The sequence below is a fragment of the Aegilops tauschii genome, chromosome 5 (assembly GCF_002575655.3).
Source record: "Aegilops tauschii subsp. strangulata cultivar AL8/78 chromosome 5, Aet v6.0, whole genome shotgun sequence".
NCBI classification, from domain to species: domain Eukaryota; kingdom Viridiplantae; phylum Streptophyta; class Magnoliopsida; order Poales; family Poaceae; genus Aegilops; species Aegilops tauschii.
The window spans coordinates 28,194,700-28,266,788 of record NC_053039.3 but is presented as its reverse complement, the minus strand read 5'-3'; positions in this window follow the sequence as shown (position 1 = coordinate 28,266,788).

Here is a 72,089-nt window from a genome sequence, read left to right as displayed (position 1 = left end):
GGGCACACCTGGCGTGTGCGGTACCGTAAAAAATACACATATTACTTTGCGTACCTCAAAGCCTCTCAGCAGGCTCATAAAAGCTTCATGCAATCAGGTTTCGGCGGATGAAATCCTCTCAACTACCGTACCTATTAACATACGGTGTGCTTCTGAGATAGCCGCTTGCTCCAAAAGATTCATCAGTGCGTCTGGTCGCGCATCGGACAGTCCCGGACTCTTTCTGTTGGTCTCCTTAGGAGCCGAATACTCCGGACTTCGGGTGGCCGAAGGGTTACCCTCTGGCCTTGGCGGATCAGGAGAAATCCTCCGTGACGACACCTCAGGGTCGTCCGCGTCACGAGGCGGGGAGGCACGGGGAGGTGTTTCGCTCTCCATCATCTCCGGAAGAAGATCCCCCGGAGAAGAACTCTGTCGAGAAGGGCTATGATTCGAACTATTAGACATACGTCTCGGTTATTTTTCTCAGAAATGAAGCAGGGTATGTTTACTATAAAGTACTTTTGTTTACTTACAACACAATGGAGGGCTGGTCCCCGTGCGGGTACTGTGCGGTAAGGATGCCCTCCGGGGTAGGGCCCTCTGACAAAGGTTTCTTCCCTCGTTTGAAAACCATTGTTTCCAAGTCTTCAGAGGCGGCCCTCTTCCTGCCTTGGGGAGAGGGAATTTTAGATTCTTCTCCCCATTTATCCTCCTTCGCGGAGGCACTAATTCCCCCGGTTTGGATGAATAATGAGTGAGGCTCGCTTTCGGCTTCTTTGTTCCTCCCTTTATCTTCCCCTGATGACGCTTGATAAGGTGCAAGCACAAGCATCCTGGCTAGTACAGGATCCGGTGAGCCTTCGGGAAGGGGGGCCGAACACCTGATCATCTTCGCCTTTTTGATCCAGTCCTGGTCGAAAGGTGAATTTTCAGAATGATGTTGTTGTAAATTAAAAGACAACGTGTTCAGCCACGGAATTACTTACTTGGGTGTCTAGACGATTGCGGTTCAGACCCGCATCCTCGGTGGTATCCGGACACTTTATTCGTGATCCGAAGAACAATCCATACATCTCTTCGAGCGTCACGCTGAAGAATTGCTGAATAGTTCGCGGTCCTTCCGGGTTGAACTCCCACATACGGAGAGGTGGACGTTGGCATGACAGAACCCGACGAACTAGTATGACTTGCATTACCTTGACAAGGCTGACATCTCCCTTGAAGAGATCTCGGACGCGGCTCTGCAACATCGGCACATCATTAGCTGGCCCCCAGTCCAGCCCTTTGTTGACCCATGACGCCAATTGTGGCGGGGTGCCCGGACGGAAGGCGGGGGCAGCTACCCACTTAGCGCTTCGGGGAGCGGTGATATAAAACCACTCCCGCTGCCATAACTTGGATGTCTCCGGGAAGGAACCCTTTGGCCATGGAGGATCGGCGCCTTTGCTCATTATGGCGCCTCCGCACTCTGCGTGTCGCCCCTCAAACATCTTCGGCTTCACATTTAAGGCCTTGAGCTATAAGCCGAAGTGTGGGGTGATACGGAGGAAGGCTTCACACACGACGATGAACGACGAGATGTGAAGGATGGAATCCGAATCCAGATCATGGAAATCGAGCCCGTAGTAGAACATAAGCCCTCTGACGAAGGGATCAAGACTAAAGCCTAGCCCTCGAAGGAAGTGGGAAATAAATACGACACTCTCGTTGGGTTCGGGAGTGGGATGACCTGCCCTCGAGTAGGCACCCTGTGCGAGATTTCGGCAGTCAGATACCTGGCTTCTCTTACCTTCTTGATGTCCTCCTCTGTGACAGAGGAGGGCATCCACCAACCTTGGAGGTTGGATCCGGAAATGACTGAAGGTCCAAAGCGCCTAGCCTGAGCCTTGGGTGTTGGAACTTGAGGTGGGGTAAGGATTCGATTGAGTGCAAGAAGAAAAGGACATGCCTTGGCCCCTTTATAAAGAGGGTGAATATCAGGCGTCCTCCGCGTGGCCATTTGGAACTTGCCTAAAATCGAGGAGTCATACCAGCAGGCACGATGGGGTTACTCACGCCCGTATTGATGAGAATCCCGTGAAAAAAGGAACACGGTCTCTGCTTCGACAGGACGTGCCAATAAAACCGCCTCGCAACACGTGCAGTGGCAGGCTCGAAAAAACGGTTCGAATGATGACCGGGCCGTGGTGTGATGTCATGCTGCAGAATGTGTCAGCAGATTAGATTTGTGGAAATATTATTCTCTCTACGGTGGTATGTGGAATTTGTTTGGCATAGCCGATAACTATCCTTGTGTTCAAAATCTTCTATGGAGTATTCGGAGGAGGAACCCGCCTTGCAATGCCGAAGACAATCTGCGCGCCGGACTCATCGTCATCGAAGCCTGGTTCAGGGGCTACTGAGGGAGTCCTGGATTAGGGGGTCCTCGGACAGCCGGACTCTATCATTTGGCCGGACTGTTGGACTATGAAGATAGAAGATTGAAGACTTCGACCCGTGTCTGGATGGGACTCTCCTTGGCGTGGAAGGCAAGCCTGGCAATACGGATATGTAGATCTCCTCCCTTGTAACCGACTCCGTGTAACCCTAGCCCCCTCCGGTGTCTATATAAACAGAAAGGTTTAGTCCGTAGGACAACAACAATCATACCATAGGCTAGCTTCTAGGGTTTAGCCTCTACGATCTCGTGGGAGATCAACTCTTGTAATACACATATCATCAAGATCAATCAAGCAGGAAGTAGGGTATTACCTCCATCGAGAGGGCCCGAACCTGGGTAAACATAGTGTCCCCCTGCCTCCTGTTACCATCCGCCTTAGACGCACAGTTCGGGACCCCCTACCCGAGATCCGCCAGTTTTGACACTGACACTTGATATCTTTTATAATGGACTAACCGATGCTTCCAGAGATTACCTGGATAGTTGTGCTGGTTCTGTTTTCAGGGAAAGAACACCGGATGAAGCTGATATTCTATTGAATAATATGTTGACAAATGAAAATAATTGGACACTTCCTGAGTCAACTCCTGAGCCTATTCCTAAACCAACTCCGAAGAAGAGAGGTGTTCTATTTCTCAGTCCTGAAGATATGCACGAGGCAAAGAAATCTATGAAAGAAAGAGGTATTAAAGCTGAAGATGTTAAGAATTTACCTCTTATTGAAGAAATACACGGTCTTAATTTACCGCCTGTTGAAGAAACATATGATCTTAATCCTTCACCTATTGAAGAAACATATGGTCTTGATAACCCGACACAGGTAGTAAAGGTAAATTCTCTGTATAGATTTGATGAAGGTGATATTCCTCACTATAAGTCTACTTGACAATGCTTAGAAGAGTTTGATAATTTTATTGTCAAACAAGAAAACTTCAATGCTTATTTTCGTAGACAATTGAAATACAATTCCGATACGCTTGAACACTTGGGTGATTATATGTCTAGAGTTAAATGTGAACTTAAACTCATTAGTAAACATGCTTCTATGGTTACCAATCTAGTAGAACAAGTACTTAAGGCTCAGAATGATTTGCTCAATGAATTAAATAGTAAGAATAATGATTATGCTGCTAGAGTGGCTACTAGAACTGGTAAAATGACTCAGGAACCTTTGTATCCTGAAGGCCACCCTAAGAGAATTGAGCAAGATTCTCAGAGAAATAATACAGATGCACCTAGTCCTTCTAAAAAGAAGAAAAAGAAAAATGATAGGACTTTGCATGCTTCTAGTGAACCTATTGCTGAAACACCTGAGAATCCAAATTATATTTCTATTTTTGATGCTGAAACACAATCTGGTAATGAACATGAACCAAGTGAAAATGTTAATGATAATGTTCATGATGATGCTCAACCTAGCAATGATAATGATGTAGAAATTGAACCTGCAGTTGATCTTAATAACCCACAATCAAAGAATCAACGTTTATGATAAGAGAGACTTTGTTGCTAGGAAACATGGTAAAGAAAGAGAACCATGGGTTCAGAAAGCCATGCCTTTTCCTCCCAAACCATCCAAGAAAAAGGATGATGAGGATTTTGAGCGCTTTGCTGAAATGATTAGACCTATCTTTTTGCGTATGCGTTTGACTGATATGCTCAAAATGAATCCTTATGCTAAGTATATGAAAGAAATTGTTACTAATAAAAGAAAGATACCGGAAGCTAAAATTTCCACCGTGCTTGCTAATTATACTTTTAAGGGTGGAATACCTAAGAAACCTGGAGATCCAGGAGTACCAACTATACCATGCTCCATTAAAAGAAACTATGTTAGAACTGCCATATGTGATCTTGGAGCCGGTGCTAGTTTTATGCCTCTCTCTTTATATCATAGACTTGATTTGAATAAGTTGACACCCCTACTGAAATATCTTTGCAAATGGCTGATAAATCAACTGCTATACCTGTTGGTATTTGTGAGGATGTGCCTGTTGTGGTTGCAAACGTTACTATTTTGAAGGACTTTGTTATTCTTGATATTTCCGAGGACGATAGTATGTCTATTATTCTTGGAAGACCTTTTTTGAATACTGCAGGGGCTGTTATTGATTGCAACAAAGGCAATGTCACTTTTCATGTTAATGGCAATGAGCATACGGTACACTTTCCGAGGAAACAACCTCAAGTCCACAATATCAATTATATTGGAAAAACTCCATCGATTATTATTGGAGGTTTTGAATTTCCTCTTCCTACTGTCAAGAAGAAATATGATATTCTTATTATTGGGGATGTGCATATCCCCGTTGAGGTAACATAGTGTCATTCGAAATTTCTCCGGTTTCATGCGAATCGGAATGAGTTTGTTAACAAGACCTAGTCAACCTTGTTAGTGGATTCCTTTTGATGAGCATGAGATGGATGAAACTAGAAAGCACAACCTTCTGTACCCTCCTTTTACTTTTTGTTAATTAGTTGAAATAAAGTAAAAATAGCATTTTCCTGTCTGTTTTCTGAATTATCCGTGCAATATAAAAATACCCCGAAAATAAAAGTTCTCCAAATGCCCTGAAAATGGAATATGATTTTTTCTGGAATATTTGAGAATATCTGGCACTGAGAACATTGCAGGGGGAGCAAGCACCTGGCCACGAGGGTCCAGGGAGCGCCCACCACTACAGGGCGCGCCCCCTGCCTCGTGGGCCCATGGAGGCTCCCCTCCACTTATTCCTGCACCCACACACTTCTTCTTCCTCCCAAAAAATCACCATCCAGCTCAAGCACGAGTTCCAGCTCATTTTGCTGCGATTTTCGATCTCCTTGCTTAAAGCACCTCTCACAAAACTGCTTGGGTAGATTGTTCCTTGGTATGTGACTCCTCCATTGGTCCAATTAGTTTTTGTTCTAGTGCTTTATTCATTACAAATTTGTGCTTCCTAGGTGACCATGTTCTTGAGCTTGCATGTCAAATTTATATGGTTCCAAGTAGTTCTAATGCATGATATAGTCTCTAGGCACTTGTAGGAGTAGTTGCTATCAATTTTGTTGAGCTTGGTTCACTTTTGTTTGAAGTTACAACAAAATTCAGAATTTTTCAAAAAGTAATGAAGAGATTTTTGAGGGGCTCATCGAGCCGGAGCTCGAAGGAAAAGCAAAGTGAAGAAGCAGAGAGGCCCAAATATAATCTGCCTCGCACCACGGAGGTTCGGCCGTGTGAATGGCCTTCCAATGATTTCTTGAGAGCAGCCGGGATTTATGATGATTTTTATGAATTGGCTGAGAATGCAGGCCTCACCGACTTCCTCCGCGACCAACGCAAACAGTATCTCTTACTCACCAATACTTTTGTGCAAAACTTCTACTATTATCCTAAGGAATCACCTCCTTCAGTAGAGTTTCATTTATATGATGTGGTTAAGAAGATGTCACTAGATGAATTTTGCAAGGTTTGCAAAATACCTTTCGAGGGTAGCTTAGAAGAACCACATCATAAAGATGTGGACGGGTTTATTGACACTATTACTGTAGGGGAAACTAGGAAGGTTTCCGATGCAAGAATCACTAACATACATTTTCCTGTTTTACGCTACTTTGCAATATTTGCTAGTCGTTGCTTAATTGGTCGCGGAAACTGTGGAAACCTTAGTGTTCCTGATATTATTATTTTGTTCCATGGTTTATTATGTGATAATACTGTTAGTATGGGCGGTATTATTGCCAAACGGTTAAGTCTGAACCGTACAAAGGGCCCCATCTTTGGAGGTGTCTATGCTTCACGCCATGCTGCATATTATAACATACCTATTAGGCACTATGAAAAAGAAGAAAAATTGTTGCCCACTGTTTATTTAGATTATAAGAGTATTGTAGCACATGACTTTATTGCTAAGAATAGGGAAGGGGCGCTTAAATACAAATTGTTCTTTGATAAACATCACCCTGAGACTATTACCTTGCCTGCTCCTTCCTTGTTTGATTTATCTGCAGGTCTGTATCTCGTTCCGCTGGCGGCCATTCACGCCTACCGGAACCCTACATCAGCCACAGAGCCGGAGCCGGAACCACAATTTGAACCTCCACAACAGTCTAATTACCAGTGGGATCCGGAGATGATTGCCATCGTGTGGCAATCAGAGTCTTCTTCATCTCAGTACGACCCCGGCTATAACTATGGATATCCGTCAGGCCACGTGGCAATAAACCAACTTAGGCCAAAAGCCTAAGCTTGGGGGAGTACGTATTTCTCACCGACATTACATTTATGTTCACACACTCATTGCTAGATGTCGGTGCTCATACTTTTTCACTATAATATCCATGCTAGTTTATTTATTTTTTCCTGCTTTCTTCTTGTGTGTTTCATAAACCTTAAGAAAGAAAACCAAAAAAATTAGTGTAGCTTTTAGTTAGTTTACTTTTCTTGCTATAGTAGTAATAATTAAAAAGAAAACCCAAAAAGATTTCCCGTTCTTCTTTTGCTTGTTGGGAGCTTTCCCGTGTAAATAGTTTTATTTCTTTTCTTTTCTTTGGGGGTCGATAGGAGAAGAGCATGATTAAATTGTTGTAGTGGCTCTTATATGCATTATTGTTGATTTAACCAAGGGCCCATATTGCCTTGTCGTCTCCTGTTTATTGAATGCTCGTAGATTCCAGCTTAGTCCAATGCACGTGCACTCCTATTATTTTCACATCGTTCGGTCGTGCAAGTGAAAGGCAATTATGACGATATATGATGGACTGATTGAGATGAGAGAAGCTGGTATGAACTCGACCTCTCTTGTATTTGTAAATATGATTAGTTCATCGTTCCTGATTCAGCCTATTATGGATAAACATGTTTGCAATGACAATTAGAGATCATATTTGCTTGTGCCATGCTTGATTAGCTATGAGCTATAATGGTTTACCTTGCGTGCCAACATGCTATTAAAATGGTTGTGATGTGGTATGATGGGGTGGTGTCCTCCTTTGAATGATTTAAGTGACTCGACTTGGCACATGTTCACACATGTAGTTGAAACAAATCAACATAGCCTTCACGATATTTATGTTCATGGTGGATTATATCCTACTCATGCTTGCACTCAATGTTTATTAATTTTAATGCATGTTCATGACTGTTGTCGCTCTCTAGTTGGTCGCTTCCCAGTCTTTTGCTAGCCTTCACTTGTACTAAGCGGGAATACTTCTTGTGCATCCAATCCCTTAAACCCCAAAGTTATTCCATATGAGTCCACCAATACATTCCTATATGCGGTATCTACCGGCTGTTTCAAGTAAATTTGTATGGAACTAACCCGGACTGACGCTGTTTTCAGCAGAATTGCCATGGTGTTATTGTAGGGTAACGCGACAGAAAACAAAAATTTTCCGACCTACGCACCAGCCCAGGACCACTATGGAGACTGCATACATGGTTTGATCTTTTTCGTTACCGACTCGTAGCGCAGCGGGAAGTATAGTCGATGACGATCGGCGGTGCAGATCCCCGCAGCTAGGATTTACAACCTCCCAACCACGAGGATGTATACCCTCATCTGCTCCTCAGACAGCCCTCCGGGAGGCGGTCGAACAGCCCCCCGGACGGTGTCGCGGACAGCCCTTCGGGAGGACCTTCGAAACTCGAACGGTCACTCGGACAGCCCTTCGGGAGGACCTTCGAAACTCGGACGGTCACACGGACAGCCCTTCGGGAGGCACTCACGAACTAAGACCGAAACTACGATCTCTCTACAGAGTTGCACACATACGGTGTCATCTATCCGGCAGGGCTTCGCCGTCCAGAACTAGTTCCTGCCGGAACCCAGACAGCCTTACGGCTCTACGAAACTCTTTTCGTGGGAGGGAGAGAAGAAGCCAGATAATGCATGGCATGTGTATGAGAGCAAGGGATGAGTGTGGAGGGCTGCCCCTCCACCTCTATTTATAGGAAATCCCAAGGGGGTAGGGTAGTTTCACAAAAAACCCAAAATGCACATGAATGAAGTCCTTCCACAAGGACCTAGGAGTGAAACCAAGGAACAAGAGGGTCCCCAAGGGGGGATACCCCATGTGGCCGGCCACACCCCCATGAGGGGCCCAAAAAATGGCTCCTATCCATCCATGTCATCCCCAAGATCTTTTGGAGCAAAGCCCCAAAAGGTGGCTTTCCATAAAGTAACCATAAAGCTGATTTTCACTATTCGCGACGACATTTTTCAGCGTCTGATCGAACTGAAAATATTTATGTGGGCTAAGAACATTTCCAGTACCCACTAAAATGATTTTTAACGCGTTCCGAAACAATTCCGGTTTTAGTGATTTTCATCTGCGAAACGCATCTGAAGTGGCTCCGGCAGCTCCGGAACATTTCCGGTTTTTATCTCAGAAAATTCCAAAAAGCTTCCAGAATGATTCTGGCATCCTCCAAGAATTATCAGGCATGTGCCGAAACCAATTTGACTTAATGGTGTATCCCGAAACAACTTTTCGGTGTCATCGAAACTTATCCGATGACCTCTCTCTGCGGTACGATTCCGCTGTCCGAAACTTTTCGGTGTCTGAAACTTTTTCGGTGATTTTCTCTCAGACTCCCTGTCTAGTATTCAGCAGATAGATGACCCTTAAGCGTGTGACCCTATAGGTTCGGTGAAGTATAGACATGACCCGGAACCCCTTCCGATCAATGATCAACATCGGAGCCGTGGACACCCATATTGACCCCTATACCCACACGAAGAAATATTCGAGTGAACCTCCAAATGCCGTGTGCTATTCCTGTTGCTTCGCGATATGTTACAAATACCCGAGGTGAGACATGTTGGCATTCCCGTGGATCAACAACTTGTCCACTATGCTAGTTACCTCGTTACCGGTATTGTTCTCTTTTCTCGTTATCGTGTTCCGGCATCCCCGTGATCAAATCACAAAGTGTCTGGCCAGACGATGATGGATACCGTAACACCGAGAGGGCCCAGAGATATCTCTCCATCGTCGGAGGAGCAAATCCCAATCTTGAGCTATCAAGTTACTTGACACACTTTTCCATGAACCCGTAAGCCGCCGTAATAGCCACCCATTTACGGATGACGTTTAACAAACCCCAAAGTTCATGAAGCAAGCATGAAGAAACTCGATACTCTCATGGTCTAAGGAATCATGCAAACTTTAACCATCTCTGTGTTATGTACCAATAAACTTGTGACGAATGAATCTCATAGCATAACATCATGCCGGGTCGATTCAACACAAATGTTCTCTTAACATTATGCCCTCAAGGTTGCTGACATAGACATGCCGATGATCAGGAAAACATAACCATCATGCAACACTTGAGCTAGTCTTAGAGGCCAGACTAGGAATACATTTTACCGTTTATTATTCCACACGTGCATATGAGTCTTCCTCCGAGCCTCGTGGTTATTGCAGACTCGAGAACCATAGCAGTTATAGCATGGAACATAAACATAATTATGAACTCGGAGATAAATAATATCATTTATTATTGCCTCTAGGGCATATCTCCTACAGACTCCCACTTGCACTAGAGTCAATAATCTAGTTAATGCTAATGCACTTTACACCTGTGGCACACCGGTGTAAATATGCTTCGCTTGTGGTATAGCCTGATGTCCAACGGATCTGACGACTTCAGTTCCGTGTGTATCTTTGCATGTCCTCGCGTTTTCACGTTTTCACAAAATTCATATTTTGTGTGGACTTGGCTTTGTATGTATGTGAATCACAGGTCGAACCTAGATTCCTCAGACTGAGTTATGGAGCAACTACCTGCAGTAGTGTCCCATTGTCAAAAGCCATCTTGGAACTATACTAAGTTCATGAATGAACTATATGATTCAACATCTTCTTTGTCGCTTCTAAAGCGTCAACATACTTAGCCCTTGTTATAGAATTCGCCACAGTAACTAGTTTGAACAAATTCCAACTAACTGTGCCACCACATTGTGTGTTACACAAAAACCCTTAACTTAAATCAAAAATCGCACGGTGAAAAGATGAAGACTATCGATGTAACATTTTACAACGAACTCTTCATGATCTCAGCTTGCAAGAAAACATATCATCAGTACTTACTCTAGTACTCAATGACATCTTTCACTGTTGTCCCACGATCAGTACTTTGATCACTTTAGTATATATACTCGCAACACCTTGGGAGTATCGGCCATATCTGGTTGTTTTACATACCATGGAATACATGATTAATCCAAACACAAAAGTGTGTGGAATCTGCATCATGTATTTTACTCATCAGTGTTTTGGGACACCGAGTCTTGCAAAAACTCCTTCCATGTGACTTTGGCAAGAATCACTCCTTGGCGTTTTAAATGCTAAAAGGTTTTAGCATCTTGTCAATATGTATTCATTGCTTAGCCCCATTAGGTAAATCTATCTCCATAGATCATCATGCCTAATATTGAGGCTATTTAGCCTAAGCACTTCATCGAAAAACTATTTTCAAATGAAGTCCTAATTCGTGTCAAGAAATTTATTTCCAATTACCAATGTGCCAAGCACATAAGGTTTTTAGAAATATTATTACGCTCCCACTTACTTTCTTGAATTACAAGCATCTTCGTTACCCATTGATGAAGTCAAAACCCCTTTGACCATTTCATCATAACACGAAGATTCCAACTCCATTTTGCTCTCTTCTGTCCATTGCTGGAACTCTGAAGTTTACATACCTACTAGTATCCTCTGGATCGACAAATTACTTTGGACTGTATCATATACAAGTCCTAGCTTTCATTTCCATTAGATGGAAATCCTTTTATCATCCATGTTTCATATCTCATGATTGAAATATGTATTAATTGCTAGTTCAACCCGAACCAACTTTAAGCATCGCTACGATGAAAACAACCTCATCGTAGTCAACTCTTGAACTTGTTATTTCAACAAGTCGAGCTTTATGGATAAAACATTTTTATCCATATCAGTTTTAAGTTCCATAAATATTCGTTAGACTCTAAGTCTTCCGAAAGGTGTATCAAGGTTTTAATCTTGAATCACTTATATGGAAACTAACTTGGGTTGTATTGGCATTTAGCCAATTCCGGAGTCAGGGCCCATCAACGCTTCCTTGTGTATCGTAGGTATAATGTTGTCTAACAACAATATCTCGTTTGCGCACCTGAGAGGTTTGCACGAGCCTTGCCTACGTGGTTCAGCTGCAAGTTCGACCGAAGTTCATACATTTTATTGTAGAGACTTCCGTATCAGTCGCAGTAGGAAACTCTGGAATTACTTCCAAGGTCTCTTTCCTTTGATCTGATGACTTAGATACTGTTTATCTCGTCGAGTTGCACTATTCTCCCACTCACCTTTTTGAAAGAACCATTCTCTTTAAAAGCACACCGTTTCGCAGCAAAACTATTTGCCTCGGTATAGTGAGGGAGGAATACCCAACATTTTGGTATAACCTACAAAGTAGCACGTGTCTGATTTGGAATAGGTTTGTAACCTTTTACACAAGCCCCATATTCCAAATGTTAAGAAAATATATAACATGGTTGGGCGTACCATACCATGGCTTCATTTCAACAGACCCGATGTAGCTCTTTTCAGTGTAAAAGCCGCAGTCTCTAAAGCATCACTTTAAAAAGGATAATGGCAAATTTATTTATGTCATCTTTGACCTTACCATGTCATAAATGGTTAGATTACATCTCCACGGACTTTTCACTTGCAGTGGTGTTCCGGGAGGTGCAAGTTATGAAACCCCTTTCACAACTCATCAGACATTCGCTAAACATGTAACTCAAATATTCCTTTGTGCAATCAAATTGCAGAAACATAATTTTCTTGTTACAATAACTTCTACTTCATTTTTGAAAACCTTTCGAATGATTTCAAAAGATCCAGACTTACGTCTCATCAAGTAAATATCCATATATCTACTTGAGTCATTTCTGAAGATAAATAAATCCACCACTAACAACACTTATCGGACTACACACATCAAATGTATGATCACTAATAAGTTTGTTGTTCGTTCCTTATTGCCTGTGAACGGTATTTTAGTCACTTCACTTTTCGGAGGAAAGTTGCAAGTGTCAGATGATTCAAAATCAAAAAGACTTCAAAATCCATCATAATGGAATTTTCCATGCGGGTTTCTCCAATGTGACCAAATGTAGTGCCACACTTGTGTGGTATTCTTTTAGTCTTGCGACATTTAGCGTCAGTGTTATGGATGTATCATATTACCCTCAATATTCATAACATACGTCCCATCTTGGATGGAAGCATGGCCCTTCATGTTATTCATAATACTTAACAACAATTGTTGTTTTTATGAACAACTCTTTTGCAACAAACATTGTGCAATGGGCTAGAGTGTATGAAACTCTAAAATGAATTATGAAAGTAAACCCAGAGGTATTGTATTATTATCAATATTCATAACATACATCTCATTCATAATGAAAGTATGGCCCTTGTGTTATTCATAACATCGAACATAAAAGGTTCTCTTATGAACAACCTTCTTGCAAGATACCTTATGCAATGGGCTAGAGTTTGTAAAACTCTAAATGAGTTATGAAAATAAATACAGACGGCAATACACCGATGGAAGGTATAGTAACATTTACTATGTTCCCTGTGTATACCTTAACCTCATTTCTGGCTAGTCTTTTTAGGCCACAGTAGCTCTTACAGTGATTCACAATTGAATGCAATCGAGCGGGTATCTTTGTGATTAACTCACAATACCCAAGAATTAGTGATTAGCATGTTTAACCATAATTCCCAAGAACTATATCTTTGACCATCCTACTATACAACAAAAACTTGTATGACATTCATACATGAGCTGGATATTCCAGTCATCTTTCTTTCTGCCTTTTTACTTCTAACAGTTTAACTTTTAGTATTTCTCCTACTCGCAAAAGAAGCACCCAACTTAAGAGTGGCATTAGCCCCGGACTTCCTAGGCGTGTAAGTCATACTAACACCCTTTGGACACTTCCTTTCTCTTTAAGTTGTTGTTTTATTCACCTTTCATTATATGACAGGCGTTCTTCTGGATCCCTTTCCCAACTGTCAAATGCATAGTAAACACTTTTACTAATACTTGCAAACAAACATTGCTTTGTTTGTATCTGAAAATAATTTTCAGTTCCATGAATATCATATAACTATCCCAACTTTCGAAGTTTGGGTTTCATGGAAGCAAACATATTGCACTTGACTGAAACGGAATTATAGCTTTTGGATCGAAGGACGAGAGTCACATGATCCATAGCTTTAGCAGGAGGATACAGAAAGCATGCGATAGGACAAAGTCCTTCTCGGCACTTTTGAGAACAATCCTCATATTACGTTACCAATCGTAAAGTTTTAACCAGATATTTAACAGTTATTCAATTTTAATAGGGAAGGTGGAAACGCGAGCCATTATTCTACAACTATTTTGCAAGAAACACTTAGACAGTGTTCATAATTAATTGCACTGAGAATTAAAAATGTTAATTCAACAGTGCGCTCCCACTCAAATCAATATCTCTCACAATTAATTTTGAGTGATACAAGATCCAGACTTCAATTCATCGCCATAGAATCATCATCTCATAAAGGGAATTTTAATCGGTAGGCCAACTTGCCGATCACATCTCTATGTGACTCTTGCTCATCTTTTGATGCGTGTGTTCCGAGCTCAGGACGATCCTGCCATGAACGTCAAGACAACCAAGTGATCTTGCTGCGAGGTCTGACCTCACTCGCCTCACACTTCTCTAATCGTTCGTACCCATGCATCCATGGCGCACCCCGAAAAGATAGGTGCCGTGACGGTGCTACACTTGGGAGAACACTAACTACTTGATATTTTAAGTGAGAGATCACCCTAATAAAAGCGACTACCGCGCAATCAAGAAGTGTGATTCATAAGGGATAAACATCTTAGGCAATTCATAATAGCATGATATGGTATAGCCCTTTCTGACGGAGAAGTATTTCAATTCTTCGTCTTCGGCATTCGCGTCGGTGGTCACCTTCACGAAGATTGCCACCACCTTGTCGATGCACCAGATAATATTGCTATCTCTATAGCATTACAACAAGGTTGACACGCAGGTCATTAAAATGCAATCATATGGCTCCAGCCATCATGCCGAATCATGACACGCAGGTCATGTTAATCAAATTACATCATATAGTCATCTCATACATAATCGAATTAGTATGAGCACTGCTATACCACATCACATGCACATCCTGCAAAACCAAGTTAGACGCCTCTAATAAGTTTATGCAAAATTTTATTTTACGTGGCTTCTAAGGTTTTGACTTAAACCGCAGCTACCAACGTTTTATCATCAAGTATGATTATTCAAGTTGCTACATTAACATCTCGGGGTGTATGAAACACGCGATAATTAAATCTCGAGCCCCATACTAAACTTCGTCATACGCATGACCCCCGTGCAGATCATATCTGCAATGCCCTTTCATCTGTGAATTTCATCTTTCTTTTGACTACGGCAGAACCCAAAGAACTGATAGCACTTCCATGATCAATCAGGATCACGGATTGCCAGAACTTTGTCAAATTCCACCATGCTGTCTCGAGATTGAGCAAACGCAAATTCTAGGGAAGCAACAAGAACGTCGGGTAACAGATTTCATCTGTCACCCGCATAAATAATTTTCAGCAATAGATCTCATCTACTACCTAATTATATTATGCAATACCCATACATCTCCATGTATTCTAGATCGAAACCGGCATCTACGCATAGCACGGCTCTTGATGCCACTGTAGGGTAACGCGACAGAAAACAAAAATTGTCCGACCTACGCACCAGCCCAGGACCACTATGGAGACTGCATACATGGTTTGATCTTTTTCGTTACCGACTCGTAGCGCAGCGGGAAGTAGAGTCGATGACGATCGGCGGTGCAGATCCCCGCAGCTAGGATTTACAACCTCCCAACCACGAGGATGTATACCCTCATCTGCTCCTAAGACAGCCCTCTGGGAGGCGGTCGAACAGCCCCCCGGACGGTGTCGCGGACAGCCCTTCGGGAGGACCTTCGAAACTCGAACGGTCACTCGGACAGCCCTTCGGGAGGACCTTCGAAACTCGGACGGTCACACGGACAGCCCTTCGGGAGGCACTCACGAACTAAGACCGAAACTACGATCTCTCTACAGAGTTGCACACATACGGTGTCATCTATCCGGCAGGGCTTCGCCGTCCAGAACTAGTTCCTGCCGGAACCCAGACAGCCTTACGGCTCTACGAAACTCTTTTCGTGGGAGGGAGAGAAGAAGCCAGATAATGCATGGCATGTGTATGAGAGCAAGGGATGAGTGTGGAGGGCTGCCCCTCCACCTCTATTTATAGGAAATCCCAAGGGGGTAGGGTAGTTTCACAAAAAACCCAAAATGCACATGAATGAAGTCCTTCCACAAGGACCTAGGAGTGAAACCAAGGAACAAGAGGGTCCCCAAGGGGGGATACCCCATGTGGCCGGCCACACCCCCATGAGGGGCCCAAAAAATGGCTCCTATCCATCCATGTCATCCCCAAGATCTTTTGGAGCAAAGCCCCAAAAGGTGGCTTTCCATAAAGTAACCATAAAGCTGATTTTCACTATTCGCGACGACATTTTTCAGCGTCTGATCGAACTGAAAATATTTATGTGGGCTAAGAACATTTGCAGTACCCACTAAAATGATTTTCAACGCGTTCCGAAACAATTCCGGTTTTAGTGATTTTCATCTGCGAAACGCATCTGAAGTGGCTCCGGCAGCTCCGGAACATTTCCGGTTTTTATCTCAGAAAATTCCAAAAAGCTTCCAGAATGATTCTGGCATCCTCCAAGAATTATCAGGCATGTGCCGAAACCAATTTGACTTAATGGTGTATCCCGAAACAACTTTTCGGTATCATCGAAACTTATCCGATGACCTCTCTCTGCGGTACGATTCCGCTGTCCGAAACTTTTCGGTGTCCGAAACTTTTTCGGTGATTTTCTCTCAGACTCCCTGTCTAGTATTCAGCAGATAGATGACCCTTAAGCGTGTGACCCTATAGGTTCGGTGAAGTATAGACATGACCCGGAACCCCTTCCGATCAATGATCAACATCGGAGCCGTGGACACCCATATTGACCCCTATACCCACACGAATAAATATTCGAGTGAACCTCCAGTTGCCGTGTGCTATTCCTGTTGCTTCGCGATATGTTACAAATACCCGAGGTGAGACATGTTGGCATTCCCGTGGATCAACAACTTGTCCACTATGCTAGTTACCTCGTTACCGGTATTGTTCTCTTTTCTCGTTATCGTGTTCCGGCATCCCCGTGATCAAATCACAAAGTGTCTGGCCAGACGATGATGGATACCGTAACACCGAGAGGGCCCAGAGATATCTCTCCATCGTCGGAGGAGCAAATCCCAATCTTGAGCTATCAAGTTACTTGACACACTTTTCCATGAACCCGTAAGCCGCCGTAATAGCCACCCATTTACGGATGACGTTTAACAAACCCCAAAGTTCATGAAGCAAGCATGAAGAAACTCGATACTCTCATGGTCTAAGGAATCATGCAAACTTTAACCATCTCTGTGTTATGTACCAATAAACTTGTGACGAATGAATCTCATAGCATAACATCATGCCGGGTCGATTCAACACAAATGTTCTCTTAACATTATGCCCTCAAGGTTGCTGACATAGACATGCCCATGATCAGGAAAACATAACCATCATGCAACACTTGAGCTAGTCTTAGAGGCCAGACTAGGAATACATTTTACCGTTTATTATTCCACACGTGCATATGAGTCTTCCTCCGAGCCTCGTGGTTATTGCAGACTCGAGAACCATAGCAGTTATAGCATGGAACATAAACATAATTATGAACTCGGAGATAAATAATATCATTTATTATTGCCTCTAGGGCATATCTCCTACAGTTATTTATGTGCAAAAACAAAAGTTCTCGGAATGACCTGAAACTCCACGGAACTTATTTTTGGAAAATAATAAAAATACTGGAAGAAGAATCCACGTCAGGGGGGCCTCCACCTGCCCACGAGGGTGGGGGCGCGCCCCCCTACCTTGTGGCCCCCCTTTTGCTCCACCGACTTCAACTCCAACTCCATGTATTTGTGTTCGGGGAGAAAACAATCAGAGAGAAGGATTCATTGCGTTTTACGTTACGGATGTTACGCCCCGGATCCGATGCGCCAGGTGTCACCTAGTTATTCGCCACCGTTGCCATGTCATTTGCTTGCGTGTTGCATTTTGCCATGTCATCACCTGCATTTCATCTGCATGTTTTTCAAAACTTGCATCCGTTCGGGTCCTCCCGGTTCTCTCCGTTGTCCGTTCCGAGCCCTTTCACACTCGCACGCGCCAGTCGCCCCTCCCAGACCTTGGTTCGTGAGTGGCGTAAAAATGTTCTCGTAATGGGATGAAACTTGGCGTGCGGTGTTGTTTTAGAGTAGGTAGAGTGCCTGTCAATTTTCGTTCCATTTGGAGTTCTTTTGACGCCCTAACGGTTAACCGCGTAGCCCGAAACCCCTCTCTCTTTGCAGCCCAGCACCCCTTCACCACAGCCCATTAGCCCATCTAAACCCCCTTCATGCTCTCGGTCGTTCGATCACGATCATGTGGGCGAAAACCGCACCTCATTTGGACTGTCCTAGCTCCCTCTACCTATATAGTCCTCCCCCTCCAAATTTCACGGATAAACCCTAGCAATCTTCCCTCTCCGCCGCCGGACTCTTGTTCTCCACCGACGGACATGTCCGGCCGCCGCCCCGAGCCAACCACGCGTTGACACATGTCCCCGCGCCCACATCCCCGCCAGGCCCTCCCGAGGCCCATCACCGGCCCGCCGTCGGGCCGCGCCCACGCGCCGGTGCCCGAGCGCTGCGCCGCTCCCTCCGCCGCCCGGGAGCTCGCCGGAGCACCTCGGCCCCCGGTCGCCGCCGCCCACGCCCCGCCATGGCCTCGTTGCCCCGTCTCCTCGTCACCCTGCAGCCGTCGGCACGCGCGCACCGCCGCCACCACCGCCAGATCCGGCCGCGGGAAGCCCGATCCCGGCCGGATCTGCCGCCTCCGCCGCCCACCGACCTCGCCGGAGTCCGAACCGGCCGGATCCGTCCAGGTGGGACGAGATCCACCGGTTCATCCATCCAAACGCGGTGCCCCGTCCCGGATACCTCCGTCCCGCCTCGCCCCATCCCATTTCCGAAGGTCTAATTTTGTTTTAAGTCCCCGGATCTGCAACATTTTTATGCTATATTCATTGCATCATATCTCCATCACAGTTGCTCCATTTTGTGCATAAGATATGTGAAAATGTTCATCATGAGATGCTCTTCACTTTGTTCCATTGTGCCATGCTTTTTTGAGTTCATCTTGATGCCCTAACCATCGTTGTAAGAGTGTTATATGATGTTAACTGCTGAAACTCGATATAAGTTGTTGTTTTCTCATTTTCGTTGCGTTTTGTGTGTGCATCCTATGAGCATGATGTCTACATGTTTGTGAAGCATCTCCATGCCATCTTTACATTGGTGCGAGAATTGTATTTTTAGTGCCCTGTAGTGAGTGCATCAAGCTTGTGAAGTGGGCTACTTACTGTTAATGTTCTGTCAATGCTGAAACTGTTATATCATGTTGCTATCTTTTCTTGATGCTACCAATTAATCCATGCATATTCTGGAGATTTTCCCTGAGTATGTTTTCTTACACATGTGATGCTCTATCAATCCGTGCCTTTGGTTGCATTCATAGCCTACTGTATCTTGTTGTAATCTTCCTCTCAATTTGCTAAATAATGTTGCGCTCAGCCTGTTAACATTAAGTTCAGTTTTGCCATGTGTTTTGCTAGTGATCCATGCATCCTATTATTATGCTATTGCCATGCTTACCTTCATGAATATGTCTTCTTACTGTGAGTTACCTTCACATGCCATGAAAGTCTGAATCTGTTTATGAAAATTGCTATGTTTACATGTGTGCCATCATATCTTCTGTGCCTTTTTGGCTCGTGATCACCAAGGGACTTTTGTTCTATGCCATTAGTAGATTCATGCCATGCCTTTGTTTGCTATGATCTGTTCCTGTAGCATGTTGTTGGATAGCTCTAAACTTTGCAACCTGATGTTATTTCTGCCATGTCCAGTGATTTCTGTTGTCTGTGAAACTGTTATTATTTGCAATCTTGCCATGTCCTTTTGAGCATGTTCTAGTGATTTGTGGAGATAGCTCAGTGTTCATGTTTTGTCATGCTTTACCTGCACATCATGTCCATGGTTTGTTTTTTCCTGTTGAGGTGTTGTAGCATATTGTTTTGATACTTGCTAGATGCCTAGTTGTTGTTTTGGACAGTTTGTCCTTTATACTTGTTTCATGTGTATGTGTTGAACCGTTGCTCCGTTTTGAGTGTGCTCTATATGAAACTTGCTTATTTTTGCATGTAGTTTAATGTTAACTTGTTGCATTCATGTTTTGAGTGTGTTTGCTTGTTGTTTGAATGCATTTTTGCATCAATGCCATGTTTAACTTGTTTTGCTCATATCTTCTACGCCGTAGCTCCAAATTAAATGAACTTTATATGTAACTTGACTAGAATTTCGTGTAGGTCATCGTGGTGCATCTTAACTTGCTGTTTAACAACTTGAACATAAGGTTTATTCAGATTTGGACCAATTTCGAAATTTGCATATGAGGACTTACCGGGAATTGTTATATGTTGTTTCCGGCCTCATTTAAACTCGCCTTGATGTGTTGTTCTTGTATGCATCATCTCTTGCCATGAGTAGCTTCATGTAGCCTTGTCATGCATCATATTTGGTTGAGCATCATGCCTTGTTCATGTGTGGTGTGTTTACCTTGTTGTGTGCTTCTTCTCGAAAGTTCCCGTTTCGTTGCGATCGTGAGGATTCGTTCGTCTACGCTTGGTTCGTCTTCGTGGCTTCATCTTCTTCATGGACTCGTTCTTCTTCCTAGCAAGATTTCAGGCAAGATGACCGTCACCTTGGATCTCATTACTATCATTGCTATGCTAGTTGCCTCGGTGCTATCGCTATGCCGCGTTACCTACCACTTGCTTTTCAAGCCTCCCAAATTGCCATGAACCTCTAACCTTTGTCACCATTCCTAGCAAACCGTTGTTTGGCTATGTTACCGCTTTTGCTCAGCCCCTCTTATAGCGTTGCTAGTTGCAGGTGAAGATGATGATTGCTCCATGTTGGGATATCACAATATCTCTTATATTATTAATGCATCTATATACTTGGTAAAGGGTGGAAGGCTCGGCCTTATGCCTGGTGTTTTGTTCCACTCTTGCCGCCCTAGTTTCCGTCATATCGGTATTATGTTCCCGGATTTTGCATCCCTAACGCGGTTGGGTGTTATGGGAACCCCTTGACAGTTCGCCTTGAATAAAACTCCTCCAGCAAGGCCCAACATTGGTTTTCCCATTTGCCTAACAACCTGTTACCTTTCCCTTGGGAGTAATTAACCCGAGGGTCATCTTTATTTAGCCCCCACCGGGCCAGTGCTTCTCTAAGTGTTGGTCCGAACCGAGCCGCCTGCGGGGCCACCTTGGGGAAACTTGAAGTCTAGTTTTACTTGTAGACTGTCTCATCCGGTGTTGCCCTGAGAACGAGATATGTGCAGCTCCTATCGGGATTGTCGGCACATCAGGCGGTCTTGCTGGTCTTGTTTTACCATTGTCGAAATGTCTTGTAACCGGGATTCCGAGCCTGATCGGGTCTTCCCGGGAGAAGGAATATCCTTCGTTGATCGTGAGAGCTTATCATGGGCTAAGTTGGGACACCCCTGCAGGGTTTAAACATTCGAAAGCCGTGCCCGCGGTTATGTGGCAGATGGGAATTTGTTAATATCCGGTTGTAGTAAACTTGAAGTAAACTCTTCTAAAATACATCAACCGTGTGCGTAACCGTGATGGTCTCTTTCCGGGGTTGTTCGAGAGGAGAACACGGTTTTTGGGTTATGTTTGACGTAAGTAGGAGTTCAAGATCACTTCTTGATCATCACTAGTTGATGACCGCTTGCGTTGCTTCTGTTCTCGCTCTTATTTTCGTAAGTTAGCCACCATACTTTGCTGCTGCAACCTCGCCACTTTACCCATTCCTTACCCATTAAGCTTTGCTAGTCTTGATACCCATGGTAATGGGATTGTCGAGTCCTCGTGGCTCACAGATTACTACAAAACCAGTTTACAGGTACAAGTTATGCGATGATCATGACACGAGAGCGATGTTTACTTGTTTTGGAGTTCTTCTGCTTCTCCTTCGATCAGGGGATAGGTTCCAGGTCGGGAGCCTGGCTAGCAGGGTGGATATTGTTCGAGTCTCTGTTTATGTTTCATCCGTAGTCAGATGTTGCTCTCATGTATGATGTTGATGTATTCTTTGGGGCGTTTGTGTCTTATGTATGTATCCCCAACTTTTATGTAATCGTATGATGTAATGATATCCACCTTGCAAAAGCGTTTCCAATATGCGGGTCTATCCTTGGTGGGACCTTTGAGTCACTCTCGGATAGGGTCGCATATTGGGCGTGACAACGGAGCCGCCGCCAAGCCCTAAAACCGCTCGGGAGGGCTGATCTGGAGTCCGTTCGGGGCTCCGGAGAGGGGAATCCGTCGCCATCGTCATCATCAACCATCCTCCATCACCAGTTTCATGATGATCACCGCCGTGCGTCAGTCATTCCATCGTAGGCTTGCTGGACGGTGATGGCTTGGATGAGATTTATCATGTAATCGAGTTAGTTTTGTTAGGGTTTGATCCCTAGTATCCACTATGTTCTGAGATTGTTGTTGCTATGGCTTTGCTATGCTTAATGCTTGTCACTAGGTCCCGAGTGCCATGATTTCAGATCTGAACCTATTATGTTTTCATGAATATATGTGAGTTCTTGATCCTATCTTGCAAGTCTATAGTCACCTACTATGTGTTATGATCGGGACCACTCCCGGTGATGACCATAGTTTGAGGAGTTCATGTATTCACTAAGTGTTAATGCTTTGGTCCGGTACTCTATTAAAAGGAGGCCTTAATATCCCTTAGTTTCCATTAGGACCCCGCTGCCACGGGAGGGTAGGACAAAAGATGTCATGCAAGTTCTTTTCCATAAGCACGTATGACTATATTCGGAATACATGCCTACATTACATTGACGAATTGGAGCTAGTTCTGTGTCACCCTATCATATAACTGTTACATGATGAACCGCATCCGGCATAATTCTCCATCACCGATCCAATGCCTACGAGCTTTTCACATATTGTTCTTCCCTTATTTACTTTTCCGTTGCCACTGTTACAATCACTACAAAACCCAAAAATATTACTTTGCTACTAAATACTTTGCTGCAGATACTAAGTTATCCAGGTGTGGTTGAATTGACAACTCAACTGCTAATACTTGAGAATATTCTTTGGCTCCCCTTGTGTCGAATCAATAAACTTGGGTTGAATACTCTACCCTCGAAAACTATTGCGATTCCCTATACTTGTGGGTTAGTAAAGAGCCTTCTGAATATCGCTATTTGGAAGGCCTTTGCTGAAATTCGTACCAAAAGGCAGATTATCCTACCCGGGACTCCATTCCAGAACAAGTTTGCAGAACTTCGTACCATCAAGCCCCGGTTACTTCCGGCAAATGATGAAGCCATGGATTTCTTCAATACTTTGACAAACAACGTGACATATAGAAGACCCCTCGACGTTCCTCGACCCTCGACCCCTCGGCGTTCCTCGACCCTCGACCCCTCGACTACCCTCGACCCTCAAACCCTCAGTGACCCTCGACCCTCTACCCTAGTTCTCGACCCTCGAACCCTCGGCGATCCTCGACACCCTCGTTCCCATTAAAAATTAAGAAGAGGAAGAAGAAAAAAAAGAGGAGAAGAAGAAAAAAAAGGAGAAAATGAAGGAATAGAGGAGAAGAAAAAATGGATTATACATCCCCTCTCATGTCATGTCCAACGTCCCCCCTCATCACATGTCTGACATCCCCCTCATTTGATGTCCGACCCTCGACCGCTCGACGATCCCCGACATCCCCCTCGTCACATGTCCAACGTCCCCCCTCATATCTATTTTTTCTCCTCTTCTTCTATTTTTTCTCCACTTTTTCCTCTCCCCCTTTTTCTTCTCCTCTATTCCTTCTCCTTCTCCTCTTTCCCCCCCTCATCACATGTCCGAGGAGAAAAGAAAGGAGAATAAGAAAAAAAAAGGAGAAGAAGAAGGAATAGAGGAGAAGGAGAAAAAATAGATTTTTAATCTATTTTTTCTTCTCCTCTTTTTTTCTTCTTCTTCCCCTTCTTATTTTTCTTCTTCTTCCTTCTTCCTTCTTCCTCTTTTCTTCCTCTTTTCTTCTTTCCTTATTTTCCTTCCTCGACGACCTGACCCTAAACAGTACAACTAACGACAACGACTTCGCTTGCATACATATGAACAAATATGATCGATCATCTATGAACAATATAAAAACATCATATGATATATGAACAAAAAATCACATCTATGAACAAAAAATCATATGTACATATATATATGCAGAAAAAAAGTCATATATGACGACACTGAACAAAAAATCATCATATATGCTCCATACATCAACATTACGTAGACATCAACATATATGCAAAAAACATATATGCATATGGCGGCCACGGCGGCGGCGGCGGTGGGGGAGGGAGGCAGGGGTGCGGGGGCCACTGGGGGCGGCGTCGGGGCAGGGGCGGCGCGGACCGGGGCGGTGACGGCGCGGGGCGGCACTGCGACGGCGTCGGGGCAGGGGGCGGCGCGGCGGTGTCGGGGCAGGGCGGCGCGCGGCAATAGCGTCGGGGCAGGGGCGGCGGCGCGACGACGGCGTAGGGGCAGGGGGCGGCGGCGCGGCGACGGTGTCGTGGCAGGGGAGCGCGCGGCGACGGCGTCGGGGCAGTGGGAAGAAGAACTGAATCGAAAATTTGACAAGTGTGGCTTATATAGACAGAGCATTGGTCCCGGTTCGTGGCACCAACCGGGACCAATGCCACCCTTTAGTCCCGGTTGGTGCCACCAACCGGTACCAAAGGTCTCTTTTCAGCAGCCCAAAGGGCGGGAAGCAGAGGCCTTTGGTCCCGGTTGGTGGCACCAACCGGGACTAAAGGTGGACATCGGTCCCGGTTGGTGCCACGAACCGGGACCAATGACCTTGCACATCGGCGTGGTGGTGGGAGTTTATTCCCACCTTACTAGTTGAGAGCGCCCAGCTCCTATTTATAAGCTCCGCTGCCTCCTCCCTCTCGAACTCCTCTGAACTGCGGGCCTATGGGCCTAATCTAAAACTGCTTTGCCTGTGGACCTGCTGGGCCTTCTGCGGGCGTGAATCCTGGCCCAACTAGCTGGGTTTCTAGTCGTATTCAGGCCGTGCTGGCCCAGTACCTGGCCTTTTTTATTTTTTCCAGTTTTTTTGTTTTCTTTGTTGCTTTATTTTTTATTTTGTTTCTACTTACAACAAAATACTTACTGTTGCTATTTTTATTTATTTTATAAAGGTTTATTTATTTTATTTCATTAAAGTTTATTTTATTTTGTTTCTACTTATTTATTTTATAAAAGTTTATTTTATTTTATTTTATTTTATTTTGTTTGTACATATTTATTTCATTTTATTTTGTTTCTACTTATTTATTAAAGTTTATTTTGTTTCTACATATTTATTTTCTTTTCTTTTTTGTTTCTTTTATTTATTTTATGAAAATTCTTTTTTGCTTTTAATGTTTTGAACAGAAAATACTTTGATAATTTTAGTTGCATAAATTTTATATAATTTTAGTTTGAAGAATACTAGAGGTTTATAAAAGCTTTTTAGTTGATTCCTTTAGTACCGGTTCTAAGGCTGTTACAAAGGCATTTCATTTAGTACAGGTTCTAAGGCTCGGGCCCCACGAGCACCTTTAGTACCGGTTCATGGCATGAACCGGTAATAGAGTTTTTTAGTTGATTCTTTCTGCAGCTGTCTTTTACTCCCACCTCGCCAAGCGAGGGGCACTCCCAGCGGTTTATAAGCCCTGAGTGCAGAGACGATGAAGGAGAGGCGCAATGCTCACCTACACGTTGCTTAGCTTCCGGCCTTGAAATGGTGTAGACTGCATGGAGCTATGTGTAGTTTCTCAAGGCCTGAAGGTAAGCAACGTGCAGGTGAACATTGCGCCTCTCTTTTATTTTTAGGAACTTATTACAACTCCGGACTTTTTTGCGTTCAGTATGGACCATTTTCTGTGTTACAAAGGGATTTCATTTTTTGAACTTATTTGAACTCCAGACATTTTCTGTGTTCAAAATGCACCATTCAAAGCCACATCATCAATTTTCAACCATTTCTGACTTCATTTGGTATTTTTCATGCATTTACTGATTTCTTTTAGCTATAAGACCCTGAAATTGAAAAGCATTTCAAATGAACTCTGAAAAGGTTGAAAGTTGGCATGGTATCATTAGTTCACCCACATAGCATGTGCAAAAAAGTAGAGAGGGTTACGGCAAAAACTGGATGCACTTCGTGTACAAAACGGACAATCTCTTTCGAAGTATCAGGGTTTCATACGGAAACTCATCTGTTACAAAGGGATTTCATTTTTTTAACTTATTTGAACTCCAAAAAATTTATGTGTTCAAAATGCACCATTCAAAGCCACATCATCAATTTTTAACCCTTTCTGACTTCATTTGTTATTTTTCATGCATTTACTGATTTTTTTAGCTATAAAACCCTGAAATTGAAAAGCATTTCAAATGAACTCTGAAAAGGTTGAACGTTGGCATGGTATCATCATTTCACCCACATAGCATGTGCAAACAAGTAGACAGGGTTACGGCAAAAACTGGATGCACTTCGTGTACAAAACGGACAATCTCTTTCGAAGTATCAAGGTTTCATATGGAAACTCATCTATTACAAAGGGATTTGATTTTTTTTGAACTTATTTGAACTCCACACTTTTTCTGTGTTCAAAATGCACCATTCAAAGCCACATCATCAATTTTCACCCCTTGACTTCATTTGTTACTTTTCATGCATTTACTAATTTTTTTGAGCTATAAGACCCTGAAATTTAAAAGCATTTCAAATGAACTCTGAAAAGGTTGAAAGTTTGCATGGTATCATCATTTCACCCACATAGCATGTGCTAAAATGTTGAGAGGGTTACGGCAAAAACTGGATGCACTTCGTGTACAAAACGGACAATATGTTTCGAGGTATCAGGGTTTCATACGGAAACTCGTCTGTTACAACAGGCATTTCATTTCCTCACATGTAACTACAGTGATATTCTAGATCAAAGGCATCATCATAATAGTTGTGGAGAGAAAGTCTTCACTTTTTCTACGCTTGTGTCCTTTGCTTATTGCGCCGTAACCATGGATATTCTTTATCGCTTAACAGGGTGCTTGGGTCAGCCTTGACTTTGAAGGGAGGAATTTCATGAAACTTTTCATAATCTTCAGACATGTCTGTCTTGCCCTCCAATCCCACGATGTCTCTTTTTCCTGAGAGAACTATGTGGCGCTTTTGCTCATCGGATGATGTATTCGCTTCCTTATCTTTTCTTTTACTCGGTTTGGTAGACATGTCCTTCACATAGAAAACCTGCATCATCGTCTGTGTACCCAAGATTGTTCAGATCCACTGTTGCCATTCTGTACTGTGGGTCTACCTGTACCCCGCCTCCTGACAGATTGACCCATTTGCACTTAAACAAAGGGACCTTAAAATCATGTCCATGGTCAAGTTCCCATATGTCCACGATGTATCCATAATATGTGTCCTTTCCCCTATTGGTTGCTGCATCAAAGTGGACACCGCTGTTTTGGTTGGTGCTCTTTTGATCTTGGGCGATCGTGTAAAATGTATTCCCATTTATCTCGTATCCTTTGTGTTGGGGAACGCAGTAATTTCAAAAAAAATCCTACGCACACGCAAGATCCATCTAGGTGATGCATAGCAACGAGAGGGGAGAGTGTTGTCTATGTACCCTCGTAGACCAAAAGCGGAAGTGTTATGACAACTCGGTTGATGTAGTCGTACGTCTTCACGATCCTACCGACCCTAGTACCGAAAGTACGGCACCTCCGCGATCTGCACACGTTTAGCTTGGTGACGTCCCATGAACTCTTGATCCAGCTGAGTGTCGAGGGAGAGCTTCGTCAGCACGACGGCGTGATGACGGTGATGATGAACTACCGGCGCAGGGCTTCGCCTAAGCACTGCAATGATATGACCGAGGTGGATTATGGTGGAGGGGGGCATGATACGTCTCCAACGTATCTATAATTTATGAAGTATTCACGCTATTATATTATCTGTTTTGGATGTTTATGGGCTTTATTAAACACTTTCATATAATTTTTGGGACTAACCTATTAACCCAGAGCCCAGTGCCAGTTTCTGTTTTTTCCCTTTCTTCAGTGTTTCGCAGAAAAGGAATATCAAACGGAGTCCAAACGGAATGAAACCTTCGGGGCCGTGAGTTTTGGAACGAACGTGATCCAGGAGACTTGGAGTTGAAGTTGAAGTTAGGGAAGCTTCGAGGTGGCCACGAGGCAGGGAGGCGAGCCTGCCCCCTGGGCGCGCCCCACCGTCGTGGGCCCCTCGTGGCTCCCCTGACCGACTTCTTTCGCCTATATATATCCATATACCCTTGAGGGAGTCCTGGATTAGGGGTCCTGGGACAGCCGGACTATCCTTTGGCTGGACTGTTGGACTCTGAAGATACAAGATTGAAGACTCCGTCCCGTGTCTGGATGGGACTCTCCTTGGCGTGGAAGGCAGGCTTGGCAATATGGATATGTAGATCTCCTCCCTTGTAACCGACTCTGTGTAACCCTAGCCCCCTCCCGTGTCTATATAAACCGGAGGGTTTAGTCCGTAGGACAACAACAATCATACCATAGGCTAGCTTCTAGGGTTTAGCCTCTACGATCTCGTGGTAGATGAACTCTTGTAATACTCATATCATCGAGATCAATCAAGCAGGAAGTAGGGTATTACCTCCATCGAGAGGGCCCGAACCTGGGTAAACATCGTGTCCCCCGCCTCCTGTTACCATCCGCCTTAGACGCATAGTTTGGGACCCCCTACCCGAGATCCGCCGGTTTTGACACCGACATTGGTGATTTCATTGAGAGTTCCACTATGCCGTCATCATAAGGCTGGATGGCTCGTCTCGTTGTCAAGGACAACATCACCTCTGGGGGAGCCCTGGCTGTAGGCCAAACTCTCCGGCTAGGCGGCTTCGTGATGACCGCCCGTTCGGCCGTTGTGCCGACGATGACTTCTAGGGTCGTCGAAAACAGCCTCCATGTCGGCTCGGAATTCGCCGAGCAGTTGGATCCGATGGAGCTCTCTTCCTTGAACGAGCTCTTGGATCGCATCTCCGCCTTGGGAGTCGCTACGGACTATGATCAGATCAGGCTTAAACCCGAGCACAGGGAGATTAACTCCCCGCCGGTTAGCCATCAGATAGGGGTGGTGGAGGAGCAATGCAGCGATTCTTCCTCTATCTTGAGGACAAACTATGTCTGTATTCCCGAGCTCTCCGAGCCGGATACCCGTCGACGGGAGGACATGGCCCAAGCCTTGAACCTAGAATCAGGCACTGGGCCAGACCTATTGGGCAACATCCCGGAGCCCGAACTGCCAAGCTCGGAAACTCCTTCGCCCCTGGGTCTGAGATCGGGTCAGGGTTCGGACCTAAATCCACCGACCCACCTAGATATAAATGATCTTTCCCACATTAGACAAGAGCCCCAAAAGACAGTACACCACTATTGGGCCAGATTCCTCCTTGTAATGAGCAAGGTTAAGGACTGTCGCGAGGAAGACGCAATTTCATTCTTTTGCAAAAATTGCACGGACAGGGGAATCCTCAACGTCATAAGTCGCCGTGACATAGCACACTTCGCTGACTTGGTGGCCATAGTACGGAAGTATTGTGCGATGGAAGCGCCTGGAAAACCCAAACAAAATTTTGGGATCCTCCAGCACTCACAAAACCCCCCGTCCGAACTAAAAGGGTGTACTCTCGTAAGTCACCCAATCCGATTACAAAGAAACAAAAGCCCAATACAGGGTGCGGAACCGTATTGGAGGGATGGCTTAATGGGCCATGCAAAATTCACAGTACAGCGGATACCATGCCAACACACAGCCTTAGAGCATGTTGGGTACTCCGGCAGGTGGCCAACAACGGTGAGGATCTCCTCATCAACAATACCGCAGAGCACCATCCCGCGGAAAACAGCAATACATTATTGACAGTCTTCGAGACCTTCGCCTCAAATAATAGGCGTAAGCGAGCACTCCGCAGGCTTGCCGAAGTCTGCCACGTGGCAGTAATAAATCCATGGAGTGATATGGCTATCACCTTCAATGCTAGTGACGAACCTAAATTCCGAACAGCCCGAGCACCAGCCGCCTTGGTCCTTAGTCCAATTGTGGACGACTTCCGGCTTACTAAAGTGCTCATGGACGGCGGCAGCGGATTAAACCTCATCTATGAGGAGACTCTTCGAAAAATGGAAATAGACAAAAGCCACATTGAGCAAAGCAGCACGACCTTCAGAGGAATCGTCCCTAGAAGGGAGGCACGATGCGCTGGGAAAATCACACTAGATCTGGTATTCGGCACGCCGGAGAATTATAGGTCCGAAGAAATCACATTGCAAGAGGCCCCGTTCAATAGCGGATACCACGCCCTTCTAGGGCGGGAGGCATTCACGATCTTCCATGCTATACCCCATTACGGGTACATGAAGCTCAAAATGCCCGGGCCCAATGGAATCATCACTCTAGCTAGTGATCCGGAGATAGCACTCCGCGCCGAAAATAAAACACCCGCACTAGCCCTCGAGGTGTTATCCGAAGCCCTCGCGGCCGAAGAATTAACTGCGCTACACTCCACAGTGGACAGGGACGACATGATACTCGACAAAAGATCCAAGTCCACCTCTTTTAAACCAGCGGATGAAATAGTCAAAATCCAAGTCCATCCAACGGTCCCTACAAAAACAGCATCCATCGGGGTACAGTTAAACCCCACAATAGACGTCGCGCTACGGGAGTTCTTGCGCGCGAATTGGGACATCTTCGCCTGGCATCCTTCAGACATGCCAGGAATCCCACGCCTTCTCGCCGAGCATAGCCTTAACATTCTAAAGGGGTTCAAGCCAGTCATGCAGACTCTTCGGCGTTTCTCTGAACCTAAGCGACAAACCATGGGAGAGGAGCTAGCCAAGTTACTGGATGCCGGATTCATTAGAGAAATAAAACATCCGGACTGGCTAGCAAACCTGGTGATGGTACCAAAGAAGGATAAATCCTGGTGCCTATGTGTCGATTTCAAGGACCTTAACAAGGCTTGCCCCAAGGATCCCTTCCCCCTCCCCCGCATCGATCAAATTATCGACGCTACCGCAGGACACGACTCATTGTGTTTCCTCGACGCATACTCCGGATACCATCAAATTAAGATGACGGAGTCCTATCAAGCCGCAACGGCATTTATCACTCCATACGGCCCCTTCTGTTTTAACACCATGCCTTTCGGGCTCAAAAACGCCGGTGCAACCTATGAACGCATGATTCAGACATGCTTGGAGACACATATCGGCAAAACAGTGGAGGCGTACGTAGATGATGTGGTCATTAAAAGAAGACACGTCGAATCCTTAATAGACGATTTGAGGCTCACGTTCGACAATCTCCGAACATATGACGTTAAGCTCAATCCGGAAAAATGCGTATTCGGCATGACCGCCGGAAAGCTCTTAGGCTTCATCGTCTCCAACAGAGGAATCGAAGCAAATCCGGCTAAAATCCGAGCTATGTCACAGTTGGCGATTCCAACTGACCTCAAGCAAATCCAGAAACTAACTGGATGCGTGGCTGCCTTAAGCCGCTTCATCTCCCGATTAGGAGAAAAGGCACTGCCTCTTTATCGCCTTCTTCGACGCACTGAACACTTCGAGTGGACGGATGCTGCCACGGCCGGATTAGAAGAAATAAAAGCCGTCTTGGCCACAAACCCAATCTTGGCCACGCCAAATATCGGCGAACCAATGCTGTTATATATAGCGGCAACACACCAAGTTGTAAGCGCAGTGCTCGTCGTCGAACGAGACACGGACGGACATAAATTCCTGCTTCAAAAGCCGGTATACTATGTATCCATTGTCCTTACTCCATGCAAATCACGGTACCCACATTATCAAAAGATAGCATACTCGGTCTTCATGGCATCCCGGAAACTACGACACTACTTTCAAGAGTGTTCAATTACGGTGGCCTCTGAAGTACCACTCAACGATATAATAAACAACCGCGATGCCACGGGCCGGATTGCTAAATGGGCTATTGAGCTCCTCCCGTTCGACATAATATACAAACCACGGCGAGCCATTAAGTCACAAGTACTGGCCGATTTTGTCGCCGAATGGACAGAAGCCGAACTCCCTAAAGAGTACGGCACGTACTCCAATTGGATCATGCACTTTGACGGCTCTAAAATGCTGGCTGGTCTGGGGGCTGGTGTCATCCTGACGTCCCCCACCGGAGATACAATCCAATACGTTCTCCAAATACTATACACAGACTCCAACAATGCAGCAGAATACGAGGCCCTGTTACATGGTCTCCGGATGGCAGTCTCCATGGGCATTCAACGCCTAGAGGTGCGTGGGGATTCGAACCTCGCAATATCTCAAATAAATGGAGACTTCAACGCCAAGGATCCAAAAATGGCGGCTTATCGCAACGCCGTCCTCAAAATGTCAGCTCGGTTCGAGGGACTTGAATTCCACCATGTGGTCCGGGAAAACAATCAGGCGACAGATATCCTTGCCCGCATCGGCGCTAAGCGCGACCCGGTCCCACCTAATATCTTCTTGGAAAGGCTGTTTAAGCCATCTGTGGTATGGGAAGGAGAGAACGGAAATAATAATCCGGACCCGGACACAACGCTAGATCCCGAACACCCTGACGTAATCGGAGGCTCTACCACCGAAATAACACCTTCTGCCCACGTGATTATGGGTGTCATCGCCCCATGGACAGAACCCTTCTTGGCCTACCTAACTAGGCAGAAACTACCTGAGGACCCAAACGAGGCACGTTGCATTGTGCGGCGGTCTAAAGCCTACAAGGTCCACGAGGGAGAGCTTTATAAGAAAAGCGCTACCGGAGTCCTTCAAAGGTGCATCTCCGAAGAGGAAGGACGGCAACTTTTGGCAGAAATTCATGTTGGACTTGGCGGCCACCACGCCGCGGCTCGGGCCCTTGTAAGCAAGGCCTTCCGTACAGGTTTTTATTGGCCGACAGCCCGGGCAGACGCACAGGACCTCGTTCAACGTTGCGTCGGTTGCCAGCTTTTCGCAAACCAAAGCCATATGCCACCTAACGCTCTCCAAACAATCCCCATCACTTGGCCCTTTGCAGTCTGGGGGCTTGATATGGTCGGACCCCTTAAAGGGGGAAGCCATAAGAAAAAATACCTATTGGTCATGGTGGACAAATTCACCAAATGGATAGAAGCCAAACTAGTTAAAACGGCCAAATCCGGACCAGTGATAGACTTCATATCTGGGGTTGTACACCGTTACGGCGTTCCCCACAGCACCATCACCGGTAACGGCTCGAACTTTACAGCCGACGAGGTAAAACTTTGGTGGAGCAACATGGGCATCAAGCTCGATTATGCTTCTGTCTATCACCCGCAAACTAACGGTCAAGTCGAGCGAGCAAATGGTCTTATCATGAGCGGCATTAAACCCAGATTAGTGTGATCCTTGAAGGAATCTGATACGCACTGGGTAGAGGAGCTCGACTCCGTACTATGGGGACTGCGGACCACGCCGAATCGCCCTACCGGATACACACCGTTTTTCATGGTGTACGGCGCAGAGGCGGTACTGCCCTGCGACATAATTCATGACTCACCTCGAGTGTGCATGTACGAAGAGGAAGAAGCCGAGCTTGATCGGCAGGACAGTTTGGACGCCCTGGAGGAGGAGCGTGATGTGGCAAAAGCATGTTCCGCATTTTATTAGCAACAGGCTCGAAGGTATCAAAGCAGAGAAGTATGGGCCAAGACTTATAACATCGGCGAACTCGTTCTACGCCTACCGGAGAAGAAAAAGAACAAGCTCAAGCCCAAATGGGAAGGTCCCTTCGTTATTGACCAAGTTCTGACCGGTAGAGCGTATCGTCTGCGGGATGGATCGGACAATCGACTCGAGCCATACCCATGGAACGCAGCCAGACTCCGAAGGTTCTATGCCTAGTGCCGGACTCTATGTTCACCTCCTTACCTCCGTCAATTTTTTATATATCCGTTATCTGTCTTTTCTTTCTTTCTTTCTTCCCTTTTTCTTCAAGGCCTTAAAAGGCTAAAATGTGTCTTGACTAAACAATCTTGACGCGCTAGCCGCGCTCATTATACCTGGGGGCTTCTTATACAGAAGGTTAATATAACCATTGGCCGGGCTCTATGCCCCACAAATGTGTTATTCTTCCACATGTACCTTTTTCGCCATTATATGCATCGATATGACTTAAGTTTTGGCCAAGCTGGGTTGCCTGGCTCTTGTGTTTATGCCCTACGTTCCCGTTAATTCGGCTAGGGCATATGGGGAGCACCTCTGCGATTGTTACTGCCGGGTCAGCCGGATGTGTACCTCAGACTGGGTGAAGCCGAAAGCTAGCGTTCTTAAGGGAATATTCGGTCGATGAACAAAAGATGACCTTCATTTATTGTAATACATGCCCCCAGATGTTTATATCATGCGTCTCTTTTCGCAGTTCGGACATGCACATTAATGCATGTGTACCCAGGGTATGTTCCTGGAAGATGTTTCTTACTATCCATGTAATATAACATAGCTAGTTGGGTACTTGTCTGTTCAAGCACTTATGACCCCTACGCCTGGTTTCCACGCGTACCCCGGTTTTTACATAACTGAGCGGGTATTCGGATACACTCCGGACTATCGGGTCCAGAGGTCGAAGCGAAAAGGTCTGCCATGAGAAATGATTTACAATCCAGCTAGGGACAATACATGTCACTTGAAGTACACAGTCACTTAGACTGACTAAATTCTTCTTCTATACCATCCAACAAGCTGTCTAGCCTACAATCCTATTGGGAATACTTTGCGGCTAATTCTAATTGGTCATACACCAAACTGACGGGGATCTCTTTCCCATCAGACCCCACAGGTCCGACCTCGGCCATGTGGTTCGGGTCAGCCTTGGTATATCGCGTCTTCACCATGGCCCAGGCTTCCCTTGCACCTTGTCAGCAGGCTGATATCTTCCATAATCGGAAGCGCCGCCGCGCTCCCTTGAGCTTCTCTACAAGCTCCCCCATGCCTCCTGGACTGGAGGCGGATGGCCACAAGGCTTGGGCAATGCCCTACATCACTTGCCGAACTTGTTCGTGCAGTTGTGAGAGCTCTGGCAGAAGATCGCCCGCAGACCCGGGCATCTCCTCCGCGGGATGACCCGTCAGCATACTTGCAGACATAACTCTGTTAGCCGGTTTCTTCGCCGAACTCTTTAGAAGTTCGTTCAAGCACTTACTGAAAATGCCGCGTCGAAGCCTCTTATTCTCCTTTACGGAGTCAGCAAGCTGGGCTCGAACATCTTTCAGTTCAACGCCCAGCCGGGTATTGGCGTCTTGGAGATCGTTTTTCTCCCGCCTAACCCGTCTAAGCACGCGCTCGCCAGCCTTTAGCTATGTTGAGCATGTTGCTCATGCCCTCACACGACCTCCAGATTCACTCCGGAGTCATCTGCACAATCTATTGTTAGATTTGCATGTATGCCGCATACTACCTGGTACATGTCTTTCTTTGCAATAGAAATAAGTGTTACCAGATGGGGCCTTCTCGGACTCCTTCCCTACGGCAACTGCGGCCTGAAGCTGGCCTTTGCACTCCTCGAGCTCTTGAGACAACCGGGTATTCTTTTCCGTAAGAACCTATGCAAACAATGATCCTTAAATCAGTTGTGCCAACTGTTTCAAGTCTCAGGGGCTACTGATATACATATTATTAGATTTTTTACCCGTATATCCTTCACATACTGGTTCGTGGCTCTGGCAGGACCATTTTGAGCATCTCGGATGTACGCGTCTCCTGAGTTAAAGGCATCGAATGCCTCTTGGGAGAAACAAGCGTCGCGGAGTACGGCCCGGCGACGCCGGTGGCACTCTCCACTTCGGAATTCGTAGTGGACAGCCTATCCGCATCCTCTGTAGGAGGAACATCCGGTGTTGGCCCCATGTTAGCGTCTGCCTCTAAGTCCGGCTTTGGAGCCCGGCTGGTGGAGGCGTGGCCGGCAACCCCTCCGGATATAGTCCGGCGAGCGTTTTTCCTACTAGGAAACATGGACATTACTACATTTTAAAAGACGACAACCACGGAGCGGGGTTCTTTTTCATACCTCTGCGACGGTGTCTCAGTCCAGACCGCTTTCCTTTTAAGCCTACCCGGCTTCGGTGCCCCTTGTTGGTGAGTCACTGCGGGTTCGGCATGGCGTCCCGAGGGCCTTCCCTGTAAGACACCATATGTGTGCGGTAGGTGAAGTGCAGAAAAAGGGATCCTGAACTCCGGTTTTACTTACATGCGATGCAGGGAGTAGTCCAGGATAATTGGCTATGATGGCCACCATGGCATCGTCGCAACTCAATTGATAGAGCGTCCTGTCAATAAGCTCCACAAATGTGTCCGGATCCTCTTCGAGTCCGGGGTCGAGGGCCCGGTCAGGGTCCTCTGGTTGTGGAGGCGGGCTATGGACCTCCCTCACAACTTTTCGCAGTTCCTGCTATGAAATAGCAAGGTAAATATTTATGACAAAGAATGCGGGAAGGTCTGGAGTAAAAAGTAGCAGCTCACCCAGTTTGGGGGGTTGTACATGGAGAATCCATCCTGTGGCTTGATACGGATGAACTCCTCTTCCTCTCCTTTATATAAATCGGACAGTATTTTCGCTAGAGCATCGACGGAGTCCGGACCTTTACGACCGCAGCGGGTGGCATCGTCTTCTCCATTGAAGTGCCACATGGGTTGTCCCCGATATTGAAGTGGCTGCACCCCCCGCATTATACATATTGCATATCCTCGATTATTGTCAATCCTGATTTGGCTAGCGTTTGTATCCGGCCCATCAGGTAAAGGACCTCTCTGTTATCTTCCTCCTGGGGGCTCTGAGGGCGCCAGCTGCGGCGTTTCTTCAAAGGGGCGTTATTAAACTCAGGAAGGCCCATCCGAACAGGGTCCGGAAGGGGGACGTCCTCCATATAAAACCACTCCGAAGGCAAGTCTTCGGATGTCTTCTTCGGAGTACCGGACAGGTATCCGGTCTCGGCGATGCGCCATATCTCGGCTCCGCCCAGTTGATATATCGACCCTCCTGTGTACGGGGTACGAGGCAGAATAGACTCTTCCATAGCTCGAAATGAGCTTCACAGCCCAAAAACAACTCGTAAAGGGCGGCATAGCCTGCGATGTGTAATATGGAGGCAGGAGTAAAATTATGCAGCTGGAGGCCATAGAACTCCAGGAGCACGCGGAGGAACGGATGGATTGGAAATCCAAGTCCCCTTAACAAGTACAGGACAAGGCATACCCGCTCCCCCATAGACGGGTTGGGAAAGCTCTCTGCTTGTTCCCCACCATTGTAGGTGGCTAGTCCAGCTCGGATGGGGACCATATACGCAGGAGGAAGAAACCCCTGGGTCTGTAACTCTACTAACTGTCTGTGGGAAACGGAACACTTCTTCCAGTTCCCTGTCTTAGGGTTACGGGAGCGAGAGGAGGAGCTGCGACGACCGGCCATGATAGGATGGAATTTTTCGGGCGCTCTCCGATGGATACTCGCTGAGGGAGGATGGTGTAATCTGGATCTGAGGATCCCCGGTCCCTTAAATAGACGATTTACTCACATGGTTAGGGTGGCAAGTGCAAAAATGCCCCGACTTCTCGCATTCGCTCGACACGTGGAAGATAGCCATTATTAGGCGTAGAAGCCGAGGAGTGCAACATTCATGGGAAGTCGGACACTACTCGACAGGTACTCAGGACTTGGAGAAGAACCCCCCTTGCAATGCCGAAGACAATCTGCGCGCCGGACTCATCATCATTGAAGCCTGGTTCGGGGGCTACTGAGGGAGTCCTGGATTAGGGGGTCCTCGGACAGCCGGACTATATCCTTTGGCCGGACTGTTGGACTATGAACATACAAGATTGAAGACTCCATCCCGTGTCCGGATGGGACTCTCCTTGGCGTGGAAGGCAAGCTTGGCAATACGGATATGTAGATCTCCTCCCTTGTAACCGACTCTGTGTAACCCTAGCCCCCTCCCGTGTCTATATAAACCGGAGGGTTTAGTCCGTAGGACAACAACAATCATACCATAGGCTAGCTTCTAGGGTTTAGCCTCTACGATCTCCTGGTAGATCAACTCTTGTAATACTCATATCATCAAGATCAATCAAGCAGGAAGTAGGGTATTACCTCCAGCTAGAGGGCCCGAACATGGGTAAACATCTGTCCCCCGCCTCCTGTTACCATCTGCCTTAGATGCACAGTTCGGGACCCCCTACCCGAGATCCGCCGGTTTTGACACCGACAACCCTAAAACCATCGGGGAATAGAATAGATCGGGAGTTCCGCCGCTGCAAGCCTCTGTAGCCACCAAAAACCAATCGGGACCCTGTTCCGGCACCCTGCCGGAGGGGGGATCCCTCACCGGTGGCCGTCTTCATCATCCCGGCAATCTCCATGACGAGGAGGGAGTAGTTCACCCTCGGGGCTGATGGTATGTACCAGTAGCTATGTGGTTGATCTCTCTCTCTCTCTCTCTCTCTCTCTCTCTCTCTCGTGTTCTTGATTCGGCACGATCTTGATGTATCGCGAGCTTTGCTATTATAGTTGGATCTTATGATGTTTCTCCCCCTCTACTCTCTTGTAATGGATTGAGTTTTCCCTTAAAGTTATCTTATTGGATTGAGTCTTTAAGGATTTGAGAACACTTGATGTATGTCTTGCCGTGCTTATCTGTGGTGACAATGGGATATTCACGTGATCTACTTGATGTATGTTTTGGTGATCAACTTGCGGTTTCAATGAACTTATGCTTAGGGGTTGGCACACGTTTTCATCTTGATTCTCCGGTAGAAACTTTGGGGCACTCTTTGAAGTTCTTTGTGTTGGTTGAATACATGAATCTGAGATTGTGTGATGCATATCGTATAATCATACCCGTGGATACTTGAGGTGACATTGGAGTATCTAGGTGACATTAGGGTTTTGGTTTATTTGTGTCTTAAGGTGTTATTCTAGTACGAACTCTATGATAGATCGAACGGAAAGAATAGCTTTGTGTTATTTTACAACAGACTCTTGAATAGATCGATCAGAAAGAATAACTTTGAGGTGGTTTCGTACCCTACCATAATCTCTTCGTTTGTTCTCCGCTATTAGTGACTTTGGAGTGACTCTTTGTTGCATGTTGAGGGATATTTATATGATCCAGTTATGTTATTATTGTTGAGAGGACTTGCACTAGTGAAAGTATGAACCGTAGGCCTTGTTTCCTAGCATTGCAATACTGTTTTCGCTCACTTTTAGCATTAGTTACCTTGTTGTTTTTATATTTTCAGATTACAAATACTCATATCAATCATCCATATTGCACTTGTATCACCATCTCTTCGCCGAACTAGTGCACCTATACAATTTACCATTGTATTGGGCGTGTTGGGGACACAAGAGACTCTTTGTTATTTAGTTGCAGGGTTGTTTGAGAGAGACCATCTTCAACCTACGCCTCCCACGGACTGATAAACCTTAGGTCATACACTTGAGGGAAATTTGCTGCTGTCCTACAAACCTCTGCACTTGGAGGCCCAACAACGTCTACAAGAAGAAGGTTGTGTAGTAGACATCAGGGCACCGCACACAGCTAAGACAATGTCAAGTTGTGTGTTCTAGGGTGCCCCCCTCCCCACGTATATAAATGAGGGAGGGGGAGGCCGGCCAGCCTCTCTAGGCGCGCCAAGGGGGGAGGAATCCTCCTCTTAGAAGGAGTAGGATTCCTCCTTTCCTAGTCCAACTAGGAGGAGAAGGGGAAAGAGGGAAGGGAGAGGAAGAGGAGAAGGAAAGGGGGGCGCGGCTGCCCCTTGTGGGCTGCCTCCCATCTTCCCTATGGCCCATGTAGGCCCAATCTTTCCCCGGGGGGTTCCGATAACCTTCCGGCACTCTGGTTTTATCCGAAACTTCTTCGGAACACTTCCGGTGTTCGAACATAGCCGTCCAATATATCAATCTTTATGTCTCGACCATTTCGAGACTCCTCGTCATGTCCGCGATCACATCCGGGACTCTGAACTATCATTGGTACATCAAAACACATAAACTCATAATACCGATCGTCACCGAACGTTAAGCGTGCGGACCCTACGGGTTCGAGAACTATGTAGACATGACCGAGACACGTCTCCGGTCAATAACCAATAGCGAAACCTGGATGTTCATATTGGCTCCGCAATGCATCATACCTAGTTCAATCTTGTTACCGACAAGTCTCACTCGTTCCGTAAAGCATCATCCCGCAACTAACTCATTAGTCACATTGCTTGCAAGGCTTATAGTGATGTGCATTACCGAGACGGCCCAGAGATACCTCTCCAACAATCGGAGTGACAAATACTAATATCGATCTATGCCAACTCAACTAACACCATCGGAGACACCTGTAGAGCATCTTTATAATCACACAGTTACGTTGTGACATTTGATAGCACACAAAGTGTTCCTCCGGTATTCGGGAGTAGCATAATCTCATAGTCATAGGAACATGTATAAGTCATGAAGAAAGCAATAACAACAAACTAAATGATCATCATGCTACGCTAACGGATGGGTCAATTCAATCACATCATTCTCTAATTATGTGATCCCGTTCATCAAATGACAACTCATGTCTATGGCTAGTAAACTTAACCATCTTTGATTCACGAGCTAGTCAAGTAGAGGCATACTAGTGACACTTTGTTTGTCTATGTATTCACACATGTACTAAGTTTCCAGTTAATACAATTCTAGCATGAATAATAAACATTTATCATGATATAAGGAAATATAAATAACAACTTTATCATTGCCTCTAGGGCATATTTCCTTCAGTCTCCCACTTGCACTAGAGTCAATAATCTAGTTCACATCGCCATGTGATTTAACACCAATTGTTCACATCACCATGTGATTAGTTCACATCGTCATGTGACTAATACCCAAGGGGTTTACTAGAGTCAATAATCTAGTTCACATCGCTATGTGATTAACACCCAAAGAATGATCATGTTTTGCTTATGAGAGAAGTATAGTTAACGGGTCTGCCACATTCAGAGCCGTATGTATTTTGCAAATTTTCTATGTCTACAATACTCTGCACGGAGCTACTCTAGCTAATTGCTCCCACTTTCAATATGTCTAGATTGAGACTTAGAGTCATCCAGATCGGTGTCAAAGCTTGCATCGACGTAACTCTTTACGACGAACTCTTTGCCACCTCCATAATCGAGAAACATTCCCTTATTCCACTAAGGATAATTTTGACCGCTGTTCAGTGATCCACTCCTGGATCACTATTGTACCCTCTTGCCAAACTCATGGTGAGGTACACAATAGGTCTGGTACACAGCATTGCTTACTTTATAGAACCTATGACTGAGGCATAGGGAATGACTTTTCATTCTCTTTCTATTTTCTGCCATGGTTGGGTTTTGAGTCTTTACTCAACTTCACACCTTGCAACACAGGCAAGAACTCCTTCTTTGACTGTTCCATTTTGAACTACTTCAAAAACTTGTCAAGGTATGTACTCATTGAAAACATTTATCAAGCGTCTTGATCTATCTCAATAGATCTTGATGCTCGATATGTAGGCAGCTTTACTGAGGTCTTTCTTTGAAAAACTCCTTTCAAACACTCCTTTATGCTTTCCAGAAAATTCTACATTATTTCCGATCAAAAATATGTCATTCACATATACTTATCAGAAATGCTGTAGTGCTCCCACTCACTTTCTTGTAAATACAGGCTTCATTGCAAGTCTGTATAAAACTATATGCTTTGATCAACTTATCAAAGCGTATATTCCAACTCCGAGATGCTTGCACCAGTCCATAGATGGATCGCTGGAGCTTGCACATTTTGTTAGCACCTTTAGGATCGACAAAACCTTCTAGTTGCATCATATACAACTCTTCTTTAGTAAATCCATTAAGGAATGCAATTTTGTGTATCCATTTGCCAGATTTCATAAAATGCGGCAATTGCTAACATGATTCGGACAGACTTAAGCATCGCTACGAGTGAGAAAAACTCATCGTAGTCAAGACATTGAACTTCTTGAAAACCTTTCGCGATAAGTCGAGCTTTTTAGATAGTAACACTACAATCAGCGTCCGTCTTCCTCTTGAAGATCCATTTATTCTCAATGGCTTGCCGATCATCGGGCAATTCCACCAAAGTACATAATTTGTTTTCATAGATGGATCCTATCTTCGATTTCATGGCCTTAAACCATTTTGCGGAATCTGGGCTCATCATCGCCTCCTCATAGTTCGTAGATTCGTCATGGTCTAGTGACATGACTTCCAGAACCGGATTACCGTACCACTCTGGTGTGGAACATACTCCGGTTGAACTACGAGGTTCGGTAGTGATAACCCACAAGTATAGGGGATCGCAACAGTTTTCGAGGGTAGAGCATTCAACCCAAATTTATTGATTCGACACAAGGGGAGCCAAAGAATATTCTCAAGTATTAGCAGTTGAGTTGTCAATTCAACCACACCTGGATAACTTAATATCTGCAGCAAAGTATTTAGTAGCAAAGTAGTATGGAAGTAACGGTTACGGTGGCAAAAGTAACGATAGCAGTTTTGGTTTTGTAGTGATTGTAACAGTAGCAACGGAAAAGTAAATAAGCGAATAACAATATGTGAAAAGCTCGTAGGCATTGGATCGGTGATGGAGAATTATGTCAGATGTGATTCCTCATGTAATAGTTATAACATAGGGTGACACAGAACTAGCTCCAACTCATCAATGTAATGTAGACATGTATTCCGAATATAGTCATACGTGCTTATGGAAAAGAACTTGCATGACATCTTTGGTCCTACCCTCCCGTGGCAGTGGGGTCCTATTGGAAACTAAGGGATATTAAGGCCTCCTTTTAATAGAGTACCGGACCAAAGCATTAACACTTAGTGAATACATGAACTCCTCAAACTACGGTCACCACCGGTAATGGTCCCGATTATTGTCACTTCGATGTTAACATATCATAACACATAATAGGTGACCATAGACTTGCAAGATAGGATCAAGAACTCACATATATTCGTGAAAACATAATAGGTTCAGATCTGAAATCATGGCACTCGGGCCCTAGTGACAAGCATTAAGCATAGCAAAGTCATAGCAACATCAATCTCAGAACATAGTGGATACTAGGGATCAAACCCTAACAAAACTAACTCGATTACATGGTAAATATCATCCAACCCATCACCGTCCAGCAAGCCTATGATGGATTTACTCACGCACGGCGGTGAGCATCATGAAATTGGTGATGGAGGAAGGTTGATGATGACGATGGCGATGGATTCCCCTCTCCGGAGCCCCGAACGGACTCCAGATCAGCCCTCCCGATAGAGATTAGGGCTTGGCGGCGGCTCCATATCGTAAAACACGATGAATCCTTCTCTCTAATTTTTTTCTCCCCGAACGTGAATATATAGAGTTGGAGTTGAGGTCGGTGGAGCTCCAGGGGGCCCACAAGGCAGGGGGCGCGCCCAGGGGGGTAGGCGCGCCCCCACCCTCGTGGACAGGGTGTGGGCCCCCTGGCCTCGATTCTTTCGCCAGTATTTTTTATTAATTCCAAAAATATTATCCTTGAAGTTTCAGGTCATTCCAAGAACTTTTATTTCTGCACAAAAATAACACCATGGCAATTCTGCTGAAAACAGCGTCAGTCTGGGTTAGTTCCATTCAAATCATGCAAGTTAGAGTCCAAAACAAGGGCAAAAGTGTTTGGAAAAGTAGATACGACGGTGACGTATCAACTCAACCAAGCTTAAACATTTGCTTGTCCTCAAGCAATTCAGTTGATAAACTAAAAGTGATAAAGAAAAACCTTTACAAACTCTGTTTGCTCTTGTTGTTGTAAATATGTAAAGCCAGCATTCAAGTTTTCAGCAAAGATTATGAACTAACCATATTCACAACAACATTTAGGTCTCATATTTACTCATATCAATGGCATAATCAACTAGCGAGCAATAATACGAAATCTCGGATGACAACACTTTCTCGAAACTATCATATTATGATATAACGGGATTGTATCTCGCTAGCCCTTTCTGAGACCGCAAAACATAAGTGCAGAGCACCTCTGAAGATCAAGGACTGACTAAACATTGTAATTCATGGTAAAAGAGATCCAGTCATACTCAATATGAATTCATAGTAATGCATGCAAATGACAGCGGTGCCCTCCAACTAGTGCTTTTTAATAAGAGGGTGATGACTCAACATAAAAGTAAATAGATAGGCCCTTCGCAGATGGAAGCAGGGATTTGTAGAGGTGCCAGAGCTCAATTTGAAATAGAGAAAAATAATATTTTGAGCGGCATACTTTCATTGTCAATATAACAACCGAGAGATCTCGATATCTTCCATGCTACACACATTATAGGCGGTTCCCAAATAGAATGGTAAAATTTATACTACCCCACCACCAACAAGCATCAATCCATGGCTTGCTCGAAACAACGAGTGCCTCCAACTAGCAACAGCCCTGGGGGAGTTTTGTTTGCAATTATTTCGATTTGGTTTGCTTAGAGCAAGGGACTGGGCATCCCGATGACCAACCATTTTCTCGTAAGTGAGGAGCGGAGTCCACTCCTCTTGAGAATAACCCGCCTAGCATGGAAGATACAGACAGCCCTAGTTGATACATGAGCTATTCGAGCATACAAGACAGAATTTCATTTGAAGGTTTAGAGTTTGGCACATACAAATTTACTTGGAACGGCAGGTAGATACCGCATATAGGAAGGTATGGTGGACTCATATGGAATAACTTTGGGGTTTATGGAAGTGGATGCACAAGCAGTATTCCCGCTTAGTACAAGTGAAGGCTAGAAAAAGACTGGGAAGCGACCAACTAGAGAGCGACAACAGTCATGAACACGCATTAAAATTAATAAACATTGAGTGCAAGCATGAGTAGGATATAATCCACCATGAACATAAATATCATGAAGGCTATGTTGATTTGTTTCAACTACATGTGTGAACATGTGCCAAGTCAAGTCACTCGAATCATTCAAAGGAGGATACCACCCTATCATACCACATCACAACCATTTTAATAGCATGTTGGCACGCAAGGTAAACCATTATAAACTCCTAGCTAATTAAGCATGGCATAAGCAACTATAATCTCTAATTGTCCTTGCAAACATGTTCATTCATAATAGGCTGAATCAGGAATGATGAACTAATCAAATTTACAAAAACAAGAGAGGTCGGGTTCATACCAGCTTCTCCCATCTCAATCAGTCCATCATATATCGTCATTATTGCCTTTCACTTGCACGACCGAACGGCGTGATAAGAATAATAGTGCACGTGCATTGGACTAAGTTGGATTCTGCAAGCATTCAATACAGAGGAGAAGACAAGGTAATACGGGCTCTTGGTTAAATCAACAATAATGCATATAAGAGCCACTTCAACATTTTCATTATGGTCTTCTCCTCTCGACCCTCAAATAAAAGGAAAGAAATAAAACTATTTACACGGGAAAGCTCCCAACAAGCAAAAAGAAGAACGAGAAATATTTTTGGGTTTTCTTTTAGTTACTACTACTACATGCATGAAAAGTAAACTAGCTAAAAGCTACAACTATTTTTTTTTCTTATGGTTTATCAAACACACAAGAAGAAAGCATAAAAAGGAGAATAAACTAGCATGGATAGTACAATGAAAAAGTATGAGCACCGACAACTGAAATGAGTGTGTGAACATGAATGTAATGTCGGTGAGAGATACGTACTCCCCCAAGCTTAGGCTTTTGGCCTAAGTTGGTCTATGGCCATGGCTAGCCTGGCGGATATCCAAAGTTGTAGCTGGGGTCGTACTGTGATGCAGCAGCTATTGCCTCATGAGTTGCCGCTTGGAGGCGAGCTGCCTCTGTCCTGCTCTTATAGTCGTCCGCCTCCTCCCTGGTTATAATATATCTCCCTTTTGTTTGAAAGTCAAAGAAAGTGGGAGCAAGGAGAGCAACATGGAAAATGCGGCGCCTGTCAAACATTAGTCGGTACTGGAGAGGTTGTTCATTCCTCTTAATAAACTGATGGCGAACCATAGCCTCATATCCTAGGTAAGTGGTAGGCAATTCCATATCATTTTCATGTATGGGTATCCCAAGAAAATTAGCCACACGGGTTGCATAAATTCCACCAAACAAGTCTCCGCTTAAACCATTATTATGCAACCTCCATGCAACAATGGCCCCCAAGTTATATTGTTTATCTCCTAAAACAGCACTCTTGAGAACACTAAGATCAGGGACACACATGTCACATGCTTCATCTTTACCATTTATGCACCTACCTATGAAGATAGCAAAATAATATATAGCAGGAAAATGAATGCTCCCTATGGTAGCTTGTGTTATATCTCTAGATTCGCCCACTGTAATACTAGCAACGAAATCTCTAAACTCAGATTTGTGAGGTTCACTAGCACTACCCCATTGTGGAAGTTTGCAAGCAGTATTAAAATCCTCTAAGTCCATAGTGTAAGATTTGCCATAGATATCAAATAGGACAGTATGAGAATTATGTGAAGATGAAAATTTGAACCTTCTCACAAAGGAATCAGTTAGGTAGTAATACTGACGGCACTTATCTAGCATGAAGCCCTCGAGTTCAGCATTACGCACATATGCATCAAATTCCTCCTTAATTCCTGCTTGGACCATGAAATCTTCTGACGGCCATTCACAAGGCCGCACTTGAGCTTCTCTTGGTGGTTCATGGTTCGGCTCACGCATTGCGGGCCTGGGTTCTTGCTTCCTTGAAGAATCACCTTGGTACATTTTCCTAGACATATTTCTCTGAAAAATTTCTGAAAATTTTAGTAACTCGAAATAAAAGTAAACCAAACTCAACAAAATTGATAGCAACTACTCCTACAAGAGCCCAGAGACTATATCATGCATTAGAACTACTTGGGACCATATAAATTTGTCATGCAAGCTCAAGAATAGGGTCACCTAGGCAGCAAAAATTTGCAATGAATAAAGTAGTAGAACAAAAACTAATTGGACCATTGGAGGAGTCACATACCGAAGAACAATCCCCCAAAGCGGTTTTGTGAGTGGAGCTTTGAGCAAGGAGATCGAAAATCGCAGCAAAATGAGCTAGAACTCGTGCTTGAGCTGGTTGGTGGTTTTTTTGGGAGGAAGGAGTGTGTGGTGGCTGCAATAAGTGGAGGGGGCCACCAGGGGCCCACGAGGCAGTGGGGCGCGCCCAGGGGGTGGGCACGCCCTGGACCCTCGTGGACAGGTGCTTGGTCCCCCTGGTGTGTTCTCAGTGCGAGATATTCTCAAATATTCCAGAAAAAATCATATTTCATTTTCGGGGCATTTGGAGAACTTTTATTTTCGGGGTATTTTTTATTGCACGGATAACTCAGAAAACAGACAGAAAATACTATTTTTGCTTTATTTAATCTAAATTACAGAAAGTAAAAGGAGGGTACAGAAGGTTGTGCTTTCTAACTTCATCCATCTCGTGCTCAAAATCCACTAACAAGGTTGATCAAGTCTTGTTAACAAACTCATTCCGAATAACATGGAACCGGAGAAATTTCAAATAACACTATGTTACCTCAACGGGGATGTGCACATCCCCAACAATAAAAATATCATATTTCTTCTTGACAGTAGGAAGAGGAAATTCAAAACCTCCAATAGTAATCGTTGAAATTTTTCCAATAGAATTGATACTGTGGACTTGAGGTTGTTTCCTCGAAAAGTGTACCGTATGCTCATTACCATTAACATGAAAAGTGACATTGCCTTTGTTGCAATCAATAACAGCCCCTGCAGTATCAAAAAGGGTCTACCAAGGATAATCGACATACTATCGTCCTCAGGAATATCGAGAATGACAAAGTCTGTTAAAATAGTTACATTTGCAACCACAACAGGCACATCCTCACAAATACCGATAGGTATAGCGGTTGATTTATCAGCCATTTGCAAAGATATTTCAGTAGGTGTCAACTTATTCAAATCAAGTCTACAATATAAAGAGAGAGGCATAACACTAACATCGGCTCCAGGATCACATAAAGCAGTTTTAACATAGTTTCTTTTAATGGAGCATGGTATAGTTGGTACTCCTGGATCTCCTAGTTTCTTAGGTATTCCACCCTTAAAAGTAATTAGCAAGCATGGTGGAAATTTCAGCTTCCGGTATCTTTCTTTTATTTGTAACAATTTCTTTCATGTACTTAGCATAAGGATTCATTTTAAGCATATCAGTCAAACGCATACGCAAAAAGATAGGTCTAATCATTTCAGCAAAGCGCTCAAAATCCTCATCATCCTTTTTCTTGGATGGTTTAGGAGGAAAAGGCATGGGTTTCTGAACCCATGGTTCTCTTTTATTACCGTGCTTCCTAGCAACTAAGTCTCTTTTATCATAACGTTGATTCTTTGATTGCGGGTTATCAAGATCAACAGCAGGTTCAATCTCTACATCATTATTATTGCTATGTTGAGCATCAACATGAACATCATTATTAACATTATCACAAGGTTCATATTCATTACCAGATTGTGTTTCAGCATCAGAAATAGAAATATCATTGGGATTCTCAGATGTGTCAACAACAGGTTCACTAGAAGCATGCAAAGTCGTATCATTTTTCTTTTTCTTCTTTTTAGAAGGACTAGGTGCATCGACATTAGTTCTCTGAAAATCCTGCTCAATTCTCTTAGGGTAACCCTCAGGATACAAAGGTTCCTGAGTCATTTTACCCCCTCTAGTCATAACTCTAACAACATTATCATTTTAATTTATTGAGAAAATCATTTTGAGCTTTAAGCACTTGTTCTACATGAGTGGTAACCATAGAAGCATGTTTACTATGAGTTTAAGTTCACCTTTAACACTACACATATAATCACTCAAGTGTTCAATCATATAAGCATTGCGTTTCAATTGTCTACCAACATAAGCATTGAAGTTTTCTTGTTTAACAATAAAATTATCAAACTCATCTAAGCATTGGCTACCAGACTTATAACGAGGAATATCACCTTCATCAAATCTATAGAGAGAATTTACCTTTACTACATGTGTCGGGTTATCAAGACCATGTGTTTCTTCAACAGGTGGCAAATTAAGACCATGTATTTCTTCAATAGCAGGTAAATTCTTAACATCTTCCGCTTTAATACCTTTTTCTTTCATAGATTTCTTTGCCTCTTGCATATCTTCAGGACTGAGAAACAGAATACCCCTTTCTTCGGAGTTGGCTTAGGAATTGGTTCAGGAAGTGTCCAATTATTTTCATTAGTCAACATATTATTCAATAGCAATTCAGCTTGATCAACTGTTCTTTCCCTGAAAACACAACCAGCACAACTATCCACGTGGTCTCTGGAAGCATCGGTTAGTCCATTATAAAAGATATCAAGTATTTCATTTTTCTTGAGAGGATGATCAGGCAAAGCATTAAGTAATTGGAGAAGCCTCCCCCAAGCTTGTGGGAGACTCTTTTCTTCAATTTGCACAAAATTATATATTTCCCTTAGAGCAGCTTGTTTCTTATGAGCGGGGAAATATTTAGCAGAGAAGTAATAAATCATATCCTGGGGACTACGCACACAACCAGGATCAAGAGAATTAAACCATGTTTTAGCATAACCCTTTAATGAGAACGGAAATAATTTAAGGGTATAGTAGTAGCGAGTTTTCTCATCATTAGTGAATAGGGTGACTATATCATTTAATTTAGTAAGATGTGCCACAACAGTTTCAGATTCATAGCCATAGAAGGGATCAGATTCAACCAAAATAATTATCTCAGGATCGACAGAGAACTCATAATCCTTATCAGTAACAAAGATAGGTGAAGTAGCAAAAGCAGCGTCATATTTCATTCTGGCATTCAAAGACTTTTCTTTTAGCTTGGCTAATAATTTCTTAAGATCATATCTATCATTGCAAGCAAGAAAGTCTCTAGCAGTTTCTTCATCCATAACATAACCCTCAGGCACAACAGGCAATTCATATCTAGGGGGAGAATCTTCATCATCACTTTCATCAATATTATCAGTTTCAATAATTTCATTCTCTCTAGCCCTAGCAAGTTGTTCATCAAGAAATTCACCAAGTGGCACAGTAGTATCAAGCATAGAAGTAGTTTCATCATAAGTATCATGCATAGCAGAAGTGGCATCATCAATAACATGCAACATATCAGAATTAATAGCAGAAGCAGGTTTAGGTGTCGCAAGCTTACTCAAAACAGAAGGTGAATCAAGTGCAGAGCTAGATGGCAGTTCCTTACCTCCCCTCGTAGTTGAGGGAAAATCTTAGTTCTTTCGTCTTTCAAGTTCCTCATAGTGATCAGCAGATATAAATCCCAAGTGACTCAAAGAATAGAGCTATGCTCCCCGGCAACGGCGCCAGAAAATAGTCTTGATAACCCACAAGTATAGGGGATCACAACAGTTTTTGAGGGTACAGTATTCAACCCAAATTTATTGATTCGACACAAGGGGAGCCAAAGAATATTCTCAAGTATTAGCAGTTGAGTTGTCAATTCAAACACACCTGGATAACTTAATATCTGCAGCAAAGTATTTAGTAGCAAAGTAGTATGGAAGTAACGGTAACGGTGGCAAAAGTAACGGTAGCAGTTTTGGTTTTGTAGTGATTGTAACAGTAGCAACGGAAAAGTAAATAAGCAAAGAACAATATGTGAAAAGCTCGTAGGCATTGGATCGGTGATGGAGAATTATGTCGGATGCAATTCCTCATGTAATAGTTATAACATAGGGTGACACAGAACTAGCTCCAATTCATCAATGTAATGTAGGCATGTATTCCGAATATAGTCATACGTGCTTATGGAAAAGAACATGCATGACATCTTTTGTCCTACCCTCCCGTGGCAGCGGGGTCCTATTGGAAACTAAGGGATATTAAGGCCTCCTTTGAACAGAGTACCGGACCAAAGCATTAACACTTAGTGAATACATGAACTCCTCAAACTACGGTCATCACCGGTAATGGTCCCGATTATTGTCACTTCAGGGTTAACAGATCATAACACATAATAGGTGACTATAGACTTGCAAGATAGGATCAAGAACTCACATATATTGATGAAAACATAATAGGTTCAGATCTGAAATCATGGCACTCGGGCCCTAGTGACAAGCATTAAGCATAGCAAAGTCATAGCAACATCAATCTCAGAACATAGTGGATACTAGGGATCAAACCCTAACAAAACTAACTCGATTACATGGTAAATCTCATCCACCCCGTCACCATCCAGCAAGCCTACGATGGAATTACTCACGCACGGCGGTGAGCATCATGAAATTGGTGATGGAGGAAGGTTGATGATGACGATGGCGACGGATTCCCCTCTCCGGAGCCCCGAACGGACTCCAGATCATCCCTCCCGAGAGAGATTAGGGCTTGGCGGCGGCTCCGTATCGTAAAACGCGATGAATCATTCTCTCTGATTTTTTTCTCCCCGAACGTGAATATATAGAGTTGGAGTTGAGGTCGGTGGAGCTCCAGGGGGGCCACGAGGCAGGGGCACGCCCAGGGGGGTAGGCGCGCCCCCCACCCACGTGGACAGGGTGTGGGCCCCCTGACCTTGATTCTTTCGCCAGTGTTTTTTATTTATTCCAAAAATATTCTCCGTGAAGTTTCAGGTCATTCCAAGAACTTTTATTTCTGCACAAAAATAACACCATGGCAATTCTACTGAAAACAGCGTCAGTCCGGGTTAGTTCCATTCAAATCATGCAAGTTAGAGTTCGAAACAAGGGCAAAAGTGTTTGGAAAAGTAGATACGACGGAGACGTATGTTGTAGTAAATTGATCTGAAGTTTAATGATCGTCAGCATTAACTTCCTCACTAATTGGTGTAGGCATCACTGGAACTGATTTCTGTGATGAACTACTTTCCAATTCGGGAGAAGGTACAATTACCTCATCAAGTTCTACTTTCCTCCCAGTCACTTCTTTCGAGAGAAACTTCTTCTCTAGAAAGAATCCATTCTTAGCGACAAAGATCTTGCCTTTGGATCTGTGATAGAAACTGTACCCAACATTTTCTTTTGGGTATCCTATGAAGATGCACTTCTCCGATTTGGGTTCGAGCTTATGAGGTTGAAACTTTTTCACCTAAGCATCGCAACCCCAAACTTTAAGAAACGACAGCTTAGGTTTCTAGCCAAACAATAGTTCATACGGTGTCATCTCAACGGATTAGACGGTGCCCTATTTAACGTGAATGTAGCTATCTCTAATGCATAACCCCAAAACGATAGTGGTAAATCGGTAAGAGACATCATAGATTGCACTATATCCAATAAAGTACGGTTATGACATTCGGACACACCATTATGCTGTGGTGTTCCAGGTGGCATGAGTTTGTGAAACTATTACACATTGTTTTGATTGAAGACCAAACTCGTAACTCAAATATTCGTCTCCGCGATCAGATCGTAGAAACTTTATTTTCTTGTTACGATGATTTTTCACTTCACTCTAAAATTCTTTGAACTTTTCAAATGTTTCAGACTTATTTTTCATCAAGTAGATATACCCATATCTGCTCAAATCATCTGTGAAGGTCAGAAAATAACGATACCCGCCGCGAGCCTCAACACTCATCGGACCGCATACATCAGTATGTATTATTTCCAATAAGTCAGTTGTTCGCTCCATTGTTTCGGAGAACGCAGTCTTAGTCATCTTGCCCATGAGGCATGGTTCGCAAGCATCAAGTGATTCCAAAAGCCCATCAACATGGAGTTTCTTCATGCGCTTTACACCAATATGACCTAAACGGCAGTGCCTCAAATAAGTTGCACTATCATTATTAACTTTGCATCTTTTGGCTTCAATATTATGAATATGTGTATCACTACGATCGAGATTCAATAAACCATTTAAATTGAGTGTATGACCATAGAAGGTTTTATTCATGTAAATAGAACAACAATTATTCTTTGACTTAAATGAATAACCGTATTGCAATAAACATGATCGAATCATATTTATGCTCAACGCAAACACCAAATAAGATTTATTTTAGGTTCAACACTAATCCTGAAGGTAAAGGGAGTGTGAGATGGTGATCTTATCAACTTTGGAATTACTTCCAACACACATCGTCACCTCGCCCTTAACTAGTCTCTGTTCATTTTGCAACTCATGTTTCAAGTTACTACTCTTAGCAAGAAAACCAGTATCAAAAATGGAGGGGTTGCTATAAACACTAGTAAAGTACACATCAATAACATGTATATCAAATATACTTTTGTTCACTTTGCCATCCTTCTTATCCGCTAATTATTTGGGGTAGTTCCGCTTCCAGTGATTAATCCCTTGCAGTAGAAGCACTCAGTTTCAGGCTTAAGTCTGGCTTTAGGTTTCTTCACGGGAGTGATAACGTGCTTTTCATTCTTCCTAAAGTTCCCTTTCTATCCTTTTTCCCTATTCTTAAAACTAGTGGTCTTGTTAACCATCAACACTTGATGCTCTTTCTTGATTTCTACCTTCGCTAATTTCATCATCGCCAAGAGCTCGGGAATTATTTTCGTCATCCCTTGCATATTATAGTTCATCACGAAGTTCTAGTAACTTGGTGATAGTGACTAGAGAACTTTGTCAATTACTATCTTATCTGGAAGATCAACTCCCACTTGATTCAAGCAATTGTCGTACCCAGATAATCTGAGCACATGCTCACTGGTTGAGCTATTCTACTCCATCTTGTAGGCAAAGTACTGTCAGAGGTCTCATACCTCTTGACACGGGAATGAGTTTGAAATACCAATTTCAACTCTTGGAACATCTTATATGCTCCGTGGTGTTCAAAACGTTTTTGATGTCCCGGTTCTAAGCCATAAAGCATGGTGCACTAAACTATTAAGTAGTCATCATACCGAGCTTTTGTCAAAACGTTCATAACGTCTACATCTGCTCCTGCAATAGGTCTGTCACCTAGCGGTGCATCAAGGACATAACTCTTATCTGCAGCAATGAGGAAAATCCTCAGATCATGGACCAAGTCCGCATCATTGCTACTATCATCTTTCAACTTATATTTCTCTAGGGACATATAAAAAATAAACGGGGAGCTACATCGCGAGCTATTGATCTACAACATAGATATGCTAATACTACCAGGACTAAGTTCATGATAAATTAAGTTCAATTAATCATATTAATTAAGAACTCCCACTTAGATAGACATCCCTCTAATCATCTAAGTGATCACGTGATCCAAATCAACTAAACCATGTCCGATCATCACGTGAGATGCAGTAGTTTTCAATGGTGAACATCACTATGTTGATCATATCTACTATATGATTCACGCTCGACCTTTCGGTCTCAGTGTTCCGAGGCCATATCTACATATGCTAGGCTCGTCAAGTTTAACCCGAGTATTCTGCGTGTGCAAAACTGGCTTGCACCCGTTGTATGTGAACGTAGAGCTTATCACACCCGATCATCACGTAGTGTCTCAGCACGACGAACTTTCGCAACGGTGCATACTCAGGGAGAACACTTGTACCTTGAAATTTAGTGAGATATCATCTTATAATGCTACCGCCGAACTAAGCAAAATAAGATCCATAAAGGATAAACATCACATTCAGTCAATATAAGTGATATGATATGGCCATCATCATCTTGTGCCTTTGATCTCGATCTCCAAAGCACCGTCATGATCACCATCATCATCGGCTTGACACCTTGATCTCCATCGAAGCATCGTTGTCGTCTTGCCAACTTATTTCTTCTATGACTATCGCTACCGCTTAGTGATAAAGTAAAGCAATTACATGGCAATTGCATTTTATACAATAAAGCGACAACCATATGGCTCCTGCCAGTTGCCGATAACTCTGTTACAAAACATGATCATCTCATACAATAAAATTTAGCATCATGTCTTGACCATATCACATCACAACATGCCCTGTAAAAACAAGTTAGACGTCCTCTACTTTGTTGTTGCAAGTTTTACGAGGCTGCTATGGGCTTAGCAAGAACCGTTCTTACCTGCGCATCAAAACCACAACGATTTTTCGTCATGTTTGTTGCTTTAACCTTCAACAAGGACCGGGCGTAGTCACACTCGATTCAACTAAAGTTGGAGAAACAGACACCCACTAGCCACCTGTGTGCGAAGCACGTCGGTAGAACCAGTCTCGCGTAAGCGTACGCGTAAAGTATGACATGCTGGTAAGCAGTATGACTATTATCGCCCACTACTCTTTGTGTTCTACTCGTGCATATAACATCTACGTATAGACCTGGCTCGGATGCCACTGTTGGGGAACGCAGTAATTTCCAAAAAATTCCTACGCACACGCAAGATCCATCTAGGTGATGCATAGAAACGAGAGGGGAGAGTGTTGTCTACGTACCCTCGTAGACCGAAAGCGGAAGCGTTATGACAACGCGGTTGATGTAGTCATACGTCTTCATGATCCGACCGATCCTAGTACCGAAAGTACGGCACCTCCGCGATCTGCGCACGTTCAGCTCGGTGACGTCCCACGAACTCTTGATCCAGCTGATGAAGGAAATATGCCCTAGAGGCAATAATAAAGTTGTTATTTATATTTCCTTATATCATGATAAATGTTTATTATTAATGCTAGAATTGTATTAACCGGAAACTTAGTACATGTGTGGATACATAGACAAACAGAGTGTCACTAGTATGCCTCTACTTTACTAGCTCGTTGAATCAAAGATGGTTAACCTTCCTAGCCATAGACATGAGTTGTCATTTGATTAACGGGATCACATCATTATAGAATGACGTGATTGACTTGACCCATTCCGTTAGCTTAGCATTTGATCGTTTAGTATATTGCTATTGCTTTCTTCATGACTTATACATGTTCCTATGACTATGAGATTATGCAACTCCCGAATACCGGAGGAACACTTTGTGTGCTACCAAACATCACAACGTAACTAGGTGATTATAAAGGTGCTCTACAGGTGTCTCCAATGGTACTTGTTGAGTTGGCATAGATCAAGATTAGGACTTGTCACTCCGATTGTCGGAGAGGTATCTTTGGGCCCTCTCGGTAATGCACATCACTATAAGCCTTGCAAGCAATGTAACTAATGAGTTAGTTGCGGCATGATGCATTACGGAAAGAGTAAAGAGACTTGCCAGTAACGAGATTGAACTAGGTATTGAGATACCGACGATCGAATCTCGGGCAAGTAACATACCGATGACAAAGGGAACAACGTATGTTGTTATGCGGTTTGACCGATAAAGATCTTCGTAGAATATGTAGGAGCCAATATGAGCATCCAAGTTCCGCTGTTGGTTATTGATCAGAGATGAGTCTCGGTCATGTCTACATAGTTCTCGAACCCGTAGGCTCCGCACGCTTAACGTTCGGTGATGATCAGTATTATGAGTTTATGTGTTTTGATGTACCGAAGGTTGTTCGGAGTCCCGGATGAGATCAGGGACATGACGAGGAGTCTCAAAATGTTCGAGACATAAAGATCGATATATTGGAGGGCTGTATTCGGACATCAGAAAGGTTCTGAGTGGTTCGGGTATTTATCGGAGTACCGGAGAGTTACGGGAATTCGCCGGGGAGTATATGGGCCTTATTGGGCTTTAGGTGAGAGAGAGGGGCTGCCTAGGGCAGGCCACGCGCCCCCCAAGGCCTAGTCCGAATTGTACTACGGGGAGGGGCGGCGCCCAACCGTTGCTGCGCGGAGTGGCTTTAGGTCTTCTGCATGTCGAGTGGTTTAGTGGTCGATTGACCTAAATAAGGGGGGGTCTCCGAGTAAATGGTAGGTCGAGTGGATTGCACTCGACACCTTTGTTGGGACCCCTCTATTTACTCTTGAACATCTTTGCTTCTAGGACAAGGACCTTAGGTAGGACGTATAGGTCAGGCCTATTACCCTACCCCAGGTCTATGTCCTCATCATTAGCCCCCGAATGGATTGAGGCCCGAGTGAAAAGAAGGTTGAAGTTGACCTTGGTTTGACTCTTGCTGTCATCTCCAAATGGATGCCAGTTGTTGGAACTTCGGCTTCATTTCAGTCGCCTTGATCGATTCAGAAATGGCTGACTGGTTTTTATAATGTCATCCGTCGAGTGTTATCCTTGACATGGAATCTTTGGTGTGATCGGCTGTAGAGGATCCAGGATTTCGCGGGATTCGAAATTTTGGTGGAAGCGCGCCAGGCGGAGCGCGCTGTGGTAAGCGGAGTAGATAAAATAGGAGGTTTCGATTTCCGCGCCACCTTTTTTGCCATGTATCCCGTGTGCGACTGTTAAGGGATTTGACAGGATCGTCCGGGCCCACGTGTCAGCCACACGGAAGTAGGCCTTTAAAAGCGGCGAGGCCAAGGCGTTCGCACTGTGTGTGCCCATTCTCCTTCTTCTTCCTCTTGCTCCTTTACCTCGTTCAGCTTCTCCACTCTCGACGCCGCCGCTCCGCCGCCATGGGGAAGGAGAAAATGGCGGTGCTGGAACGCGCGAAGAAGGCGACGGGGGCGGCGAAAATTAAGAAGACGAATCGGGGATCTTCATCGCGCTCGGGGCTGCCGTCGGGTTGGATCCAGGGAGATTGGATCCGATCCTCACTTCGGCAGGAAGACTTCGACGATATGGCCGAGTTAGGGCTGATCGTCCATGAGTCCGTGCAGCTGCCGGAGGGGGACACGGAGCCACAGCCGCGACCGGGTGAGTGTGTTCTGGTCGCCACTCATGTCGACCGCGGCTTCTCGCTTCCTCCACACCCCTTCTTTCGAGGTTTCTTGAATTTCTTCGGGGCTCAACTCCATCATTTCACTCCCAACACCATCACATACCTTGCCGCATTCGTGTCCATGTGCGAGAATTTCCTGGGGTGTCGACCGCACTTGGGTCTTTTCAAGCACATTTTCACCATCCGCTCCCAAACAGTGAAGAAAGCGAACTCGAACGACGAGAAAACCCATGTTATCCAGATGTGTGGGGGTCTGGGTATTCAGAAGAGGAAGAGGAGTTCCTTCCCTTCGATGACTCTTCCTGACTCGGTCAGGGGCTGGCAGTCGACCTGCTTCTATTGCCAGGATATCGTGACCCCAGGCCAGTCGACTGGACTTCCCCCTTTCTCTTTTGATCATGTTCAAACTCCATCTTTGTTGAAAGTGACCGCCGCGGAGAAGGCGGAGACGGGCATGCTAGTCGAGAGAGTAGTTCAACTGATCAATCAAGGTGTCACCGGCATGGATCTGCTGGAGGTGTTCCTCAGTCGGCGCATTCAACCACTCCAAGCTCGTGACCACTCCATGTGGATGTACTCCGGGGCTGGTGATACCGCTCGGGTTCATCCGGAGAAGGTGGCGGCCAAAATAGTGGCCCAGTGACTGAGGGGCATCACCGGGAACAAGGACAACCCCAGGGGCGCCAGGAGAGTCAACCCTTTCAGCGACAGCAACCAGCCAGACAAGGTTTGGCCACTACAACTGATTGAATTTGGATGTGTTTTCTGACTGTATGTTGATCTGACTGATTTCCACTCAGCTCCTTGTTTTGTAGATTTATACAGAGATGTACTCAATGCCCAATGGCGAACAAGCTCTGGAGCAGGACCATGAAGGCGAGGACAGCGCGGAGGAGAGCGGCGAGTGGGAGTCACCAGCCGATGATGATGAAGATGAGAGCGATGAGTCGGACGACGAGGAGGTAGCCGACTCACCACCTTGTTCTGAACGTTGATCCAAGTAGCACCGTGGTCCCGCGGGCAGGCGCGGCAAGGCTGTGGCCTCGAGCACTCCATCTCAAAAGTGCGCTCGGTCTTCAACTCCAGAATTGGCTGAGAAGGTCACCAAGCAGCCCAAGATCAATCCTTCGAAGGCTCGAAAGACCATGCCTAGAATCAAGATGGACGTTCCTGTTGCTTCTGGGTAAATGTTCCCCCCGTATTTTCTTGTTCTGACCGATTCTCTTGTACTGACCGAGTGGATGATGAACCTTTACAGCCCGGCCTCGGCTGCGACTATTATGGATATCGATAAGACCCCAGACGATGAGGAAACCTACGACGCAGCTATGTCCAAAGCCAGTAAGTCTGCCCGACTCAAATTTATTTGGACGACTGGATTGTTTGTCAGCTATCTCTTTGACTTTCTCTATTTGTTGCAGCACCACGGGACGTTGTTGTGCTCCCGGACGAAGAAGAAGAAGTACCGCTGAGGGGAAGGAGGAGGAGAGATAAGGAACTGAGCGGGAAAGCGCCTGAGGCCCAGGTTCCTCAGTCGACTGAGATGCCTGGGACGGCAGTCGAGCGATCAACAGATCTGGCACATACCAATGTCACTTTCGCTATTCCGCTGTCGACTGATTGCCCATCAGGATCAGCTGCTCAGACCTCTGCTGCACCAATGCAACTCCACGCATCAGACCCAGCGGTTGCTCCGACTGCTCTGCCATCATCGCTTTTCACTGCGTATCAAACCCCAGACGACCCACTGACTGCCGCCAAGGAAGCTCTACTTCAGTTGAACCTTGTGATGGGGCAAATGAAAGTGGTGCATGAGGCCAGTCAGGTGGCCTTCAACGCCGGAGCTGCTCTGCAGACCAATGTCCAGGTTAGTTGATTTCTGATTGATCATATTTCTCATCCGATCACCCACTGGGGTGTGACTGTTTTGAAGTTGCACGAGTCAATTTGAGTCGTCTTGAATTGAATCTTTGAACTAGTGGGGGCACTCTTAGTGCACCCACTGGGTGTAGTCCCCGAGACCATAGTTGACTGCAGGCAGTCGACTGTGGTCTGAGAATCTGAATTTTGTCACTCGATCTGGACTGGCCAGGTCGAATGACACCAGAACCAGTGGGGGCACGCTATGTGCACCCACTGGGTGTAGTCCCCGAGACTGTGGTTGACTGCGGGCAGTCGACTATGGTCTGAGAACTGCTTTTTTTTTACTCTCGCGTTGGGCAGACCATGTCGAGTGTTTATTCAAACCAGTGGGGGCACGCTAAGTGCACCCACTGAGTATAGTCCCCGAGACCGCCGTTGAATGTTTGATTCGGTGGTAGTCTTAGAGTAGCTATCACTGTGATGTATTTTTATCTCGGTCAACTAATATGGCTTATACTACAGAAATTTTGTGATCTTGGGGCTCAGCTTTCCACAATGAACAAGCAGCAAATCAGCCTCAACCTTGATCTGGAATTGGCCAAGAAGAATCTCAATACTGCTCGTGATGAAGTAGCTGCCATGGGAGGTAACCAATCGTCAACTGTCTTTCTCACTGCTGGCACTTTTCCTTTCCATTTTTTGAACCGAGTGACTCCACTCGAGCAGATGTATGTAGTGAAAACCGTCAACTCCAAGCCCGTCTGAAGAATGTTATTTCCTTAGAGAAAATGAAGCGGGCTTTGGAGAAGAAGGATCTGGATCTTGCTGCTGCACAGAAGGAAGCGCGAGAGAAAACGGCGCTTGCTGACAAGAAGCTTGCTTCAGTCGGCAAGTTAGAAGAGGAGAACTCCAAACTGAAGACTGTTGTCTCTGACGCCAATCGGGAGGTCGAGCGACTGAAGAAAGACAAGGACAAGCTGACTGACGAGCTTGGGAGCCTCAAGGCCAAGAAGGGCGAGTTGGAGTCTTATCTGGGCCAGCTTGCTGCAAAGCTGGTCCTAAAACTTGAAGGTACTGATGATTGACTGACTTATTATGGTCGACTGTCAAGCTTGATTATATCATCGACTCACCATTTACTCAACTGTGTAGAGCTTTGCCAAGACTTTGAAGCGGAAACTGGGTGGGTCGAGACGGGTCTCAATCCCATAAATTGTCCAGTCAAGGATGATGTTGCGATGAATGTGTTGTGGTTGGAATCTCGCATGGACAGCGCGGTTGCTTATCTTGCCCGCCTGAAGGCAGCGATGACTCGGGTTGATACTGAACTCTGGCCTCAGGCAGAACTGTCTCAAGACCTCGAGTCTCGCATGGCTCGACTGAATCAAATACCTGATCGAGTGCAAGAGTGGAAGAAGTCATCTGCTCGCTGTGGCGCTGATGTCGCGTTGTCCTTGGTCCGAGTGCACTACAAAGACGTCAAACAAGACAAGCTGGCGGAGCTCAAGGTTACTAACACAAAGAGGCACACCTTCCAATCCTTCATGGACACTTTCCTTGACGCCGCCACTCGCATTGCAGACAGCATAGACCTTGACAGTTTCTGCGACCCAGCTAGTCCTTCTCCTGATGCGTGACCGAGAAACATTATGCTCCACCTTTATTTGCCTCGGAATGTCGAGTGATTGTGTAATCGTTAAACTTCTTCGGGCTTGATGCTCGAATACTTTTGATCCGTCATCCAAAACTTTAGGATTTATCTGAACTTGGTTTATCTCTGAATATGCTTGTGTTTGCCTTCTAGTGGAATTCTCTTTTCAATTGGAATAATCTTTGAACTTGAGATGTAGCTATTGTACTTATGGCGCAGCTCCGAGGAGAAGGTTGCAGTCGACCTGCACCTCGCCTTCCTTGCGGATAGGGAGGCAGCACACGTTGTACTTGTGGCGCAGCTCCGAAGGAGAAGGTCGCAGTCGACCTGCACCTCATCGTCCTTGCAGATAGGGAGGGAGCACACGTTGTACTTGTGGCGCAGCTCCGAAGGAGAAGGTTTCAGTCGACCTGCACCTCATCGTCCTTGCGGATAGGGATGGAGCGCACATTGTACTTGTGGCACAGCTCCGAAGGAGAAGGTTGCAGTCGACCTGCACCTCTCCATCCTTGCGGATAGAGATGGAGCGCACGTTGCACTTGTGGCGCAGCTCCGAAGAGAAGGTTTCAGTCGACCTGTACCTCGTCATCCTTGCGGATAGGGATGGAGCGCATGTTGTACTTGTGGCACAGCTCTGAAGGAGAAGGTTTCAGTCGACCTGCACCTCGTCGTCCTTGCGAATTGGGATGGAGCGTACGTTGTACTTGTGACGCAGCGCCGAAGGAAAAGGTTTTAGTCGACCTGCACCTCGTCGTCCTTGCGGATAGGGATGGGTTTCAAACTTGGGCGAGTACTGGACTGCAGCTAAGCCCCCGAGTGGGAGGGTTGCTCACCACTCGGTAGGATTTTTCAAACTTAGGCGAGTACTGGACTGCAGCTAAGCCCCCGAGTGGGAGGGTTGCTCACCACTCGGTAGGATTTTTCAAACTTAGGCGAGTACTGGACTGCAGCTAAGCCCCCGAGTGGGAGGGTTGCTCACCACTCGGTAGGATTTTTCAAACTTAGGCGAGTACTGGACTGCAGCTAAGCCCCCGAGTGGGAGGGTTGCTCACCACTCGGTAGGATTTTTCAAACTTAGGCGAGTACTGGACTGCAGCTAAGCCCCCGAGTGAGAGGCTTGCTCATCACTCGGTAGGATTTTTCAAACTTAGGCGAAACGGATGCGCGGCTAAGCCCCCGAGTGGCAGGGTTGCTCACCACTCGGTAGGATTTTTCAAACTTAGGCGAGTACTGGACTGCAGCTAAGCCCCCGAGTGAGAGGGTTACTCACCACTCGGTAGGATTTTTCAAACTTAGGCGAGTACTGGACTACAGCTAAGCCCCCGAGTGAGAGGCTTGCTCATCACTCGGTAGGATTTTTCAAACTTGGGCGAAACGGATTCGCAGCTAAGCCCCCGAGTGAGAGGCTTGCTCACCACTCGGTAGGATTTTTCAAACTTTAGGCGAAACGGATTCGCGGCAAGGTCACCCACTGGGGGATTTCAGACGCAAACAAAAGCAACAACAACCATTTAGGAAGACTGTAAAGCTCTTGTCTTTGATAAACAAACTACAAAGGTATTTCTTATTACATCTCATCCGAATGAGTACTTAAGTATAAAAGGGGCGGAGCAGCTCTGCGTTCCAAGCCCGTGGCTCGTCTTTCTAATGCTCGACATTGTAAAGATGGTATGCTCCATTGTGGAGAACTCTAGTGACAATGAAGGGACCTTCCCAAGCAGGGGCGAGCTTGTGTGGTTTCTGCTGATCCACTCGAAGAACCAAGTCTCCCTCTTGAAAGGCTCGGCCCCTCACGTTTCTGGCATGGAATCGACGCAAGTCTTGCTGATAAATGGTTGACGGATTAAGGCCATCTCTCTTTCCTCCTCTAGGAGATCGACTGCGTCCTGCCGGGCCTGTTCTGCTTCATCTTCAGAGAAGAGCTCGACTCGGGGTGTATTGTGAAGCAAGTCACTTGGTAGAACAGCTTCAGCTCCATAAACCAAGAAGAATGGAGTTCGGTCGGTCGAGAGATTGGGAGTTGTCCTCAATCCCCAAAGAACTGATGGAAGTTCATCGACCCAGGCGCCTGCTGCGTGCTTGAGATCACGCATCAGTCAGGGTTTCAGTCCTTTGAGAATCAAGCCATTTGCTCTTTCTGCTTGTCCATTCGACTGGGGGTGGGCGACTGAAGCATAGTCGACTCGTGTGCCTTGGGAAGCACAGAAGGCTCTGAACTCATCAGAATCGAAGTTCGACCCGTTGTCAGTGATGATGTTGTGCGGAACTCCATATCTGAATGTCAATTCTCTGATGAAGCTGACGGCAGTACTGGCTTCAAGATTCTTGATAGGCTTGGCTTCAATCCATTTGGTAAACTTGTCGACTGCTACAAGCACATGAGTGAAGCCGCTCCTACCAGTCCTCGGGGGTCCAACCATATCCAATCCCCAAATAGCAAAGGGCCAGACGAGTGGAATAGTCTTCAGGGCTGACGCAGGCTTGTGGGACATATTGGAGTGAAACTGGCAGCCTTCACATTTGTCGACTATATCTTTCGCCATTTCATTTGCTCGTGGCCAATAAAATACAGCTCTGTATGCTTTGGCCAAAATGGTCCGAGAGGACGCATGGTGACCACAGGTCCCTGAGTGGATGTCGTTGAGGATCACCCGACCTTCTTCTGGTGTTATGCATTTCTGGCTGACTCCGGTTACGCTTTCCTTGAATAGTTGTCCTCTTATCACAGTAAAGGCTTTGGATCGACGGACGATCTGTCGAGCCTCTTCTTCATCCTCTGGGAGTTCCTTCCTAAGGATATACGCAATGTATGGCACTGTCCAGTCGGGAGTGATGACCAAAACCTCCATGATCAGGTCGACCACGGCTGGGACTTCGACTTCAGTCGGATCTGTGGCACTCTTAGGTTGCGGGGGCTCTTCAGTGAAAGGATCTTCTTGAACTGAAGGTGTATGAATGTGTTCCAAAAACACGTTGCTGGGAATGGCTTCCCTCTTGGAACCTATCTTTGCCAAATCATCGGTTGCTTGATTTTTCAGTTGGGGTATATGATGGAGCTCTAACCCCTCAAACTTGTTTTCCAACTTCCTCACCGCATTGCAGTAACCAGTCATAGCTGGGCTTCTGACGTCCCACTCCTTCATCACTTGATTGACTACCAAATCTGAGTCGCCGTAGACCATGAGGCGACGGACGCCGAGTGAGATGGCCATACGTAACCCATATAAGAGTGCTTCATATTCCGCTTCGTTATTGGAGGAATCAAAGTGAATCTGGAGAACATATCTGAGCTTGTCTCCTCGGGGGGATATATACCAGTACCACCCCAGCACCGGAACCATTCAGCATCTTGGAACCATCAAAGAACATGGTCCAGTGCTCCGAGTGGACTTGAGTCGGCAGTTGCTATTCGATCAACTCAGCAAGGAAATATGCTATTGCTTGGGACTTGATAGCTTTCTTTGCCTCAAACTTAATATCCAAGGGAAGGAGTTCAATCACCCACTTTGCCACTCGACCAGTTGCATCTCTGTTGTTCAGAATCTCTGATAATGGAGCGTCGCTGACGACTGTAATGGAGTGGTCAGAGAAATAATGTGCAACCTTCTTCGTGGTCATATAAATCCCATAAACAAGCTTCTGATAATGTGGATATCTTTGCTTTGATGGAGTCAAAATTTCAGAAACATAATATACTGGGCGCTGAACTTTACAAGCTTTTCCTTCTTCTTCCCGCTTGATCGTAAGTACTGTACTGACGACTTGTCCAGTGGCTGCAATGTAAAGCAGTAAAGGCTCTTTGCTGATTGGGGCAGCAAGCACCGGCTGAGTGGAAAGCAGGGCTTTGAGCTCTGCAAATGCTGCATCAGCTTCAGGAGTCCACTCGAACTTATCAGACTTCTTCATCAGTCGGTAAAGAGGCAATGCGTTTTCACCGAGGCGAGAAATGAATCGACTTAAGGCGGCCAAACAACCTGTAAGCTTCTGGACATCGTGCACACGCACAGGGCGTTTCATTCGGAGAATGGCACCAACTTTCTCTGGGTTAGCGTCGATCCCTCGTTCGGAAATGAGAAAACCGAGTAATTTTCCGCCCGGAACTCCGAATGTGCACTTTGATGGATTAAGCTTGATATCATACCTTCTGAGGTTGGCAAAAGTTTCAGCAAGGTCAGCCAGCAGGTCGGAACCTTTACGTGACTTGACCACAATGTCATCCATGTATGCTTCCACATTCCGACTGATTTGAGTGAGTAAATACTTCTGAATCATCCTCATGAATGTGGCTCCAGCGTTCTTCAAGCCGAATGGCATGGTGACATAACAGAAGCACCCAAATGGGGTGATGAAAGCTGTTTTTATCTCATCGGGTCCGTACAGTCGGATCTGATGATACCCGGAATAAGCGTCCAAAAAGGACAAGCGCTCACACCCCACAGTCGAGTCGACTATTTGGTCGATGCGGGGGAGAGGAAAGTGATCTTTCGGGCAGGCCCGATTGATATGCTTGAAGTAAATGCACATGCGAAGTGAGTCGTCCTTCTTGGGGATCATGACAACATTGGCTAGCCACTCAGAGTGGTAAATCTCTCGGATAAACTCAGCTGCTAGGAGCCGAGCCACTTCTTCACCGATTGCTTTTCTCTTCTGTACGGCGGACCGTCAAAGATGTTCTTTAACTGGTTTCACTTTTGGGTCGACTCACAAACGGTGCTCAGCCAGCCCCCTGGGAACACCCAGCATGTTGTTGGGAATCGTAGCATAATTTAAAATTTTCCTACGCTCACCAAGATGCATCTATGGAGTCTACTAGCAACGGGGGGAAAGGAGTGCATCTACATACCCTTGTAGATCGTGAGCGGAAGCGTTCTAATGAACGTTGATGACGGAGTCGTACTCGCCGTGATCCAAATCACCGATGACCGAGTGCCGAACGGACGGCACCTCCGCGTTCAACACACGTACAGTGCAGCGACGTCTCCTCCTTCTTGATCCAGCAAGGGGAAAGGAGAGGTTGATGGAGATCCAGCAGCACGACGGCGTGGTGGTGGATGTAGCGGGTCTCCGGCAGGGCTTTGCCAAGCTTCTGCGAGAGAGAAAGAGGTGTTGCAGGGGAGGAGGGAGGCGCCCAAGGCTGTAGCTCGCTGCCCTCCCTCCCCCCCCTTTATATAGGCCCCTGGGGGGGTGCGCCAGCCCTGGGAGATGGGATCTCCAAGGGGGGGCGGCGGCCAAGGGGGGAAGGGGTTGCCTTGCCCCCCAAGGCAAGGGGGAAGCTCCCCCCTAGCGTTCCCAACCCTAGGCGCATGGGGGGAGGCCCAAGGGGGGCGCCCCAGCCCACTAAGGGCTGGTTCCCTTCCACTTTCAGCCCACGGGGCCCTCCGGGACAGGTGGCCCCACCCGGTGGTCCCGGTACAATACCGGTAACCCCCGAAACTTTCCCAGTGGCCGAAACTTGACTTCCTGTATATTATTCTTCACCTCCGGACCATTCCGGAACCTCTCGTGACGTCCGGGATCTCATCCGGGACTCCGAACAACTTTCGGGTTTCCGCATACATATATCTCTACAACCCTAGCGTCACCGGACCTTAAGTGTGTAGACCCTACGTGTTCGGGAGACATGCAGACATGACCGAGACGCCTCTCCGGTCAATAACCAACAGCGGGATCTGGATACCCATGTTGGCTCCCACATGTTCCATGATGATCTCATCGGATGAACCACGGTGTCGAGGATTCAATCAATCCCGTACACAATTCCCTTTGTCAATCGGTATGTTACTTGCCCGAGATTCGATCGTCGGTATCCCAATACCTTGTTCAATCTCGTTACCGGCAAGTCTCTTTACTCGTACCGCAATGCATGATCCCGTGACTAACGCCTTAGTCACATTTAGCTCATTATGATGATGCATTACCGAGTGGGCCCAGAGATACCTCTCCGTTACACAGAGTGACAAATCCCAGTCTCGATCCGTGCCAACCCAACAGACACTTTCGGAGATACCCGTAGTGCACCTTTATAGTCACCCAGTTACGTTGTGATGTTTGGCACACCCAAAGCACTCCTACGGTATCCGGGAGTTGCACGATCTCATGGTCTAAGGAAAAGATACTTGACATTGGAAAAGCTCTAGCAAACGAAACTACACGATCTTTTATGCTATGCTTAGGATTGGGTCTTGTCCATCACATCATTCTCCTAATGATGTGATCCCGTTATCAATGACATCCAATGTCCATAGTCAGGAAACCATGACTATCAGTTGATCAACGAGCTAGTCAACTAGAGGCTTACTAGGGACATGTTGTGGTCTATGTATTCACACATGTATTACGATTTCCGGACAATACAATTATAGCATGAATAATAGACAATTATCATGAACAAAGAAATATAATAATAACCATTTATTATTGCCTCTAGGGCATATTTCCAACACATGTCACAAGGTTTCCATGCAAAGATGTCCAAGTTCTCACGGAGGAACTGGATGAGCGCTTCTTCCTATTTGGAGTCGAGTGTTGTCGAAATGTGAGTCGGAGCAGCATTGGGATCGATCGGGTGAATATGAATCGGCTTCGTTTCACCAGACGACTGAAATGCTGAATCCGTGGCAGGCTTCTTAGCTCGCAACAAATCACTCGGATCTGCATTTTTTTGATACTCCTGCAATTCCACTATTGCCATTTGCGCATCGGCGATCTTTGAGCCCTTCTGGAAGCACTCTTCTGCCTTCTTCCGATTGCCAGTGATAGTGATCACTCCTTTAGGACCAGGCATCTTCAATTTGAGGTACACGTAGCATGGTCGAGCCATAAAACGTGCATAAGCCGGCCTGCCCAGAATAGCATGATAAGCACTCTGGAAATCGACGACTTCAAACATCAACGTTTCTTTGCGGTAATTCTTGGAATCACCGAAAACCACATCGAGGGCGATCTGGCCGAGTGACTCAGCCTTCTTGCCAGGAATAACTCCATGGAAACTCATATTGCTTTCATTGAGTCTGGACATTGGAATGCCCATTCCTTTCAAGGTCTCCGCATACAGTATATTAAGGCCACTGCCACCATCCATCAGAACCTTAGTCAACCGAGTGCCTTCGACGACTGGGTCGACAACCAACGCTTGCCTCCCAGGGGTGGCTATGTGTGTCGGGTGATCAGACTGGTCGAATGTAATGGCAGTCTGAGACCACTTCAAATAACTGGGCGTCGCCGGAGCGACCATGTTCACTTCTCTGTTGATGACTTTCAGTCGACTCTTGCTCTCAACATCAGCAAAAATCATCAGAGTGGAATTGACGTGGGGGTAACCATCATCGTCCTCTTACTTATCCTCAACTTTGTCTGATTCTTTTTCCTTTTCTTTGGGCCGTTTCTCTCGGAACTGCTGGATTAGGAGCCGACATTGTCGAGTGGTATGTGTCGGGTGGTAGGTGCGACATATGCCAACGGGTGGCTTATCATAGTGGGTGCCAGTAAGACGTCGCCGGTGCCTGGAAATGGGATGAGGCGAAGACATGCACGCCGGCGGATCTTACCCAGGTTCGGGGCTCTCCGAGGAGATAACACCCCTAGTCCTGCTCTGCGGGGTCTCCGCATGATCACTAGATCGGAAAGAGTAGCTACAAATGCTCCTAGAGCTGTAGGGATCAAGGGAGAAGAAGAACAAGGCTAGTTCTTACTTCCCTCTCTCTATGGTGTGTGTATAATGCTAAGCAGCCAACCCTTTGCATGGGTGTCCCGGGGGGTTTATATAGGCCTACCTCCCGGGGGTACAATGGTAATCCGGCTGGGCGCTGGTCCCAGCCGTCAGTGTCTACGCTCACCGGCTTCTCCGCCGGCCGTTGGGACCCGCCGACTGGTGGGTCCCGTCGGCTGCCGGCCTCTTGGTCGACAGGCCGGCCCCACCGCCTAGGGTCTTGTCGGTGGCTGCTTACTATAGCCTCGCCCCTGATGACGAGGGCTTCGTCGAGGTAAGCGTGGCTACAATGTGTCACCTCGAGGGCTCTCACTGTAGCCTTACCTCGTCTTGTCTCCTTAATGTGGCGCATGCTTCGAGAAAGGGGGTAGCCGGCTTCTGGGGGCCGGCTACGCCCTTGGCCGACTAGGGGAGGGCCGGGCCGCCTTCGCGCCTCTCTGGCTAAAGGGGCCCGCCGCCCGTGGGCCGCACTGGCGTCTGTCGTGGGTGACGTTGAGGCCAGCATGGCTACAGTGCCGAGCCGGACGGGAGATGGTCGTCCCGTATGGCGTCCTGTGGCCATGCCTGCCTCGGGCTTCGGGGGTAGTGGGCCGCACTGTGGCCACACCCCGTCTTGTCACCGTTATGTGGGCGCAGTTTTGGTGGTTGCGGTCTTGGCCGGTTTCTTGGAGTCGGCGTTCTTCGTGGCCGGCTCCGGGAAGTCGGCATCCTCTATGGCCGGCTTCCGGGAGTCGGCCACCCCATGGTTATCCTGGGGGGGAGGTTGCCGAGGCGGGGCCGCCTTCCGAGAGTCGGCTTCAGAGGTAGCCGGCCAGGGAAGGCGGCCCAGTGCTTGAAATGTTTGAAGGCCCAAAGGCCTGGTAATTTCTTGGAAGAGCCAGGGGCAGTCGGTTAGGCTACCCGTGGCCATTTACTCCGACAGTATGTTTCGGGTAAATGAGATTACTCTCCTCATATTTTTTGGTGTGAATGTGGCATGGTAAATCCAACACATCATTTCCATCTTGATCTTTTACTTTCTTGGGGTTCCATGGCCCTTTGGGCTTCCCCTTGAACTTTCCTTGAGTCACGGCTAAGGCTTCTCCGGGAGCAGCTGGCTCGGCTTTGTGCTTCTGCTTCCGACTGGAGTTCCCTCCCCCGGTTTTGTGGGCGACTGTTTTCTGCTTGCCACTCCGGAGCCGATCCTCCTCTTCACCATTAGCATACTTGGTGGCAATTTCCATCATTCAACTCAGAGACATATCTCCGGTCCGACCGAACTTCAGATTCAATTCTCGATACTTGACGCCTTCATTGAAGGCACAAACTGCTTGGTGATCAGACACATTCTCCACCGTGTGGTGCAACGTGATCCATCTCTGAATATAATCTCTCAAAGTTTCATTCGACTTCTGCACACAAGACTTTAGCTCTGTTAGCCCTGCTGGCCGTTTGCATGTACCTTCAAATGTTCTGACAAACACTCGGGCAAGCTCTTCCCAGCTATAAATACTGCCAGGTGCTAACTGATTCAACCACGCTCTGGTCGAGCCCTCTAACATCAGAGGAAGGTGCTTCATGGCCACTTCATCATTGCCACCACCAATCTGCACAGCCACTCGGTAGTCCTCAAGCCAAGTGTTGGGCTTGGACTCACCAGTGAACTTGCTTACTCCAGTCGCCAACCTGAAGTTGGGAGGAATCAGTGCTGCTCTGATGGCTCTACTGAAACACTCGGGACCTGAAACATGCACCTTGCTGCCGGTCGGGTAATCTCTATCATGGCCATCTCTTTGTGCTCTGTTCCTGTCAACCAGACCTTGAACGAGAATGGATCTCGCGTCAAAGCCCGGCTCCCGGGGGTCGACTGGAATCCTTCGCCCACCACTGTGAGGGCGTCTGTCATCGTGTTGCCGAGGCGCGTATGACCCACTCCTTGGGGGAGGCGTGGGTACTCGACGACGATCATACTGCTCATGGTTTCTGTACTAATCCTGTCGATCTCCACGTCCCTCACGCCTTGGAGGTGATCTTGGGCTGTGAGCCGACTGAACTGTGTCTGCCATTACAGATCTACTATGAATCCTATTCCGTGACTATGACACTGCTGTGTTCTGCTCCCCCGCCGCCCGGAGCAAAGCCCGGATCGGCATCAAACCTCTACCAGCCTCCGACTGGGAAGGCTGAATCGACTCTACTATTCGGGCAGCAGCTGTGAGATTCTGGATCGGAGTTCGATATACGTGGGTTGGAGGCGGAAAAAGTTGTCGTCGACTGGATTCAGGAACTCACTGCCGAGCACGCTCGTCGAGTGCGTGCTGGAGATTCTCCAGTCGAGTGCGCTCAGCCAAGTTGGCCAGGCACGCCTCCTCCAAGGCCCGGGCCTCGGGGGTTTCTCCAACGATAGGAGTGTGAAGTGCATCCATGTTACGGCGGCGAAGCTCTTCCCTCTGCTGCGAAGAGAGGGGCTCGGGGCGGTACTCCTCGTGGACACGCGACGGATCGCCTCCGCCATCACCACCGTCGTAGCGGGGGAAGATAGGAGGACTGTGCGGTCCGTTGACCATCAGGACTTCCGCCGCGGGGTCACTGCTGTCGCACTCGGATGCGGTCTCAACGGAGCCAGTCGAACAGGCCGTAGAGAGTTTCGTCGGGCTCGATTGCCGCGACTTGGGGGTGGCCGACTGGCGAGCCACCGCGTGCCTCACCCGCCGCTGGAGCCTCGACCGACCGGAATGCTTGTGCCGGCGAGCAGCAGGGAGCGAAGACGCCACAGGAGCCGACCAATACTGGGTCGACGGCTGCCGCAAGAGGATGCCGTGGACGCACGCGCGAAAGTGTGTTGCCCCGTGGACGGGGAGCGCCTCGACGTCGAGTGGAGCTTCTTGGAGCCAAGCGGAGTCAGCGGCAATGAACATGAGCGCGCCGAGACGGATCTCGCAGCCCTCGGCCAATCCTCCGCCTGAAACCATGCTGATGGGGATCGGAAAAATTGCAACTTCTCCAACAAGTCTCTAAGACACCTGCCCCACGGTGGGCGCCAACTGTCGTGGTTCTAAGTCTGACAGTAGAATGGGGGGTAGGGATGTAGAGGCAAGTTCCTAGCTATGGAGAAGTTGTATGCACAAGTTTTACGAGTTCAGGCCCTTCTCGGAGGAAGTAACAGCCCTACGTCTCGGAGCCCGGAGGCGGTCGAGTGGATTATATGCGTGTGTGTTACAGGGGGTGCGAACCCTTGTCCCAGAGGAGGGGTGGCTTATATAGAGTGCGCCAGGACCCCAG